The 60,154-nt window shown below is 45.5% G+C and overlaps 1 protein-coding gene across 1 annotated transcript; it reads left to right on the top strand.

Moving 5' to 3' along the window:
- The first annotated feature begins 29,645 nt into the window (after window positions 1–29,645).
- On the top strand, window positions 29,646–47,834 carry DHX8 (DEAH-box helicase 8). The gene is made up of 23 exons (XM_073326403.2): window positions 29,646–29,828; window positions 31,572–31,657; window positions 32,299–32,371; window positions 32,794–32,879; window positions 33,845–33,954; window positions 34,059–34,376; window positions 34,759–34,903; window positions 35,503–35,706; window positions 36,556–36,643; window positions 37,004–37,101; window positions 37,698–37,845; window positions 38,240–38,421; window positions 38,812–39,006; window positions 39,245–39,430; window positions 40,020–40,230; window positions 40,418–40,599; window positions 41,403–41,543; window positions 41,842–41,997; window positions 42,810–42,947; window positions 43,460–43,588; window positions 45,060–45,256; window positions 45,431–45,610; window positions 46,198–47,834. The coding sequence occupies exons 1-23, from the start codon at window positions 29,717–29,719 to the stop codon at window positions 46,415–46,417; spliced, it is 3,585 nt and encodes a 1,194-aa protein (XP_073182504.1). The 5' UTR covers window positions 29,646–29,716; the 3' UTR covers window positions 46,418–47,834.
- Window positions 47,835–60,154: the final 12,320 nt, after the last annotated feature.

The following is a 60,154-nucleotide window of genomic DNA, read 5'->3' on the forward strand; positions in this document are numbered from 1 at the left end:
GTAAACATCACATAATCTGATACCAAGAAAGCAAAATCCTTGGCCAAGTTCTGCGGAAGGAGACTGCTGTCATACACCAACCTGGGACAGAGAGAGAAACTCCCCTTATGCCACTGTAATTAATGTCTTTGTCACTGGAAGTTCTACAAGAACAAGTCCCTGAATGAGTGGCCAAGGTGGCTCACAGCCAGCAAGAAACTAGTTTGCAGATGTTGGCAATGCTGCAGATGTGCTCATCATCTTCACTGCCAGGAAGAGAGCAGCTTACAGATACATGTGATGCATTTGCTCATCTCCCACCCACATATCTAGAACTGCAGCTGTAGCAGAAAATGAATTCCCTGAAGAAACTGTTCCTGCACCTTAAACGCACTGTTCTGTTCAGCTTTATATATGCAGTGTTGTTTTAGCTGTATGGGTCCCAGGAGATTAGAGAGACAAGGTGAGTGAGGTAATCTTTTATTGGACCAACTTCTGTTGGTGATAAGAGACAAGAGCTCTAAGGAGCTCTTCCCCAGGTCTGGGAAAGGTACTCCAAGTGTCACAGCTACAGGGGTGTTAACGGGCCACTTCACCTTGAATGGTCCCTTACAAAATGTGCTAACTACTTATGCTAAACTATCTGTTTGATTTTTATTTAGCTTTTTAACTTCAAATCCAGACTCCAGCGAGAAACTGCTGAATTGGAATTCATTTGCAAATTGGATACTATCAATTTAGGCTTAAATAGAGACTGGGAGTGGCTAAGTCATTATGCAAGGTAGCCTGTTTCCTCTTGTTTTTTCCTACCCCCCCCCCCAGATGTTCTGGTTTAACTTGGATTTAAACTTGAAGAGTGGTCAGTTTGGATGAGCTATTACCAGCAGGAGAGTGAGTTTGTGTGTGTATGGGGGTGGGGGGGATGTGAGAAAACCTGGATTTGTGCAGGAAATAGCCCAACTTGATTGTCATGCACATTGTGTAAAGAGTTGTCACTTTGGATGGGCTATCACCAGCAGGAGAGTGAATTTGTGTGGGGGGGTGGAGGGTGAGAAAACCTGGATTTGTGCTGGAAATGGCCCACCTGATGATCACTTTAGATAAGCTAAAAGAAAAGGAGTACTTGTGGCACCTTAGAGACTAACCAATTTATTTGAGCATGAGCTTTCGTGAGCTACAGCTCACTTCATCAGATGTTTACCGTGGAAACTGCAGCTATTACCAGCAGGACAGTGGGGTGGGAGGAGGTATTGTTTCATATTCTCTGTGTATATATAAAGCCTGCTGCAGTTTCCACGATATGCATCTGAGGAAGTGAGCTGTAGCTCACGAAAGCTTATGCTCTAATAAATTGGTTAGTCTCTAAGGTGCCACAAGTACTCCTTTTCTTATTTAGCTGTGACACTCTGAGCATCTTTCCCAGACCTCTAGCTCTAAAGCTGGTCTCTCTCACCAATAGAAGTTGGTCCAATAAAATATATTACCTCATCCAGCTTTATAGAATATGCCCATCACCATGATATCTGAGAATGCTATATGGGCCAATAACCTTCTTGTGTCCTAGGAAGATTATCCTATATTCATTGCACAGCATAATGTTGGGGAGCATGTGACTCCTTCCTCACTGAGCAGATTGGAAGTGAGCTTGATTTGTGGGAGTAGTATAAGTCCAAGCATTCTACCTATAAAAGCATACATAATGGAAAGTTACTGTCCTGTCTGTAGACTCTTGATAAACTTATTTAATTCATTTACTTTTGTGGTATGTCATGGTAACTGGATATCAATAAGAACGGAAACTATTAATAAAATATTGAACTATCTGTAGCTGCAGATGGGTTCACAAGGTCTTGTGTTACCCTAAAGAGCTGCCTGCATAAAGTGTACATCTCCTTTATATTTGGAACATCAGATATTTAACAAGCCTTCATAAATTATTCATTTTTATACCCTATAAAGGTTACATTTAAATTCCATTTGCCAATTCCCCTTGTCAGGGGTTTACAAGCAAGGCCATCTATAATGTTTTATAAAGAACTTCAAAGCACGATATTTAGGTGTCCTCTGTAATTAAAAAAAGAGACCCTCCCTATTAATACAGGACAATTATAATTGTATCATTGCATTCTGCTCTGTCAGGGGTGGAGCTGGCATGACAAAAACCAGCAGCCTGCCTAATTCAGCTTCAGACAGAGAGCTCTAAGCTGAGAAGTAGGCGTTGTTGGTTTTTTTAGTATTGTTTTGCATTTTTTGCAAGGAATTTGCTGACAGCATCTTCTATTAATACCAAGCAGTTCTTGGAGGGCGAACACGTTCCCAGTTCAGTTTTATGATGTTTTTCTTTTCTTTATTTTCAAACAACTAATGTCTCTACTTTACAGTCTCTTCTCCCTCCCAGAGGAAATCACTGACTGGTCAGATCCATCATTTGTACATAACATGACACATGAACATGTGACAGACAAAATGTTAGATTCAGCTTTGCTTGTGATGGATCAACAGAACCAAGAATCAAGCAAAGCCTCTGGAAAGCATCCTCTAACACCAGGAAATCCACCAGCAACCTCACTATGCCAATCTATTACCCTGAGAGACATTCAGATACTATGGTGATGGGCACCAGTACAAAGCCCTAATACAAAAATAGATTCTATGCTTCTAATGGTAAAAATTCACAGGGAAGACCTCTGGGAAATTAACAGGATCTTTCCAGTAACATTCATTTTGTGCCAAAACTGACTAATGGAGTTTCTAGCTTGGGGCTGAGTAGCTTCTTTGCCAGCCCCTGCAGTCATGGGAGCATGTCTGTGAGATGCAAAGAGCTTCCAAGGCCCGATCTCCTAAATGCTTTATAATGAAGGGTACAGTACCAGTACCTTTTGTGAAATGAGGTGAGCACTCCTCATCCCAACAAAGCTGGTGTTTAAAGAGTTGTGTTTTGTTATTTTCCTTGCCCAAGTATTGGACTGTGTGCGTGTGCACTGGGGTATGTCAGACCTGACCGTGTTTATCTCTTACTTTTTTTTTCTGAGTCAATGGAGCTGTTCTTTAAACTGGCCAGGCAGAAAATTGTATTGTGGTGAAGGTCAATAATTCTGTTGCTGACCCTGCTGTGTCTGCCCCCCACCGTCCCTAGATGCACACAGCCACAAGTTACCCTACCACAGTACCTGACAAGGACATTCTCCAGGTTAGTGTGGCTGTGTGGGACTGGGGAGGAAGGGACACAGAGCTACCAGTCTGCTTGGACAGATGTAAACACCCTCCTTCCCCTTTCTCATCATCTCTGCAGCTCACAGATACATCAACACATAAGCAGAAATAAAGGCTTCCTTAGGTGGCTGGCTTTTTATTTCTACAGCTTGGAACTGATCAACCAGCTTGCTGCGAGGCTAAGGCTGCAGCCTGGCAGCCCTGGAACATATTCAGATAGCATACTTGGACTAGCACATTATGTAGCTCAGCATGTGCACAACAAAACAGCCCTGTCTGTGTTTCTAAGTGAAAGTAGCCCTGAGAGAAATTCAGTGTGGCTGGTTATTCATACCGCAAATCATTAAAAGAACAGCCTATTATCTCACATAGACTAGCAACGCGGGGCCTAAGTCACCTTATCATTGTGGATGATGTCACTTTGCCCTGGGATTTTGGGAAGCTCTCTCTGGAGAACTCCTGAAGGCTAGATAGCAAAGGTGGCTCATGCAGAGAGAACATGCTGAGTGCACCAAGCAAACAGGGACAGCTAGGTAACAGTGGATACAATAATGCAGCGACGGCTACGCTATGAGATCACTAAACACCTGGGAGGTTATAGTGAGACATAAATGGGAGACTTTCACTGGAAAAAGCCTGCCAAACAAGGCTCATTCCTAAGGGTCTCAGTGTCAAAGTGCTGTCTCATATGCTACTCGAAAGGACAGTTGGGCGACCCCACTGAAGTGCAGCCAGCAAACAGTTAGCCCTGGTCTACACGAAGAGTTGAGGTCGAATTTAGCAGCGTTAAATCGATTTAACACTGCACCCGTCCCCATGATGAAGCCCTTTTTTTCGACTTAAAGGGCTCTTAAAATCGATTTCCTTACTCCACCCCCAACAAGGGGATTAGCGCTGAAACCTGCCTTGCTGGGTCTAATTTGGGGTACTGTGAACACAATTAGATGGTATTGACCTCCAGGAGCTATCCCAGAGTGCTCCATTGTGACCGCTCTGGACAGCACTCTCAACTCAGATGCATTGGCCAGGTAGACAGGAAAAGGCCCGCAAACTTTTGAGTTTCAATTTCCTGTTTGGCCAGCGTGGGAAGCTGCAGGTGACCACGCAGAGCTCATCAGAACAGGTGACCATGATGGAGTCCCAGAATCGCAAAAGAGCTCCAGCATGGACCAAACAGGAGGTATGGGATCTGATCGCTGTATGGGGAGAGGAATCCGTGCTATCAGAACTACGTTCCAGTTTTCGAAATGCCAAAACATTTGTCAAAATCTCCCAGGGCATGAAGGACAGAGGCCATAACAGGGACCCAAAGCAGTGCTGCGTGAAACTTGAGCTGAGGCAAGCCTACCAGAAAACCAGAGAGGCGAACGGCCACTCTGGGTCAGAGCCCAAAACATGCCGCTTCTATGATGAGCTGCTTGCCATTTTAGGGGGTTCAGCCACCACTACCCGAGCCGTGTTATTTGACTCCTTCAATGGAGATGGAGGCAACATAGAAGCAGGTTTTGGGGACGAGGAAGATGATAGCTCACAACAAGCAAGCGGAGAAACCAGTTTTCCTGACAGCTAGGAACTGTTTCTCACTCTGGATCTGGAGCCAGTACCCCCCGAACTGACCCAAGGCTGCCTCCTGGAGAAGGGACGGAGAAGGGACCTCTGGTGAGTGTACCTAACCTCTGATCAATGGACGTTGTGGTTGCTCTTTGAGGGGCTTAGTTTCCAAATTTCACACCTCCAACCCAATCCAAACACTACATCAAGAGTGTGGCCATCCATGGACTATAAAGTGGATAGAAAGTTGGCTAGATTGTCGGGCTCAACGGGTAGTGATCAATGGCTCCATGTCTAGTTGGCAGCCGGTATCAAGTGGAGTGCCCCAAGGGCTGGTCCTCGGGCCGGTTTTGTTCAATATCTTCATAAATGATCTGGAGGATGGTGTGGATTGCACCCTCAGCGAGTTTGCAGATGACACTAAACTGGAAGGAGAGATAGATACGCTGGAGGGTAGGGATAGGATACAGAGGGCCCTAGACAAATTAGAGGATTGTGCCAAAAGAAATCTGATGAGGTTCAACAAGGACAAGTGCAGAGTCCTGCACTTAGGATGGAGGAATCCCATGCACCGCTACAGACTAGGGACCGAATGGCTCGGCAGCATTTCTGCAGAAAAGGATCTAGGGGTTATAGTGGATGAGAAGCTGGATATGAGTCAACAGTGTGCCCTTGTTGCCAAGAAGGCCAATGGCATTTTGGGATGTATATGTAGGGGCATTGCCAGCAGATTGAGAGACATGATTGTTCCCCTCTATTCGACATTGGTGAGGCCCCATCTGGAGTACTGTGTCCAGTTTTGGGCCCCACACTATAAGAAGGATGTGGAAAAATTGGAAAACGTCCAGCAGAGGGCAACAAAAATGATTAGGGGACTGGAACACATGAGTTATGAGGAGAGGCTGAGGGAACTGGGATTGTTTAGTCTGCGGAAGAGAAGAATGAGGAGGGATTTGATAGCTGCTTTCAACTACCTGAAAGGAGGTTCCAAAGAGGATGGCTCTAGACTGTTCTCAGTGGTAGCTGATGACAGAACAAGGAGTAATGGTCTCAAGTTGCAGTGGGGGAGGTTTAGGTTGGATATTAGGAAAAACTTTTTCACTAGGAGGGTGGTGAAACACTGGAATGCGTTACCTAGGGAGGTGGTGGAATCTCCTTCCTTAGATATTTTTAAGGTCAGGCTTGACAAAGCCGTGGCTGAGATGATTTAGTTGGGGATTGGTCCTGCTTTGAGCAGGGGGTTGGACTAGATGACCTCCTGAGGTCCCTTCCAACCCTGATATTCTATGATTCTATGATTCTACCTTTTAAAATACTATACCTGGTTTAAAAGCAAGCATGTTTAATTATTAATTTGTCCTGGCATTCGTGGCTCTCCTGGATGTACTCCCAAAGCCTTTGCAAAAGGTTTCTGGGGAGGGCAGCCTTATTCCATCCACCATGGTAGGACACTTTACCACTCCAGGCCAGTAGCACGTAGTCAAGAATCATTGGAGAACAAAGCATTGCAGTGTATGTTTGCTGGCATTCAAACAACATCTGTTCTTTAACTCTCTGTGTTATCCTCAGGAGAGTGATATCATTCATGGTCACCTGGTTGAAATAGGGTGCTTTTCTTAAGGGGACATTCAGAGGTGCCCGTTCCTGCTGGGCTGTTTGCCTGTGGCTGAACAGAAATGTTCCCCGCAGTTAGCCACAGGGATGGGGGAGAGTGGAGGGGCTAGCCACGCGCTGGGGGGAGGCAAAATGCGACCTTGGAACAAAAGCACATGAGCTATGTATGTAATGTTAACAGCAAGGTTTACCGTGAAAGAGTGTACCCATTGTTCTATAAAATGTGTCTTTTTAAATACCACTGTCCCTTTTTTTTTCCTCCACCAGCTGCATGTGTTTCAAGGATCACAGGATCTTCTCCTTAGAATCATAGAATCATAGAATATCAGGGTTGGAAGGGACCCCAGAAGGTCATCTAGTCCAACCCCCTGCTCGAAGTAGGACCAATTCCCAGTTAAATCATCTCAGCCAGGGCTTTATCAAGCCTGACCTTAAAAACCTCTAAGGAAGGAGATTCTACCACCTCCCTAGGTAACGCATTCCAGTGTTTCACCACCCTCTTAGTGAAAAAGTTTTTCCTAATATCCAATCTAAACCTCCCCCACTGCAACTTGAGACCATTACTCCTCGTTCTGTCATCTGTTACCATTGAGAACAGTCTAGAGCCATCCTCTTTGGAACCCCCTTTCAGGTAGTTGAAAGCAGCTATCAAATCCCCCCTCATTCTTCTCTTCTGCAGGCTAAACAATCCCAGCTCCCTCAGCCTCTCCTCATAAGTCATGTGTTCCAGACCCCTAATCATTTTTGTTGCCCTTCGCTGGACTCTCTCCAATTTATCCACATCCTTCTTGTAGTGTGGGGCCCAAAACTGGACACAGTACTCCAGATGAGGCCTCACCAATGTCGAATAGAGGGGAACGATCACGTCCCTCGATCTGCTCGCTGTGCCCCTACTTATACATCCCAAAATGCCATTGGCCTTCTTGGCAACAAGGGCACACTGCTGACTCATATCCAGCTTCTCGTCCACTGTCACCCCTAGGTCCTTTTCTGCAGAACTGCTGCCTAGCCATTCGGTCCCTAGTCTGTAGCTGTGCATTGGGTTCTTCCGTCCTAAGTGCAGGACCCTGCACTTATCCTTATTGAACCTCATCAGATTTCTTTTGGCCCAATCCTCCAATTTGTCTAGGTCCTTCTGTATCCTATCCCTCCCCTCCAGCGTATCTACCACTCCTCCCAGTTTAGTATCATCCGCAAATTTGCTGAGAGTGCAATCCACACCATCCTCCAGATCATTTATGAAGATAGTGATCAAAACCGGCCCCAGGACCGACCCTTGGGGCACTCCACTTGATACCGGCTGCCAACTAGACATGGAGCCATTGATCACTACCCGTTGAGCCTGACAATCTAGCCAGCTTTCTACCCACCTTATAGTGCATTCATCCAGCCCATACTTCCTTAACTTGCTGACAAGAATACTGTGGGAGACCGTGTCAAAAGCTTTGCTAAAGTCAAGAAACAATACATCCACTGCTTTCCCTTCATCCACAGAACCAGTAATCTCATCATAAAAGGCCTTCCCAGAGGCTAGTGAAGATTAGAAGGCGAAAAAAATGCACTCGCGATGAAATGTTCTCTGAGCTCATGCTGTCCTCCCACACTGACAGAGCACAGACGAATGCGTGGAGGCAGACAATGTCAGAGTGCAGGAAAGCACAAAATGACCGGGAGGAGAGGTGGCAGGCTGAAGAGAGTAAGTGGCAGGCTGAAGAGAGGGCTGAAGCTGAAAAGGTGGTGGAAGCATGATGAGAGGAGGCAGGATTCAATGCTGAGGCTGCTGGAGGATCAAACTAATATGCTCCAGCGTATGGTTGAGCTGCAGGAAAGGCAGCAGGAGCACAGACCACCGCTACAGCCCCTGTGTAACCAACCGCCCTCCTCCCCAAGTTCCATAGCCTCCATACCCAGACGCCAAAGAACGTGGGGGTGGGGGCCTCCGGCCACCCAGCCACTCCACCCCAGAGGATTGCCCAAGCAACAGAAGGATGGCATTCAATAAATTTTAAAGTTTTAAACTTTTAAAGTGCTGTGTGGCCTTGTCCTTCCCTCCTCCACCACCCTTCCTGGTGCTTCTCTCCTCCACCACCCCTCCTGGACTACCTTGGTAGTTATCCCCCTATTTGTGTGATGAATTAATAAAGAATGCATGAATGTGAAGCAACAATGACTTTATTGCCTCTGCAAGTGGTGATCAAAGGGAGGAGGGAAGGTTGGTTAGCTTACAGGGAAGTAGAGTGAACCAAGGGGTGGGGGGTTTCATCAAGGAGAAACAAACAGAACTTTCACACCGTAGCCTGGCCAGTCATGAAATTGGTCTTCAAAGCTTCCCTGATGCGCACCGCGCCCTCCTGTGCTCTTCTAACTGCCCTGGTGTCGGGCTGCGTGTAACCAGCGGCCAGGCGATTTGCCTCAACCTTGCACCCCGCCATAAACGTCTCCCCCTTACTCTCACAGATATTGTGGAGTGCACAGCGAGCAGTAATAACAGTGGGAATATTGGTTTTGCTGAGGTCTAACCGAGTCAGTAAACTGCGCCAGCGCGCTTTTAAATGTCCAAATGCACATTCTACCACCATTCTGCACTTGCTCAGCCTGTAGTTGAACAGCTCCTGACTACTGTCCAGGCTGCCTGTGTATGGCTTCATGAGCCATGGCATTAAGGGGTAGGCTGGGTCCCCAAGGATAACTATAGGCATTTCAACATCCCCAACGGTTATTTTCCGGTCTGGGAATAAAGTCCCTTCCTGCAGCTTTTGAAACAGACCAGAGTTCCTGGAGATGCGAGCGTCATGTACCTTTCCCGGCCGTCCCACGTTGATGTTGGTGAAACGTCCCTTGTGATCCACCAGTGCTTGCAGCACTATTGAAAAGTACCCCTTGCGGTTTATGTACTCGCTGGCTTGGTACTCCAGTGCCAAGATAGGGATATGGGTTCCATCTATGGCCCCACCACAGTTAGGGAATCCCATTGCAGCAAAGCCATCCACTATGACCTGCACATTTCCCAGGGTCACTACCCTTGATATCAGCAGATCTTTGATTGCGTGAGCTACTTGCATCAGCAGCCCCCATAGTAGCTTTGCCCACTCCAAATTGATTCCCGACTGACCGGTAGCTGTCTGGTGTTGCAAGCTTCCACAGGGTTATTGTCACTCACTTCTCAACTGTGAGGGCTGCTCTCATCTTGGTATTCTTGCGTCTCAGGGCAGGGGAAAGCAAGTCACAAAGTTCCATGAAAGTGCCCTTATGCATGCGAAAGTTTCGCAGCCACTGGGAATCATCCCAGACCTGCAACACTATGCGGGTCCCACCAGTCTGTGCTTGTTTCCTGAGCCCAGAATCCGCGTTCTACCGCATGAACCTGCCCCATTAGCATCATGATGCCCACATTGCCAGGGCCCGTGCTTTGAGAGAAGTCTGTGTCTATGTCCTCATCACTCTCGTCACCGCACTGACGTCGCCTACCCACCCGGTTTCGCTTTGCCAGGTTCTGGTGCTGCATATACTGCTGGATAATGCGTGTGGTGTTTAATGTGCTCCTAATTGCCAAAGTGATCTGAGCGGGCTCCATGCTTGCTGTGGTATGGCATCTGCACAGAAAAAAGGCACAGAACAATTGTCTGCCATTGCCCTGATGGAGGGAGGGGTGACTGACGACATGGCTTACAGGGTTGGCTTACAGGGAATTAAAATCAACAAAGGGGGTGGCTTTGTGAGAAACAGAATGGCCCCCTCAAGGATAGAACTCAAAACCTCAAGGATAGAACTCAAAACTGGGTTTAGCAGGCCGTTGATTTCACGGAGGGAGGGAGGAGAAAATGAATACAAAACAAATCTGGTCTATTTCTTGTTTTGAGCCACTTCATGTATCTTTATACATCTTGCTGGCAGCAGACTGTGCAGTACGACCGCTAGCCAACGTCATCTCCTGGGTGCTCGGCAGAGATGGTGCAGTATGACTGCTGGCCATCATCTTCTACTGGCTGCTGATTAAAAGACAGTGCACTGCCAGTAGGTCTCAATCGCCATGAGACGAAACTTAAAAGGGAAATGACCTGGCTGAGTCACTCCCACGTTTGCCCAGGTGCCCCTGACCTCATTGAGGTCAGTTAAAAGAGCACCCAGAACTACGTTGATGACGGCTACCAGTCATACTGCACTGTCTGCTGCCAAAAGGCAATAAACTGCTTCTGTGTAGCAATGCAGTACCGCGTCTGCCAGCACCCAGGAGACATACAGTGACGGTTAGCTGAGCGGGCTCCATGCTTGCCGTGGTATGGCGTCTGCACAGGTAACTCAAGAAAAAAGGCGCAAAACAATTGTCTGCCCTTGCTTTCACAGAAGGAGGGAGAACCACCCAGTACCCAGAACCACCCGCGATAATGTTTTAGCCCCATCAGGCACTGGGATTTCTACCCAGAATTCAAATGGGCGGCAGAGACTGTGGGAACTGTGGGATAGCTACCCACAGTGCAACGCTCCGGAAGTCGACGGTTGCCTCGGTACTGTGGACACACTCCGCCGACTACATGCACTTAGAGCATTTGTGTGGGGACACACACAATCGACTATAAAAACACTTTCTACAAAACCGACTTCTATAAATTTGACCTAATTTCATAGTGTAGACATACCCTTAGTTAGGGCACTCCCAAACTACTTCAGAACTATCTGATGTGAGGGCCCCATAGGACTGGGCAAAGTCTTCCCAAAGCTTGTGTCCAGCCTCTTTCCTGGTTCCTGTGGTCCTTAAATAATGACAGGAAATTGCCTCTCAAAGCACACACACCAGACTGACAGCGCAATAGTAGCACAATTTCAGTCTGGATTTTGAATGCCCCAAAGTTCAAGGGGACATTTCTCCATGTCTTGGTTCTGCTCTGTCTCTGTGCCTTAGTGCATGCAATGTTGTTGTAGCCTTCACCTTGAATGATCCCTGGAAATATGTGTAATTACTTATGATAAACAATCTGGTTTGCAGGAAAGGAGATTGCATTTAGCTGTAACACTCAGAGTACCTTTTCTGGACCTCAGGGAGACCTGTGTGGCTCAAAAGCTCATCTCTCTCACCAACCAATTGGAAGTTGGTGCAATAGAAGACATTACCTCCCCCACCTTGTCTCTCTGGTCCCTATTGGCAGTCAGTGAATGCACTATAGGCTGGTCTCGTTACACCTTTAATGAAAAGCTGTGGGGAGGTGTGTGTGCGCTTACATGTGACTGTGTGATATATGTGTTTGCTGCTTTGTCTTTTCAAAATTGAGTCCCAATGCTCTCTGAACAGCAGACATTTTCTGCTGGATAAAGCCTGTTTTTTCTTAAAGGCACAGCACTGCATTACTTTGCAGTCCTATTCTGCTACAAACCTTGGGTGTTTAAGGCAAAACACACTCTGCTTTCATTTCTGGAATAAATATGTATTAGGTGGAAAGGAGCTGTTTATGTCACACAATAAATATACCAGCAACTACTCTGATGTGGAGGATAGTTGGGAGATATAATGCTGTGTCTATTGAAGCTGGCTTCTAATAGCAGGGTATAATACTATTATATGTAATTATAGGTATGCACAGAGTAGTCACCCTTCATGCAGCTTTGTTCTGTATGGAATCATCCTCTTCTGTCCTTTCCGTGGTTCCTGAAGATCAGCTGATGGAATGAAACTGCAGGTGTGTGCTTGATAAATGTATTTGTTAGTCATCATTGGGGAATGTTCTTATGGGCCCTTGTGATGACTGTCCAGTTTCTCTCATCCCTTGTCAGAACGCTTGACCTCTGTGCCATGTGATCACTGGGTTTTTGGTCCACCTCCACAAACATGGTGATTTGTGTGCAGACTAGCCTTGCAAACGAGCCAGCACTTTGACACTGGCAAGCCCTGGATCTTCCTCTCTGCCTTGGCATTTAAATTGTTCATCTCTGTGGTACCTAAGTACTGAGCTCCAATTTTCTGACTTCTGACATGCAGTGGCAGAGGGGTTAGATAACGTTCCCTCTCCACCCCTCCTTTTGGTTAATCTGTTATGTTATCCCTACTCTGCCCTCATTCACTGTCAGGACAAGTTGTCCCCAAAAGGCTAGTAGACTCACCAGTGGCACAGTCAGCTCAGAGCCCCGTCTGTGTGGTGGATCAGCAGCAGCTGCAGCAGAGTGAGCTTAAAATGAAGGGGCAGATTTAAAGATGGCCATGTGTCCATCATGCCCACTGTAACAAGGCTGAGGATTTTGAGGTTACTGGGCACCATGAGGGGACTCTCATCCTTACTGGTTTGTGGGAAAGGAGATTGCTTTGGTGTAGGAAGTGAAATTCCAGATCCTCTGCATAGGATATGTCTCCTACAGAGTTACAATGCAAAGCATTGTGCCACACATCCCTGTTACCAGAGAAACCAGACAATTTCATTATACTTTGTCTACTGTCCAGTGTCTTCTGGGAACATATGCGCCTAGGTGTTAAAGACACTATATACATTGCCATACCAACACAATGTATGCAAACGTGGGGCCCCAGGACCACACGACATCTCTTATGCTGCAGTCCTCTACAGCGTGTGGGGGAATCCACGCTGCCAGGTTTCCATGGTGAGCATGCAGCAATGCTACCACCAAGCAGAGGATTTCAAGGTGATGGAGTGATGTAGGGCCAGATCCTGTACCACGGAAGGCAATGGGAATTTTTATACTGACATTATCAACCATGCCATGTGTTATTATTTCAATCCCTCTCTCCATGTACATAGACTGGGGATAGCAGAGTGGCAGATGTGTCTCATTGCTCAGCACCCTGCACTGTCCATCTCCTTTGTGAGGTGAGCGACAGGTTGATACTATTAGAATTGGCTTTGAAAATGTGACGCTCTGTACCTCGGTGGAACACCCAACACCCCCATGTTCATCCTTGTAAAATGGTTGTGTGGTATTCAATGCAAAGTTTGTCATGTTGGGTGTCTTCGGAGGCTCATGATGCACTAAGCATTGTTGTTATAGTGATGTTATAGTAATTGTTGTTACAGTAATGTTATAGGTTATAATTTCATGTATATAGTTATGAGGCTGAAAATGTGTCCTCATGGCTTAAAATAAGCCCAGGCAAAAACTCTCCAAGAGCAGAGAGGCAGTTCACACCTCATCAGGGCATGTATGGGACAAACCCAGCCCAGCCTCACAGGAACAAAAGATGCTGGCCTAGGCAGCAACAAAAGGATCTGTTGGACTCTCAAGTGAGTCACCCCCCATTTCCTTTGGTCAGTTTGGGACTGCGATGAGGTAATGTTCACCTTACTCTGGGGGGGGGGGGAAAGCCAAGAGGGAAGAAAGAACATGATAAAAGGGAGAGATATTTGCCGTGTTCTCTTTCTCTCTTCCACCCACAGCTACAGACACCATACCAAGCGACCGAAGCACTGATCAAAGGGGAGAGCCTGGCCGAAGGGCAACCAGCCAGTCTCTGGTGAGAAGCATCTAAAAGTTTGTAAGGGCATTGAAAGTGTTAAGATCAGCTTAGAATGCGTTTTGCTTTCATTTTATTTCACCAAATCCGACTTGTTATGCTTTGACATATAATCACTTAAAATCTATCTTTGTAGTTAATAAATCTGTTTGTTTGTTCTACCTGAATCAGTGTGTTTGGTTTGAAGCGTGTCAGAGACTCCCTTGGGATAATAAGCCTGGTACATATCAATTTCTTTGTTAAATTGATGAACTCATATAAGCTTGCAACATCCAGCGGGCATAACTGGACACTGCAAGACAGAGGTTCCTAGGGTTGTGTCTGGGACCAGAGAGATTGGCTGGCTCCCAGAGTCAAGGATTAGAGTGACCTAGCAGGTCACCGGTCTGGATAACACAAGGGAAATGTGACAAAAAGTCAGTGGGAGTGTTCTCTTCCTGTTCTGGGTTCAGTGACTGTGGCACTTAATTGCAGTGGGAGACGGTTCAAGTTGCAGCACAGCCAGGTGGAATAGAGCAGGGACGGGGACACAGTAATTTCAGTTACATCACCAGATTGCTCATTTTCACTTCAACAGCATAAATCAACATAATTACTGTGATCCTGTAAAGAGGAGGCAGTTGCCAGTGATATCTGTGGTGTTTCCACCAGGTAATTACAGCTGAGACCTCAAAAAGACCTGGGAGTTGGAGTGAAACAGAGACTGGAAATCAATGTTCATGAAGGCCTCTGGGTTTACCTGTGACCTTGATGTCACGACAATGTGAGCCTTGTCTAGTGAATCCATTCACTGATGCATTCCTGCCTATTATTCTCTCATTCTCACATCAGCCTGTCTTTTGGCCCTCTTGGTGCTCAGCCCCTCTGGCAGTCCCCACGGCAGATCTGCTTCAGTCCAGCTCTAGAAGTATTTAATTGAGTCACAGAGACATTAGAAATCACATGCAAAGAATTGTGCATGAATCATGTTAAAAGGTCCACACTCACCAGGGAAGGGAAAGAAATGGTGTGAAGCTTCTCTGTAGAGCCTGGGAGACCACACTGGCCCCCAGCAATAGCTTTTCAATTGCTTGTATTTGCACTCATTGATGAGTGTTCGATTGAGCTTCCCCTCTCCACCAAAATATCACGACCCAGCTCCCCTAATGGGTCAGATATGGTCAAGATGATGCCATGGTGCCCTGGAATAAAGAGTCTGTGTTACAGGAGGCTGGCTGGCTCTTTCCAGTCTTTGCTGTGCCTATGTCTCGAGGGGGAGAATTCCTTGATTTGATCAAAATGTAACTTCTCCCCCTTAACCTAAACCTGTCATATGAATGCTGAGTACTGCAGGATTCTAAGGGGAACCGATGCTGCCCTGTGCTGGGCATGGGACTGTCTAACACCATGACAAACACTGTTTAGTGGGGGAATCTCCTGGATCCTCCCAGCTCAGGTCAGTGTGTTCAGTGATTTCAGATCACATCAGGGCAGCAGGCTATGCTGAGCCCCTCAGACTTCATGCATAGCACTGCACAGAGTCTTCCAATTTCTGCTTTACTTGGCAGTGAGGTGATTGCATTGATCCTGGAGTAGGCAGGTTAAGTGAAATTGCCTTACCTTGCTCCACATACATGGTGTGTATAAGCTGATAGGGGATGCTCAAAGAAACACAGCATCTCTGGCTCTCTCTGTGTATAGACTCGTTGTGCATTGCTGGCTCAAGATTTGGAAATTTAGCTTCTCTCCTCAGGATTTTTGTATTATTTGCCACATAAAGGGAAGAATCCAGCGTCATAAATTGAATAAAGAGGTGGAGTGGGGAGAGAGAGAGATGTTAGCTCTCTCCAGCATGCACAGCACTTCTGAGTTTGGCATAGTAGAACCACATACCAAGAGTGAACTGTGCTGTATCCATCTAACTCATACAGCTGGCCAAAGACTATGTTTAACTGTTGCTAGTTGGGAGGGGTGGGGGAGGGGAAGGTTGAACAATTTAAAGGTTCTGGTGGTATGAAGTGGGTTTCAGGGCAGGGCATATATACCCTGGCAGAAATCAGGGTGGGGGGGCATGACCCCACATCCCCATCCCCCCCACCCCACACACACATATGTGTTGCCTCTGGCTCTGGCAAGAATGAGAGTTAAGGGGACTACTCTGAGGTGGAATGTCTATTAGAGGGCAGCAGGTTATAAAACTTACGGCATTCCTCTTTAAAGAGGGAATTTCAGGTCAAATACACAAAAGCCGAGGCCAGCCCATGTTAGATTGTGTCCTGGCATAAGAAGATAAACTGGAATGACAAAAATAACTGATTGCAGTAAACCTAACCTGGCGATGAACTGATGCTGACACTATAATGCTCTCATCACATCCTATTGTTTGTGTAACACTGCTTTCAGGTGAATTCTGATGGTTTCCTATGAGATTTATGGTCTAATCAGATATTCTCCTATCACCTCTTTGTTCAGGTAGCAGACAGGACAATCAGGACTAGACCTGGAGTTTTTGGGGCATTTTTAAAATAATTAACAGATGCCAAGGAAACAGCAGCAGAACCTCGTCAATACATGAGGAATTCACTCCTTGGCTACAGCAGCATAACCCTCAGATAGCAGGAACAGTTTGTATACATTCCAATCAACAACAGTCCCTCACACTTTGTTACTCCAGAGTCTCTTGTATTTCAGCACGGGATTTCATGTAAGTGTGCAAGTCAACGTGAAAGCCAAACAATACCAATTACTTCACTAGTGCTGGATTTCCATGGCAGTGGGCATTAGAGCATGTATTAGTGCCCCCAGTTTTTTCTGAGTGCAGAAAGAGGCCTCCCTTTTGTCATCTGGTCATTCTGATCTCTCTGGCCTAAAGCAATTGTGTTTTCCACCAAATAGCAGCCATCTGATATAACTGACCTGCCTCAGCTGTCACAAAACCTGATGCACTCCTGTCACTCCCCAGAGGGCGCCCACATGGATATTCCCCTCCCTGGTCTGCTACTATTAACAGGGTTATGGCACTCTCATCCTTCAAAATCCTCGCAGCTGGGTTGAGTTCCCGGGGGGCAAAGTGTAAACAGTGCAAGTAGGAAGTATGGGGGTGTCTCATTCATTCATCAGTCCGAGGACAGATGCATGGACCCAGCCAGTGCTCCTACAGAGGAGGTAAATTGTTCTGATCCATCATTTCTGCTGATAGAGACATGTGATGTGCTGAGGCAATGTAGCATTGCTTGAATGGGCCCCAGTGTACTTACTATGGAGGTGGCTTATTTACCTGTTAAACATTAATAAGCGTGACAGCCTGACTGCAGTGGAATTGTCAGCACTGTCCTTCATTTCCTTACTCCTTTCCTTGGAGAGCAAAGCTTCAACAAAATATAGTCACTCCCTCTCTCTCCCTTTAGAGCTCTGTAAGAGCACCAGCTTTTTGATCACAGATGTGAAAGCTGGGAAAGCCTTGCTAGGCCATCTGGTCCAACTCCATACTACAGCAGGATTGATTCCCATAGGCCATTTTTTCTAGTGGTTTGTCCAGTCTAGTTTTCAAAGCCCAAGCAACAGGACTTCTTTGGCTTCCCTTCGGAGACTATTCCCTAGACTGAAACATCTCACTGTCGGGGAGGTTTTCCTGAGAGCCAGCCTAGAGTGCCTAGTTCATGTCAGAGATTGAATGAAGAATAAAATAATACATGTTCCCTTTCTTGATTCAGTCTCATTGTACCCCAGTGTACAACCCCAAATCATTGCTCCTCTTCTTGGCTTTTACATCCTTCAGATATGTGCAGATATGATTTATGAACCCACTTTGTCATCTCCCAGCTGCGTTATAAAAGTTTGCAAAAAGAAAAGGAGTACTTGTGGCACCTTAGAGACTAACCAATTTATTTGAGCATAAGCTTTCATGAGCTACAGCTCACTTCATCGGATGTAGCTCACGAAAGCTTATGCTCACATAAATTGTTTAGTCTCTAAGGTGCCACAAGTACTCCTTTTCTTTTTGCGAATACAGACTAACACGGCTGTTACTCTGAAACTTATAAATGTTTAGCTCTTTTAGCCTTACCCCATCAGTACTTCCAACCACAGATCATTTTTGTTGTTCTTCTCTGAGCTCCCTCCAGTTTAGGAGGGCAGGGGGTACTGGATGTGGGAGAAATTAGATTTATAGGACCCTTTAAGGCTAATTCTATGGATGGTGGATTACTTATGTCCAATGAAGACTCTCTGAAAATGGATAATGGAAATGATGAAGTCATGCTGGCTTTACATATTTTTTTAATCAGTCTCCCCATCCTAGGAAAAGCACTTGAGGTCAGATTGAGGCATTTCATGAACACTAGCTATAAGAGTGTGCCCAGAGAAATGTCATGCACTGTACGTAGATCACTGAGTGTACGTCACAAGACTCCAGAGGAATTCACCACTCCAGCAAAGGGTAATTTGGCTGCTAGCAGAACAATGCTGGCTTCTCCCTGTTGCTCTGTTAAGGGTCATTGTGACAGATGCTGGTGTCATGTGCAGCTTGGTCAGGCCTCAGTGTCAGCAGGCATGTCTTGGGTAGCACAACCAGAGACACATAACTCAGTCTCAAAGAACTTCAACAAAATTATTCTTTTAAAGGAGAAATGAACTCAAATGTGAAATTGCAGAACTATAAACTATGGTTTGTAACCTGTCCTCTAAATCAGCTACTGTACCCAATAACTGGAAGATAGCTAATGTAATGCCAATATTTAAGAAGGGTTCTAGAGGTGATCCTGGCAATTACAGACCAGTAGGTCTAATGTCAGTACCAGGCAAATTAATTGAAATAGTAAAGAATAAAATTGTCAGACACATAGAAGAGCATAAATTGTTGCGCAAAAGTCAACATGGTTTCTGTAAAGGGAGATCACGTCTTACTAATCTATAAGAGTTCTTTGAGGGGGTCAACAAACATGTGGACAAGTGGGATCCAGTGGACATAGTGTACTTAGATTTCCAGAAAGCCTTTGACAAGGTCCCTCACCAAAGGCTCTTATGTAAATTAAGTTGTCATGGGATAAGAGGGAAGATCCTTTCATGGATTGAGAACTGGTTAAAAGACAGGGAACAAAGGGTACAAATAAATGGTAAATTTTCAGAATGGAGAGGGGTAACTAGTGGTGTTCCCCAAGGGTCAGTCCTAGGACCAATCCTATTCAACTTATTCATAAATGATCTGGAGAAAGGGGTAAACAGTGAGGCAAAGTTTGCAGATGATACTAAACTGCTCAAGATAGTTAAGACCAAAGTAGACTGTGAAGAACTTTAAAAAGATCTCACAAAACTAAGTGATTGGGCAACAAATTGGCAAATGAAATTTAATGTGGATAAATGTAAAGTAATGCACACTGGAAAAAATAACCCCAACTATACATACAATATGATGGGGGCTAATCTGCTGCCCAACAGAGTCAGACTTTGTGTAAGTAGGAATAAATGTATTGGAGTCAGTGGAGTTACAGCAGGGCTGAGGCACTGAGTGGCCTGAGCAGGTCAACTCTGTTTAATGCACTTTTGGTACTTCTTATATTTAACTATATAGGTGTAAAAAGGGACTTAAGAATTCTGGCAAAGCTATGGTAGGACAGGAAAAACCTTCCCAGAGAAAATGGAAATATCTGTGAGAAAAACAATTGGTCAATTCAAACCTATTATTGTTATAGGAAACGATAAACATGGGGTTTGATCGACCTGCTACTGGCAATGGTGTTTGTTGTAAGAAGAACAGGAGTACTTGTGGCACCTTAGAGACTAACCAATTTATTTGAGCATAAGCTTTTGTGAGCTACAGCTCACTTCACTTCCTCACAATGCTCCATTCTTCCTTTCGATGATCCATTCTTCCTTTCAAACTTCTGCAGGACTTTGTCGTAAGGTCCCAGGTTGGGCTGTTGCAGGAAGTTTATACTGGTGCATGGTAAGACCTAGCCTACTTTGGGCTAAGTGCGAGTCAGGGAATTTCCACCTTTCTGTGAAATATAAGGCAATCTTTAAAAAAGGGAAGAAGGAAGATCCTGGGAACTACAGGCCAGTCAGCCTCACCTCAGTCCCTGGAAAAATCATGGAGCAGGTCCTCAAAGAATCAATCCTGAAGCACTTGCATGAGAGGAAAGTGATCAGGAACAGCCAGCATGGATTCACCAAGGGAAGGTCATGCCTGACTAATCTAATCGCCTTTTATGATGAGATTACTGGTTCTGTGGATGAAGGGAAAGCAGTGGATGTATTGTTTCTTGACTTTAGCAAAGCTTTTGACACGGTCTCCCATAGTATTCTTGTCAGCAAGTTAAGGAAGTATGGGCTGGATGAATGCACTATAAGGTGGGTAGAAAGCTGGCTAAATTGTCGGGCTCAACGGGTAGTGATCAATGGCTCCATGTCTAGTTGGCAGCCGGTATCAAGTGGAGTGCCCCAAGGGTCGGTCCTGGGGCCGGTTTTATTCAATATCTTCATAAATGATCTGGAGGATGGTGTGGATTGCACTCTCAGCAAATTTGCGGATGATACTAAACTGGGAGGAGTGGTAGATACGCTGGAGGGGAGGGATAGGATACAGAAGGACCTAGACCAATTGGAAGATTGGGCCAAAAGGAATCTGATGAGGTTCAATAAGGATAAGTGCAGGGTCCTGCACTTAGGACGGAAGAACCCAATGCACAGCTACAGACTAGGGACCGAATGGCTAGGCAGCAGTTCTGCAGAAAAGGACCTAGGGGTGACAGTGGACGAGAAGCTGGATATGAGTCAGCAGTGTGCCCTTGTTGCCAAGAAGGCCAATGGCATTTTGGGATGTATAAGTAGGGGCATAGCGAGCAGATCGAGGGACGTGATCGTTCCCCTCTATTCGACATTGGTGAGGCCTCATCTGGAGTACTGTGTCCAGTTTTGGGCCCCACACTTCAAGAAGGATGTGGATAAATTGGAGAGAGTCCAGCGAAGGGCAACAAAAATGATTAGGGGACTGGAACACATGAGTTATGAGGAGAGGCTGAGGGAGCTGGGATTGTTTAGCCTGCAGAAGAGAAGAATGAGGGGGGATTTGATAGCTGCTTTCAACTACCTGAAAGGGGGTTCCAAAGAGGATGGCTCTAGACTGTTCTCAATGGTAGCAGATGACAGAACGAGGAGTAATGGTCTCAAGTTGCAGTGGGGGAGGTTTAGATTGGATATTAGGAAAAACTTTTTCACTAAGAGGGTGGTGAAACACTGGAATGCGTTACCTAGGGAGGTGGTAGAATCTCCTTCCTTAGAGGTTTTTAAGGTCAGGCTTGACAAAGCCCTGGCTGGGATGATTTAACTGGGAATTGGTCCTGCTTCGAGCAGGGGGTTGGACTAGATGACCTTCTGGGGTCCCTTCCAACCCTGATATTCTATGATTCTATGAACTAATATTGGAATAAGTTATGTTTCTAACTGACACTGATATATAAATCAGGTATCTCTAATAAGCTTTGTTACTTATTCAATTCAAACAGGCTTACTTTTATTTTACCTTTGAAAATTAACCAGCTGTAGTATATGCAAGGGGGAAGTAGTTTTACTTTTATGTAATGTCATAGAATATGAAAAATACATCTTAATGTTGCAAAACTGATGATTCCTCATTCAGAGCAGGCTTTGCAACTCTCTGATCTTCAGAGCACATATTTGCTGTGGCAAGTACTGCAAACATCTTAGACAACTCTGATTTTTAACTGAACACACAGCATAAATTTATAGATTTAGTTGGGGATTGGTCCTGCTTTGAGCAGGGGGTTGGACTAGATGACCTCCTGAGGTCCCTTCCAACCCTGATATTCTATGATTCTATGATTCTATGATTCATTGCTGCTGGGGGCTGTATCCTGGATTAGGTGGAGCAGTACTTTTACCAGGTATGGCAAATCCTATGTACATATGTAACCTCAAAAAAATACCAGCACCTTTCAGAAATCCCAGCTTTTAAAAAACATAGACAGGTCCTTTACTGCCCCCCACTGGCCAAAGTGAATCACACATCTCTCTCTCCTGGCTTCAAAAATGTAACTCTTAGATGACAAGATCCAGGCATCCGTATAATGAACATGCTGCCCAAAACCTTTTTAGACGTTTTGCCCATTGTGTATTTTATTTTATTATAAGGGCTGAATAGATCTGGTGACTTTGCTCCTGAGAATTACATGTGATGTAAATCCCTGTCCTCCCCTTCTCAACACAGCCTCAGAAAGTGAATTTAACAAGGGGGGTGGTGAACAACAGAGACAGGCAACACCAACTCAGAACATTCAGGGGCCCTGAGAGAAGCTGTGTAAGAGAATCTTTGGGCCAGCACTTGTATGTGGGAGCACAGTGCAGACAGGGATCCTCATCCATGTGATAGTCAATAGCTTTTCAGAATAAATTGGGCAAGCGACCATGGATATTAAAAAGTAGGAAACAAAGGATTGGAATAACGGTCAGTTTTCACAATGGAGAAAGATAAATAGCATGATCCCCCTAGGATCTGTACTGGGACCTGTGCTGTTCAAAATATTAATAAATTATTTGAAAAAGAGGTAAACAGTGAGATGGCAAAATATAAAATTAGTCAAGATAGTTAAATCCAAACCTGACTGCAAAGAGTTATAATGGGATCTCACTAAACTGGGTGACTGGGTGACAAAATGGCAGATGAAATTCACTGTTGATAAGTGCAAAGTAACGCACACTGGAAACAGCAATCCCAATTATACAGACAAGATGATGGTGTCTAAATTTGCTGTTACCACCCAAGAAAGAGATCTTGGAGTCATCGGGGATAGTTCACTGAAAACATCTGCTCAATGTGCACAGCAGTCAGAAGAGCTAACAATGTTAGGAGTAGTTAGGAAATGGATAGATAAAAAGACAGAAAATATCATAATGCCACTATATAAATCAATGTTATGCCCACACCCTGAATACTGCATGCAGTTCTGGTCACCCCATCTCAAAAGATAGGTATTAGAACTGGAAAAGATGCAGAGAAGGGCAACAAAAATGCTTAGAAGGGTATGGAACAGCTTCCATGTTAGTGAAATTAAAAACACTAGGAGTGTTCAACTTAGAAAAGAGAAGACTAAGGAGGGATATTATAGAGGTCTATAAAATCATGAATGGTATAAAGAAAGTGAATAGAAAAGTTATTTACCCCTTCACATAACACAAGAACAAGGGGTCACCCTCTGAAATTAATAGGCAGCAAGTTTAAAACAAACAGAAGAAAGTACTACTTCATATAATGCACAGTCAACTGTGGAACTTGTTGCCATGTGATATCTCAAAGGCCAAAAATATAACTGGATTCAAAAAAGAATTAAATAGGTTCACGGAAGATAGATTTATCAATGACAAGATGGTCAGGGATGCAACCCTATGCTTTGAGTGTCTCTAAACCTTGGACTGCTAGAAGCTAGGATTGGCCGACAAGGGATGTATCGCTCAATAATTGCTCTGTTCTGTTCATTCTCTTTGAAGCATCTAGTACTGGCCATTGTCAGAAACAGGATACTTAGTTAGATGGACCATTGGCCTAAACCAGTGGCCATTCTTATTATCATGCAGACTATAGATGTATAGAGCCAAGAAGAAAATCTGTTCTCTGGCTAGCAAGTTAGTGAATGTTTCTGAGCCAGGGCACAGAGAGTTTGGTGGGAGAAATTAGCTTGGCTTCCGCCATATAAACCACTCATTGGTCCACATACAATGGGTTTTCCTTAATAAGAGACTGAACATTAGGGTGGGACATTTTGATTAAAATGAAAAGTTCTATTTAAATAACACTAATGGAGGTTGCACACTCACAATGGGATATACCAGGCCCCCTGAATGTGTCTAGCAAAAATAATACTTCTCTAACTTTTCATGGATTTCTCCACTCCTTGAATGTGACCACAGAAGAGAATGACCATAGAATGCTGGCTGGAATTTTACTTTTCTCCTGGAAGACTGTCAAGACATACAAGGCTAGAACTCTTTTATGACCTATTTAATCAATGAGCCATGAAATTTATATTTGCTGGAGCCACACAGCATCTGCATTGCATGTAGGAAGTCTTAAAAGGTAGATTTTTTTAAGAGAACTCAAATCTAAGGGAAGAGAGACCTCAGAGGCCAACTGCATGAGACATACTCCCTGTGTGTTCTCTCTGCAGTTCACTCAGCAGCATCTGAAATAATGTAATTCTGAATATACCTTCCAATATGCTGCCATCTTTAGTTTGAATTAGGGCCACCGAAGGTCACACTGGGCATCTGAAGTGAAAGGGAAGTGAAAACTAAAGACTATAGAATCTCATACAATTACATACACACAGTAAATTCAAAGTTTCCAAGGTCACATTCCATGTTGTTATTTCCATGTTGTGCTCCAAACAGTCTGAAATATAGAGGCTGATGAAAAACAAAACTCCCAGAGAGCAGATGAAATACTCATTGAAGTATAATAGTTTTATACAGTTCTCTTCATCATGCCTTAAGGCAACAGCTTCAGAAACAAAGAAATGGAAAATATCTGTTGCCCTTCCCTTGGCCAGTGCAGGATTTTCCCCTATTCTATATAGGCAGCTGATACTGCAATGCAAGTGATTAGCACAGTTAGCTGATAACTGAAAGGCTGATTGATGTGCTGGTGTGCTCACTTAGTAAAGTGATGGCATCTCATAATTTATGTACCATAGTGTATTCTTCAGTACTTTGTCCAGTCCACTTATAAACGTCTTAATAGACGGTGTTTTATCACTTGTTCAGACAGAACTCAGAATCCATAGTTAGCATCGTAAAGTCTCTTACAAACATTCACCTTGGATACAAGATGCAGTATTAAAACATCAGGATTTTTTTTTTTTTACTTTTATTGACTCTATTAACATTACGTTCCCAGCTAGGACATGCTGCAGAGGAATGGTTTTGGGCTTCAGTCTCCTATGGAAAAAGTTGATTCCTGCATGACATGAACATTGATGGGATAGGACAGCAGAATCCAGCATTTCTGTTGCAATGTCGCTATGCATCTCCTTCAGACACTACAGGGACCTTTTGACTCATTAGCATATTTGGAAGCAAATTATAACCAAGGCCTGTTTCCATCAGCATTCAATTTGAATATTTATGTTCTATTTCTCTGTTCAAGGGTAATTTATTGTTCCAACCCCCTTGGGGTGGTAAGGTGCTCACTATCTGTCCAGCTGAACTGCTTTTGCCTGAAATCCAATCAAGGCTCTGAATTTCTCGTCCATCTGCCTCTCCCTCTGGCCATCAACACAAGACATTTTAGCTGCTGAATTATCATATGGTGAAGTTGGATGTCAATGCATACAAATAAGTCAGTGCTGCCAAGAGCAGAGTCCAGAGTAGCAATTAATGAAGGGATGGCAGTTGTCATTTGGCAAAGACGGGAACAGCTGCTGACCAATTTCTGTCATGCTAACGACTGGCTTTGTAAAGTCAGGGGAATGATACCCTCCTTTGATGTCTAATCAGCTGTAGTGAAGCACAGACACATGTTCACTGGAAGCGAGATATATACCTAAAGCCCCCTACAACTGTGTCCATCTTAGAGCAGATCAGCCCAACTTCTACCACTGAGACTTGGCAAAGCACCTGTAGTAATGTGTTTACTGGACACACGTAGCAAGTATAGCCATGGGATGGGGGACTTCACTAGCAGACTCTACTTCCGTAGGCAGAGAGCCGTGGAAGCAGAAATATATGCAACAGATTTATAACCATGGTTAGGATCATTATGAATGGACGAAGAGAATCCCACTGAAAAAAAATAGTGGATCCTGGAATTTAAGGGTGTCTCTGCAGTTTTGAATGTATTTAGTGCTATTTCCTAAAAATCTAAGATTTCATGAAAAGATACTAAATTTCTGCCTAGTGTCTTTTCTATTTTACTCTAATTTTCTCAGAATGGGTTCTTATCTAAGAGTTCCATAAATGCTTTTTTCCAGCAGAATACTGGGGCTGGAAGGAAATAGGGATTTTTTCTTTTCCTTCAATGCTGATACTTTGCCATTCAATTTCCCAGCCTCTCCTCCTCTCTGTCAAATGCAATATACAACAGGGTCTGGATTTTTCTTTTAAATTGCTATGTACTATTTGACAAAGGAATGCTGTGGAGACATACAGCCCTAATTTTTCTTGTGGGAAGACAGCAGACACATTTGCAGCCCATGACACATCAGTTAAGTCTCATTGACACAAAGTGCAAAACAGAAACACTTTGTACTCCTGTAATACCTTCCATCCCAGGATTTTACTGTCCACACTACAGTTGTAGTACATAAGAATGGCCATATTAGGTTAGGGCAATGATCCATCTCACCTACTAGCCTGTCTCCCAGTTTAGTGAGATCCCTTTGTTGTAACTCTCCACCATCTGTGTTGGACTTCACTGTCTTGAGTAATTTATACTGCCTGCAAACTTTATCACCTCACTGTTTACACCCTTTTTCCAGATCATTTATGAATATGTTGAACAGCACTGGTCTCAGTATAGATCCTTGGAGGACTCTGAAAAATGACTGTTTATTCCTATCTTTTAACCAGTTACTGATGCACGAGAGGATCTTGTCAAAGGCTTTCTGAAAGTCCAAGTACACTATGTCCACTACACCTCCTTTGTCCACATATTTGTTGAACCCCTCAGAGAATTCTAATAGATTGGAGAGGCATGATTTCCCTTTACAGAAGCCATGTTGACTCTTCCCCAACATGTCTGTCATCTATGTGCCTTTCCTTATAATCCATAAAGTGTTTAACAGAATCTTTTTCAAGACACAGGTCCCAGGGCCTAGGCTATGATTGAGGCAGGTACACCTGTTATCCCCTGAAACAGATAGGTACGTTGACTGTCCCTTAGAACATGATTCACAAGTGCATTAGGGATTTTATCCTTTATCTCCACTTGTAGTTATTTTCATATTCCCTCATATTTTGGACATTAGGAGTACAAAGTGTCTCACTATCCTGATCTCTTCTCTGTCACATTAGTTGCCAGCTGTTACTCATTGGGCTTGCACTCTGCTTTATGTCTCCCAGTTTCAACCTATTGTTTACTGACTTTGTTTCTGTATTTGGTAAGATTCTACCTTAGCTATGCACATTTCACTGCGGTGAGGTATATGTGCAGGGTGATAGTTCTGAACAAACTTTTCCGAACTTTTCTTCACAGTCACTCTGACACTGGTGTTTTTGGTGTATTGTATAATTTGTCTGGGATGGTTGTTTGTTCCATTGCTCAGCAGCTTAGTGCTCCTGGGCTGCAAGAGTTATGTTAGATAGCAGTGAATTTTGTTTGGATTTTGTTTGGATTTCGTTTTGGGCTCTCTAGTGCTTTAGAGAGGAGAAGTGTTTGCTGCTTCGGTTGAGGTGGCACCAGAAGCGTGGAAATCATCTACCTCTGCTCTGCAGCCCATTGAATAAATGTTGTAATAGTTACTTGCAGAGTTATGCATGTAAGGTTTCTGTGACATTTTGTCCCAGCTAGCATATTTGCTAAGGTCGGGTCCCTGCCTTCACTCCATACAATACAAAAGGTTTATATATACTGTCCAGTAGGTTTAGCAGTAGCATTATCACTGGGTTGTATTTCTCTAGTGATTTCTGTATGCCAGAGAAAGCCGACAGCTTTTTCTTCTAATGCTTTGATCCAACCCAAATGCTGATGAGTTTTTAAATTGGCCCAGGTGCCTAATTAACATACACTCAATATCTCTGTCTCTAACAAAATTTGTGTTGAGGTTTCTCCAAAAACAATGTGACTTTGTTGGTACTGGTTGCAGGATGACTTGGCAAGCCCTTGATTTGCAGTAGGCTGGCAAAATGGATGGAGATCTCATGTGCAATGGTTACCACCAGACAGTCATCATTTTATTTCTGATTGTTTAGCTGGTGCCCTAGGTAGTGGACCTAGTGAAGCAGGTAGGGTGAGGAAGGCCTGGCTCCATGTTTGTTTTCACCCTACAGTAGATGGGCTGGTGCAGGGATTTCATTGAGCCAGATGTTTTCCCTCAGACTGCTACTTTGTGGCAATTTAGGGTTCAGCCTCAGGTTCTGGAGTCAGCCTGGAAAGTTCCTGGAGCAGACGAGCTTTTTCCCTTGGTGTGTATTGTAAAGGTCTGTGAATGAGCATCCGCAGGGGAAGGTAGGGACAGAGGCTCATTCCTCAGTTACAAGCCCGAATGTAACAGGGTGACAAAATGCTGTGAAAGTGGAGGAAGAAATCGCCTCATGGATATGGGGGGCGGGGGAATCTCCTCACGGATGGGGGGCCCCACACAGTGAGGGGGAATCTCCTCACGGATACTGGAGGGGGGGCGGGGGAATCTCCTCACGGATGGGGGGCCCCACACAGTGAGGGGGAATCTCCTCACGGATACTGGGGGGGGGAACAGGGGAATCTCCTCACGGATGGGGGGCCCCACACAGTGAGGGGGAATCGCCTCACGGATACTGGAGGGGGGGCGGGGGAATCTCCTCACGGATGGGGGGCCCCACACAGTGAGGGGGAATCGCCTCACGGATACTGGGGGGGGTGGGGGAATCTCCTCACGGATGGGGGGCCCCACACAGTGAGGGGGAATCTCCTCACGGATACTAGGGGGGGGAACAGGGGAATCTCCTCACGGATGGGGGGCCCCACACAGTGAGGGGGAATCGCCTCACGGATACTGGGGGGGGCGGGGGAATCTCCTCACGGATGGGGGGCCCCACACAGTGAGGGGGAATCTCCTCACGGATACTGGAGGGGGGGGGCGGGGGAATCTCCTCACGGATGGGGGGCCCCACACAGTGAGGGGGAATCGCCTCACGGATACTGGGGGGGGAACAGGGGAATCTCCTCACGGATGGGGGGCCCCACACAGTGAGGGGGAATCGCCTCACGGATACTGGGGGGGGCAGGGGAATCTCCTCACGGATGGGGAGGCCCATACAGTGAGGGGGGAATCTCCTCACGGATACTGGAGGGGGGGGCGGGGGAATCTCCTCACGGATGGGGGGCCCCACACAGTGAGGGGGAATCTCCTCACGGATACTGGAGGGGGGGGCGGGGGAATCTCCTCACGGATGGGGGGCCCCACACAGTGAGGGGGAATCGCCTCACGGATACTGGGGGGGGAACAGGGGAATCTCCTCACGGATGGGGGGCCCCACACAGTGAGGGGGAATCGCCTCACGGATACTGGAGGGGGGGGCGGGGGAATCTCCTCACGGATGGGGGGCCCCACACAGTGAGGGGGAATCGCCTCACGGATACTGGAGGGGGGGGCGGGGGAATCTCCTCACGGATGGGGAGGCCCATACAGTGAGGGGGGAATCTCCTCACGGATACTGGAGGGGGGGGCGGGGGAATCTCCTCACGGATGGGGGGCCCCACACAGTGAGGGGGAATCGCCTCACGGATACTGGGGGGGGCGGGGGAATCTCCTCACGGATGGGGAGGCCCATACAGTGAGGGGGGAATCTCCTCACGGATACTGGGGGGGGGGACAGGGGAATCTCCTCACGGATGGGGGGACCCATACAGTGAGGGGGGAATCTCCTCACGGATATGCTCCTGAGGGGGCGATTCTCTTCACTGACACTGGGGCAGCGAATCGCCTCCCCGCAGTGCTGAGGGCAGCACTGTGCCAGGCACTACAGCTCTCTCCCCACCCCGGCCCTCCAAGAGAGCGGGAAGAAAAGGGCCAGCCCGCCAACCCAGCCACCCTAGACCATAGAGTCGGAGGCGCTGACTCCCTCCCAGGCCCCAGCCTGAGCCGCTCTAGCCAGCGCCGCCGTCTCTATGGCCAGCGCCTTGCGTGACCCCCAGCAGTGACGTACGTGACGTAGCCCCGGCGCGGCCCGCACCCGGAAGTGGATTGCGCTTTGTGAGTCGGGGGCCGGGGGCCGGGGGCCATGGGGGACCCGGCGGGCGCCGACGAGCTCGCGAAGCTCGAGTACCTGTCGCTGGTGTCCAAGGTCTGCACCGAGCTGGACAATCACCTGGGCATCAACGACAAGGACCTGGGTGAGGGGCCCGGCGGGGAGCGAGCGGCGCGGCGGGGCGGGGGGCGTCCCCTGGGGGGGGTTGAGGTGACCCCCGGGAGAGGAGGACGGAGCCGGTCGGGGGGCAGGAGCCAGGGGACCCCCCCCGGAGGAGGAAGGGGCGGGCGGCGGGAGCCGCTGCGCTGATGCGAGGCTGGGCGTTTGCCGGGACACGCGGCTGAAGTTGGATCCTGGTCCCCAGCTCCTTGTTCAGAGGCCAACGTTATTTTCAAGTCGCGGGGGGGGGGGTAGCCGTGTTAGCCTGTATCCACAGGCACAACGAGGAGAGTCCGGTGCCGCCCGAAAGACTAACAGATTTATTGGGGCATAAGCTTTTGTGGGTGAAAAACCCGCGTCTTCAGCTGCACGGAGTGAAAGTTACAGGTACAGGCATGAATATATACGGGCACATGAAGAGAAGGGAGTTCCCTTACAAGTTTCAGAGTAGCAGCCGTGTTAGTCTGTGTCCGTAAAAAGAAAAGGGGTCCTTGTGGCACCTTAGAGACGAACCAATTTGTTTGAGCATGAGCTTTCGTGAGCTACAGCTCACTTCATCGGGTGCATTCAGTGGAAACCCTTACAAGTGGGAAAACTAGTGTTGACCAGGCCAGTTCAGTCAGGGAGGATGTGGTCCACTCCCAATACTTGATGAGGAGGTGTCAATACCAAGAGAGGGAAAATTGCTTTTGTAGTGAGCCAGCCACTCCCAGTCCCTACTTAAGCCCAAATTGATGGTGTTAAGTTTGCAAATGAATTGTAACTCTGCTGTTTCTCTTTGCTCACGAAAGCTCATGCTCAAATAAATTGGTTAGTCTCTAAGGTGCCACAAGTACTCCTTTTCTTTTTGCGAATACAGACTAACACGGCTGTTACTCTGAAACCTATCTTTGAAGTCTGTTTTTGAAGGTTTTTTGTTGAAGGATGGCTACTTTTAAATCTGTTATTGAATGTCCAGGGAGATTGAAGTGTTCTCCTACTGGCTTTTGTATGTTACCATTCCTGATGTCTGAATTTGTGTCCATTTATCCTTTTACGTAGAGATTGTCTATTTTGGCCAATGTACATGGCAGAGGGGCATTGGAGGCACATGGTGGCATATATCATATTAGTAGATGTACAGGTGAATGAGCCCCTGATGGTGTGGCTGGTGGGGTTGGGTCCCATGATGGTGCAGATATGGGGACAGAGAAGGCAACAGGGTTTGTTTTCAAGAACCTCAGTGTAAGATTTACATTTTTAGAAATTTCATCAGACTAACAGGAGTGACTGTGGTAAAAAAGTAAATGTGTAATTATGTAAATATTTATTATATAATCAAATAAGGAATTGGGAACAAGGAACCAGCTTCAGCCTCATTGCCCTGACACGTCCGTTATTGATTGTGTGTATTGTGGTAGTATCTTTGAGCTCCAGTAGTTGTGCTAGGCGCTGAACAAACATAGACAAAAAGACAGTCCCAGCCCCCAAAGAGTTGACAGTCTGAGTTAGAAAATGAGCTCTCCTCTCATCCTGAGACACAATCCCTCCAGGTCTGGGTTCCTGAAAATGGACTTAAGGCAGTGTAGATAGAGAAACTTGCACTGCTGCAGACCATGCATTCCATGTTCTCTGGCTAGATGAGGGACTTCAGGTTGCCAAGCCAGCCCCTTTCCTCAGAGTGAAATGCATGTGACCTGACTTCAAATTATTTTTGTTTGTTTCACTCTCAATCACTTTTTCTTTGCAGCTGAGTTTGTGATAAATCTTGCTGAGAAAAACACCACATTTGACACATTCAAGACTGCCCTTACAAAGAATGGCGCTGAGTTCACAGTAAGTGAGATATGAACACAGAGAGAATCTTTTATTTAAAAGAGAGTTGCAAGGATTAAGTAAACACAGAGAGAATCTTTTATTTAAAAGAGAGTTGCAAGGATTAAGTATTTGTGTTTATTAATGTGCAATTATTTTCATTTAATAGTTCATACATGCTGGCTTCCACACACTTCTGTCTAATTAAGCGTTATTTAACTTTGCTTGATGCAGTCTGTGAAGCACTATGCAATTTTGAAGACTCATTTGGGCTCTTTGGTGTCTTATTACTATGCATATGTAGTGCAAGAAAAACAACGTGTCATGAAAACAAACTTTTTATGGTGCTCACACACCAGGCTGATAAGTACCTTAGAAACAGGTCAAAATGATTGTCCTAGTTAGAACCAGTGACTGGTGTGGAGAGTCACTTAAATGGAATTTTCATAACGTTGTAAAATCAAGTCACTTTTTGTCTTAGTTCTTTACAACTGAACTTTTATGGTGTACGTGTGATTTCTTGTGGCTATGGCCCTATACGTCTACATCTTTAGAAGTTGGGATTGAGCTTTTGTTCCCTGCTAACAAATCCTCCTTGTGCTAATGTGCAAAAATATTGCAATCACTTAAAAAAATCTTCTGTGCTTTATCAAATTTTTCAGGACTCCCTCATTAGTAATTTGTTACGTCTCATACAGACAATGCGGCCTCCAGCGAAGCCATCTACAGGCAAAGGTAAATACAGTCTCACTGCTCCAGCAGCTCAATAGAAAACAGACCTAACCCTTTCAGCATCTGCTGGACATTGTGGGTATGACAGATGAAATCGCTATTCTTATATCTTATCTACTATCATTCCAGTGGAGTTCTCTGTGTTACATGAAGTGCTGGTGCAAAGCTTTGGGGCTACTCGAAGAGAGCCTGAGTCAGTGCAGAATTCAGAATATTGCATATTTTGCTATCTCATTTAATCAGAATTTCCTTTGTGAGGGGAAATGTAGTTACTTTTAATTCACCTTTTAAAAGCTGCAGTAAAATTTACATTCAGAGATGAAATGAATACTCCGTTTCAGAAATGACAGTAGAAAATTATTCTAGCCATGTGATAAAGGTGCACTTCTAACTTTTTTTTTTACCCTTTTTTATTCTAAAAACAGAGGTAGTTGTCAAACCCAAAACAGAAAAGGAAAAGCTGAAGGACCTGTTCCCAGCCCTTTGCAGGCCAGACAATCCCACCATCAGGGTAAGGATGCAATTTCACACATTAACAATCAGTGAATGGAAATATGCTTGTTTTCTCACTCTTGGTTTGCAGTTGCTACATTAACATAACCATCTATATTGTGCTTCTAATGCATAAAATGTGATGGGGTATGAGAAATGAAAATGCAGAATGGAGTGGGAAGTAAGTAGTTGGTTTGGGATTGCTGGAGGTTAGTTGCAGGGGACTATTGCTAATATAGCTCTCTTAGGGCAAACATTGCTTTGCAGAACACCCAACAAAACAAGGACCCTACCCTGACAAATTCACAGTCTAACTCAGACAACATAATAAGCAGATAATGTTTCAGGTGCAAGACTGCCTGGTGACACTGAGACCACTGTAGGACACTTTGTTTAAGGAGTGGTTTTGAAGGAACGTGTTTGGCACCTGAGATTGAAAGGCCCTTATACACCTACTATAAGGGGTTGCATGATAGAAGGTACAAAGAGCAGGAAAGCTGAAGATGGTAGATTGGACAGAAGATCCAGAAGAGTGCAGAGGAAGAGGTGGGAACTGTGCAGAGGTTTGAAGGTGAGGTGGATGAAATGAATTATTAGCATATACCTTTAATCAGATTGGGAACTGTAATAAGCATCTACTTATGGAGAAGTTAATTTGTGTCAAAACTTTAGGATTAAAATCTAGGCTACCCAAGATGCCTACTAGTAACATGCATATTAAAGTTTCAGTAACAATTTTAAAAAGTCAGTCTCCAAATTCATACATAGAGGCAGACCTGGTAGAGCCATGTGGCAGAGAAGGCTTTGGCGTTGAGACTCCTGGTTAATGATCCCCATATCTTTGCTTCTTTACATCACATTTTCTCTGATCTTTTCTCCTACTTTCCTTCTTTCTGGTGATTGTCCCATTGCACAGATTAATGCTCTGTGCTGGTGATAGGATTTTAATCAGCCATTTTAAAGAGGTATTCTCTGTGTCTATAGACTATGCTGGATGAAGATGATGTGAAAGTGGCTGTTGATGCTCTTAAGGAACTTGAAGCTTTAATGCCTAGTGCAGGTGGGCAGGAAAAACAAAGGAATAATGACCGCCGGTAAGTTTCCAGCGCATCTCTGGGCCATGGCTAGCCAGTAAATTTTCTGTCTGCATGACCTTCTCTTGTATGAAAGTTGAACACAGATTGTTAATGTTTGCTAGGGCAAAAAAGAAGAGGAGGAGTCGCAGTCACAGCAGAGACAGGGACAGGAAACGGAGACACCGATCCCATTCCAGGTCACGTTCTAGGACTCTGGATAAGAACAAGGGGAAATCCAGATACCGCTCAAGGAGCAGGAGTCTGAGTCCCAGCAGGGACCGTAAGGATCGAGAGAAATATGCAGAGAAGAGCAATGACAGATGGAGGGACAAGCATGTGGATCGGCCCCCACCTGAAGAGCCTTCGATTGGAGAAATTTACAACGGCAAAGTCACAAGTATAATGCAGTTTGGGTGCTTTGTGCAGCTGGAAGGATTAAGGTACCCATCTCACCTTCACAATGAGCCATTATCACTTCTTGTACCATCATCCTTCCTTTGTGTATTATAAACATTGGCTTCAATTTCAGTTATTAATATGACTTAAAAAAAAAAAAGGAAAAAAGGTATGATGCCTTATTAGGCGAAGGCAGGTATGCCAGTGATACACACTGCATTTCACAACCACAGTGAATTTTCTCTTTCAAAAAAGTAAAGCTGACAGTAAAGAATGTTCCTCTTTCCAGAGACAGTTTATAAACACAGTAAAACCTCTCAGCACTAAACGTTTTAAGACATTTAAGTGCTTAAATGATATGTGAAGAGTTGGTTCCCAGAGTAATATACAGTATCTCATGCTCTTCTCTCCACGTGTGACCCACAGGAAACGCTGGGAAGGCTTGGTTCATATTTCTGAACTTCGCAGAGAGGGACGTGTTGCTAATGTTGCTGATGTTGTGAGCAAAGGTCAAAGAGTAAAGGTCAAAGTGCTATCATTTACTGGGTCCAAAACCAGCCTGAGCATGAAGGTATGGAAGAATTTTATAGATCAAATTATGGTGGAGAAAGAGAGTGTTTACAGTTCTAGTATTTCAAATATTGCTGTACACTAACTTGAATCCCTTCAAAGTATCATATTTTAATACTTAAAGCCTGTAAGTTATAGTTCTGTATTTATGCCACCCATTGGTTCCTACTCCTGTTTTCTCCACATGTTCTTTTCAGATGCCTTGCATATAAAGATTCTAAACATTCAACTCTGTTTGTACCACTCATTGAACCAAATAAAGTGGTAACTTTGAAGTCTTTAGTCAGGTGCCCAGACAGACCCCAAGCTGTCGTTTATGCCCATCCTCCATTCACTGCATGAGAAAGGCATTTTATTTTAAATTACAGGCTACAATGTGTTTCTGATCACAGACTACTTAATCACTTCTGAGATGTTAATTTAAAAAACAAACAATAGTGAAATGTCTTCACATACATGGGCTGTGTTTGGGCTTGGCCCCTCTGGGAAACGGAGAGATCCTTGCCTTTATATGCTTGGTAGAGGAAGGAGGTCCAGGTCAGGTATCTCGGGAAAAGGTGGGACAGTGATTAATAAATTTGTCAATCATATTTGATATAGGATGTTGATCAAGAGACTGGGGAAGACTTGAACCCAAACCGACGCAGAAACCTAGTTGGAGAGACCAATGAAGAGACCTCTATGAGGAATCCAGACAGACCCAGTCACCTCTCCCTGGTGAATGCCCCTGAAGTGGAGGATGATAGCCTTGAACGGAAGCGTCTCACCCGGATTTCAGACCCAGAGAAATGGGAAATCAAACAGGTGTAAAGCACTACCAACTCATACTGGGGTGTCTGGGGCGATGTCATTCAGTGTGGTTGTAGGGGAGCTTCAAAGATTACCATCCAGCTTCCCATTTTTCTTAATAGTCCATGGTTTCTTGGGTACATCCTCCTCACTGATATAAGCTGTCTGAAATATGGGTTTCCCAAGCTCTGACCTCATAAGGCTTTGAGTAGTCTTTGGCTAATAGTGTGATCCAGTTAAGTGTAAGACTAGTGTCTCTCTTTGCCAGTATTCAGAACCCCCCGCAGGGATCCATAATGGAATGTGGAGCCTCTCACTCCTATATCCCTGATTCATAAATCTGACCAGTGCTTTTAATAACTGACACATCTTTGTTAGAAGCGTCACTTGTCATTCCAGCATCTTTCACCACTAAAATCCAGGAAAGACAAGGTGTCAGAGATTAAAAAGCCCGTTTAGGCATACTAATGCATCTCTGCTGATGCTGGGTTGTTCCAGGCAGCACATCTACCAATGTTGTGTCCAGAGAAGTTTTAAAGTCACAATTGAATTCTTTTGGGAGGAGTCTACAACCCAGTATATCACCTTGTTGGGATGTATTATCTGATATTAATTGTAAATGTCCTTTTCTTAATTTCATCCTATTTTTTCCTATTTATACTGTGTTGTACCACACTAATAGGCACTAGTCCCCTCAGACAATCCCAGTGCCACAGTGTCCTGGGAGAACTTACACTTCCTATCTCTTTGCAAAGTGAACCCTTCTTTCATCCCAGAGAGCTGTAGAATCTTAAATGGGCCAGTCTACCCTTGAATGATGTTCACATGTGGGAACTAATCCTCCCCTCTCCATTCCTTTCCCAGATGATTGCTGCTAACGTGCTCTCGAAAGAAGAGTTTCCTGACTTTGATGAGGAGACTGGGATCCTCCCTAAAGTTGATGATGAAGAAGGTAATATTGTCTGGTAGTTTCACTGTGGGTATAATAGATTCCTTTCTGTGTATGCGATCTATGCAAAAAGGAGCTTCTGATGCAAGCAAGTGTAAGGAGTTTGAGTTAGCAGTAGCTCTAAACACCTGGAGCTGGCAGGTGTGCTGGTTCCCTTTGGTTAATGAAGTGCTGGTTGCCTTTGGCCGGGAGCTCTCTCCTTGCCTGTGACATTTTTACCTTTGTAGAATATGTAATTATACAGTAAACAGGATGCACAGAAAACACTTCAGCAATGTAGCTTCCTTTTCCTGCGGTGGAAGTTTGTTTGAAAAAAAGCTGCATCTGTCTCCTTGTTAAACCTGAATTATTTGTGTGTTTTAGATGAGGACCTTGAGATTGAGCTGGTTGAAGAAGAGCCACCATTCCTGCGAGGGCATACCAAGCAAAGCATGGATATGAGTCCCATTAAAATAGTGAAGGTAAGAGATTTCAGACTAATGATTGAAAACTTGCATGGTGGTTTTATGTAAATGCTCTGGAATTAGCAATAATGAGTGGAATCTTGGTATCCATAGCCCAGAAAATCAGGAGCGCTGGGCTGGAGATCTTTTTTTTATTATACATAGTTGGGTTTTAATTTCATTGGTAATAGTGAGATGAGATCATGGAATAGAAATGCAAGGTTAACATGCGGCCTACATTTAACAGAAAATGAGGTAGAACCAAGCGGTGTTCTGCCCCACTCATCCTCTTGTTTTTGATGAGGTGTGGATAGCCAGGAAACTATCCTTCTCACCTCAGTACCAGTAAGCTCATCCTTGATTGGACTATGAAGGGAGTCTGCTATTTTACAGTCACAGCCACCTGCATCCTGGAAATCTAGCCATCAAAAATATTTCTGCATTTGTGAAATAATAAAGTTTTAAAAGCCTTTGAAGTAGTTGTGGGAAAGAGATTGCCTTCAAGCTTGAGGACAGATGGGCTGGGCTGTAATAAAGGTGTACAGAGGAGAGGGGTAGTAAAGGCTCCAGGACTGGATAGTGCTTGTAATTGTATGTTGTTTTTTGTTCTTCAGAATCCTGATGGCTCCTTGTCCCAGGCCGCAATGATGCAAAGTGCTTTAGCCAAAGAAAGGCGAGAACTCAAACAAGCTCAAAGGGAAGCAGAGATGGACTCTATCCCCATGGGACTTAATACACACTGGGTGGATCCTCTTCCTGACGGTGTGTTCTGACTTGTCTTTGTTTAAGTATCTACTGTGCCATTCACTGTGGGAGCTGAACCATTCCAGGAGAGTATCTTGGTGTCTATGTATGTGGCCGCTTCACTTAAGACTTTTTTCATCTTGAGCTTAGCTTATATGTTTAGTCTTCTAGTCAAAGTGTGATGGGAGAGTGGACTGAGCATATTACCAAGTGATGCACAGATGGAACTATGGCAAAAATCGTAGTAGGCCCAAAATCACAATCAATATGCCAGAACAGCTCATTCGAATTCTAAACAGGCAGATTGTAGTGTTATCTATAAAATGCCTTTTTACTGTATCTAGCTCATTACTGCATTTGTGCCATGTGAGCTGAAGAGCGATAACTAAATTCTCTCTTTTTTTTTTCTTAGTGGATGGGAGACAAATAGCTGCCAACATGCGGGGTATTGGAATGATGCCCAATGATATCCCAGAGTGGAAGAAACATGCATTCGGTGGCAACAAAGCCTCCTATGGTAAAAAAACCCAACTTTCCATCATTGAGCAGAGGGAGAGTCTCCCAATCTTCAGATTAAAGGAGCAGCTGATTCAGGTAAGTCCCATGCAGGAACCGCCTTCTCCTTGGAGTGGGAAGGATTAATATGAATGTTACTGGGTCTGTTTATTGACAAATTAGTAGCCACTTGAGAGTTTTAAGAATGAAATTGTATTTTAAAATCATAATTTTTCTCTGTAAATCTTTATAAAACTGCAGTAGGGCCAATATTGGAGCTAAGATCCCAAATGACACAAGTCTTTATGGCAGGGTGAGTCCTCTGAGTGGTCAAAGAGTTTACTGGCTTGCTGGTTAGCAAGACCTAGGCCAGAACACTTTGTCCGAGCCAGCATGAGTGAGGGCACTTGGGGGCTACATCTAGTCTTAGATTGACTGTATTTAAAAAAAAGAATCCTAACAAGCACTTTCTAACATGTCCTCTTTCAGGCAGTTCATGACAATCAGATCCTGATTGTTATTGGTGAGACAGGCTCTGGGAAAACGACACAGATCACCCAATACCTGGCTGAGGCAGGTTACACGTCAAGAGGAAAGATTGGGTGCACCCAGCCTCGCAGAGTGGCTGCAATGTCTGTTGCCAAGAGAGTGTCTGAGGAGTTTGGTTGCTGTTTGGGACAGGAGGTAAAGTTCTGTGTTGGAGGAGGCAGCTGCATAAACACGATGAAAAGTGGGGAAAAATCAGTAATGGGATAACTGACCTATGGTCTATGGCAAGTTTGAATTGAGGGGCAGAATAACTCAACCTGGGATTATCATTGCCAACAATTTTGTTTCATCAATTCAGTTAGTTTAGTGTAAGGGGTGGAGACATAATTACTCATTCAAACCCATTGTTCTGCTTCCATCTCTTGTTTGGTAGGTTGGCTACACGATTCGATTTGAAGACTGCACTAGCCCCGAGACCGTCATCAAGTACATGACGGATGGTATGTTACTGCGGGAGTGCCTGATTGACCCGGACCTGACCCAGTATGCCATCATCATGCTGGATGAGGCTCATGAGAGGACCATTCACACTGATGTGCTCTTTGGGCTTCTGAAAAAGGTAATGTTATGTTTGGCCCCTGGTCTCTCCGCAGGTTATATCAGGAGAGAATGCAGGAAGACAGGCATGTCTGCCTTTTGAGACCCTCATGTCTTAAAACGGTCAGTTGTGAGAACTGAGCTATGGTTGAAGGTGACTGTGCCTTTACAGGAGTAGTTCACCTGGTCTTAGCTCTGACTGTAAATTAAATGGAGTTTTGGCAACAGATGAAGGTCATTTAATTCAGAACATTTCTGGGGATGAATAGGCAACTCTCTCAGAATAAGGAAACAGTCTCACTTAACCCAGTCTGCCTCTCACAAAAGGTCTCTGTGCTGGGAGTTCCCTTAACTAGGAAAAAAGAGAAGTGTATTTTAAATATGGCCTTAGCTTTAAATTGCATGAGATTCTGGCCTTTTGCCTCTCTGAGAAGGACAGTGTATCCTCCTTTGCATTTAGATGATTCTGCGAATCCACCAAAGTCCCTGAGGTGATTGAAGCCTCTTGTTACCTGGAATAAAATGTAACTGAGCGAAGGGGCTTGTTGAAGCCCTTATTTATTGCCCTTGTCACTATTAACGTGGTATGGGAATGTTCTCTCCTGCTACAGACTGTGCAGAAACGTCAGGATATGAAGCTGATTGTAACTTCGGCAACATTAGATGCTGTGAAATTCTCCCAGTATTTCTATGAAGCTCCAATCTTCACAATTCCTGGCAGAACATACCCTGTGGAAATTCTGTACACGAAAGAACCAGAGACTGATTATCTGGATGCGAGTCTGATCACAGTGATGCAGATCCATTTGACGGAGCCACCAGGTAAGTTTGATAAAATTTGGCGGTGGCAGGGTCCTGTGTCATGGGGTCATATGGCTTGATAAGGAGCACATCTGAACGGGAGATCTTTCTACATGGAAGAGAAGAGGGGAAGAAGGAAGCAAAGGGAGTGGTTAGACAGAAGTTGTGTGGAGCAGGATTAATTCTGTTGACACATTCCCTTTTGTAGGTGACATCCTAGTGTTCCTGACTGGTCAGGAGGAGATTGATACAGCTTGCGAGATCCTTTATGAGAGAATGAAATCTCTAGGACCCGACGTGCCAGAGTTAATTATCCTTCCCGTGTATTCAGCTTTACCTAGCGAGATGCAAACCAGGATCTTTGACCCAGCCCCACCAGGCAGCAGGAAGGTAATGCCAGGCAAAGGGCGGCTTCCCCCTCTGATGAAACACTTAATAGTGGGACTTGTTACACTGTTCATTCCATTCAGAATCTTATTTGCTATGGGTTGGGGAGGAGAGTAATTATAGACTATGCTCTGTAGCTTTGAAACAGCAGCTCTTATGTGGCTTAACTCACAGAACTTTTCTTGGCCAATTCTCCATTTTTTGGCATTTAAGTATTCTTCTGTTTTATTTTAACCCAAACCCTTTTGCGCAGAATTGCTTTATAAATAACATTGATTCAGCAGAAAGATTCTCTAGATGCTACCTTTCAAGGTCATTGTTGTCCTCTGCGGAAATCGGAGTTTCTGAAAGGTGTGTCTAGAAGCAGCTCCCAGAGGATGGCAGTAATTGTCTTGAAGCACGTTCTGTGGTAGTTTCTTGTCTCATAAGGGCTATGTTGCAGAGCCAGGCAAAAAAATACTTTTTATGGATCACATAAAATTATTTGAGCAGAAATTGGTAACCTTTTCCTTGTTTTTATCAATGAGTTCCACTGTGTTCACATCACGTACTGCCCTAAAGCTTAAAACAGGGTGCAAATGTTTAAAATCTGGCCATTTTTATGGGTGAAAGGAGAACTCTGCTCACACATATTGGCAGGAGAATAATCAATAATTTTAAATCATAGCAGTTGTGTCAGCAACAGTCTGATTATACCATATTGAATGGTTTGTATAAACAGAGCAACACTCGTTTAGCTTAGTTCTGTTTCTGTCTGGTTGGCAAGCAGAGATAGTATCTGAATCAGACTGTACTCTTGCTTACAGGTTGTCATTGCTACCAACATTGCTGAGACCTCCCTGACTATTGATGGAATCTATTATGTGGTAGATCCTGGGTTTGTGAAGCAGAAAGTGTATAACTCCAAGACTGGAATTGATCAGTTGGTGGTTACACCAATTTCCCAGGTACACAGCATATGTTTGATAATGTATGGGAAGTAAATCTGTGGCTTAGAGGAAATTTTATGGAAACAAGGTGGGGAAATAAATACCACTTTCCCACACACAATGTCTTGCATCACACTCAGACTATGTTTAGCGCATCATGTCTCCTTGCATTGCGTTAGGAGCCCCCTAATAATGTTAACAGAACTGCAGACAACTAACCCTTCATTCCTCTCTCACTTAGTCTCTTGACTGAACCATTGTCCTGGATAATGCTTACTTGCCTCTGAGATGTTGTGTTCCCTCTGAAATCCTACAGGCACAGGCAAAGCAGCGAGCAGGAAGAGCTGGAAGAACAGGGCCAGGAAAGTGTTACAGACTCTACACGGAGCGCGCTTACCGAGATGAAATGCTAACCACCAACGTGCCTGAAATCCAGAGAACAAACTTGGCCAGCACAGTGCTCTCCCTTAAGGTAGGAATCAGTGTCTCATTATTTTGCTGAAATACAGCCAATGTGATTGTAATTTCCACCCTTTTACTAAATGCAAATGGATAGGAAGGAACACTGTACCATTGGCAGAGCTATAGCTCGCTCTCCACTTCTTTCTCCCAGGGGGTTATAACTTAGACTCAGACTTAGCTTTACAGATATCAGTCCCAGAAAAGCCATTCTTTACACACAACCTGAAAGCCATATTTCATTGCAAGTTCTAGAAATGGAAAGCCCCAGGAGTCTTAGTCGAATCATACGTTTCCATGCCCTGTTATAAAAAAACAAACAAAACCCTTTATAAAATACACATACATTTCTCAGGCCATCACCTCATAGGCGAGGACTTCTCTTTCTGGGGTCGTGGTAGTTGTGTCTTTTTCAAATATATGTATATAAAGATCTATAGAAGACCGTACCCTCTGAGAACTGCAGTCGGCTAAGTAACTGTCCAAGATGTGAGAGTCATAGATGTTACAGATGGCACGGAACTATTAAGTCACCACACATCTCCCTGGTGTTAGTGCAGGATTGTTCACTATTGCACCTTTACTAGAACTTTTCCCTGTTTTGGTTTTTGTCCCAAGGGATGGAATAATGTGCCCACTGGGATTTGTGATTACACTGGAGATAAGGCACGAACCCTGGGCACAAGGTCTAAGCAGCACTGATAAACTCTTGGTTTTGGCTTTTGACTCATTTTTTGATGCTCTCGGAGATGTCTCTACTTATGGAGCCTGGTTTCCAGTTTCTTTCCTGGTGTCTCTTACCCTTAGATTTTCACTCTATTTCAGGCTATGGGGATCAACGACTTGCTGTCCTTTGATTTTATGGATGCTCCCCCGATGGAAACACTAATCACTGCCATGGAACAGCTCTACACCTTGGGAGCCCTGGACGATGAGGGGCTGCTCACTCGACTTGGGCGCAGAGTAGGTTAAATATCATGCCTCTGAACATTGGTTGCATTGTGTTCTCCGGCTGGCCTGGGTGTAGCTATCCATAGGGGTCATTGCCACTGTCAGTGATTTCTCTCTGTGGTCTTGTGCATTCTTAGTCAACCCAAAGCCACACTTCCCCACTAGCAGTTGGCCTTTGCAGACAAGTAGTAAATAATATTGCCTTTTCTGCTTCCCAGTGGAATAGTGCCATTTTCTCTTGTAAGTGAGTTCCATTTTACACGTGTCTAAAAATCCCCTGTAAGTGTTGGGCTGCTCTGATCATGTAGATGGCAACGGTCATCTGCTCTGTGCCGAATAAACCTCCCCTAGGTAGTGGGCAGTGCCGTGTTAGGGAAACACTCAATGGCATCGTCTTCTCTCCCATTAAGGTTTAGTTACCTCTAACTGAAATGAGTCTGGCCTATTTTCTGATCTTGTGAGACCTCTTAAAGCCTTGCTTCAGCACCACTGAAAATATATGTTGTTGTCCTTTATTCCTGCAGATGGCAGAGTTCCCTTTGGAGCCCATGTTATGTAAGATGTTGATCATGTCTGTACATTTGGGATGCAGTGAAGAAATGTTAACTATAGTCTCTATGCTGTCTGTACAGAATGTGTTCTACAGACCAAAGGTAAGGAATTCAGGCCTATGTGCTGTAGTGCCCAGCCCTGGTTGCATGGTGAGAAGCAGGAATCTGGTGGTGGTTATTGAATGCATCTGGTGTAATGGTACGTGTGTACTCCCCCAGACAAGACCATAATTAAAGGGTTCATTGGATCACATATTGCAAAGCTAATTTACCTCTTTGTTACATGCCCCCTAGCTGTGGATGTTTGATGCCACTTTGCCCTCGGGGAAGTGAAAGTTGGAGGCTTTGCTTTTTTCTTGTCTTCTCAACAGTAAATGAAACAACATTAGAACCTGCCATCTCCTGCTTTGGAATTCGGAGCCATTCTTGTAGGGTGGCTGGAGGAACCCTGTTCCCCTCCCAGAGAAACAGAAATGGTTTCAGAATGAAGTTACACATCATAAGCCCCTCCTGCGCTGACCCTCTTCTTGCACCTCTGGTCTGCAGGCTGTGGTGGTGACATGGCTGCTCCTTATCAGACTCCTTTTGGATCTGTTATTTCTTCATTATAATGTCCTATTGCTGTCTGATTCAATGACCTCAGTGTGTGTTTGATATCCCAAGGCTACATCCATGGAGTTGAGAAACATGGACCTCTCTGCAGAGCCTATTGATTAGGCCTGGTCTACACTGAAAAGTTATATCGGCATAGCTACATCAGTCAGGGGTGTGGAAAAACCATACCCCCGACTGACATAGTTATGCTAACAAAACCTCCAGTGAAGACGCAGCTATGTGGAGAGAGAGAGAGAGTGCTTCTGTGAACGTAGCTAATATCATTCAGGGAGGCGGTTTTCCAAAACGTACAGAAAAACTCTGTTTGTTTGTGTAGGGGGGCTGTGCTGGCATAGCTATGCTGACAGGATTGTCATATAGTCTCCATAGTGTAGAAATACACTCTGTCATTGAATGTCCGATTTCTAAGCAACAAAAATTTGACTAGTTCTATGCATGCAACACAGTGCAGCCGACAGCGTAAGTGAGCCATATGTCCTGTAGTATCATTTCAAGAATAGTTAGGGTGAGGAAAGAGAAGGGTGCTTCAGGAAAGACCCAGTGTTGCAGGTTCTCTGCTCTAGCCCTCCCCTCTTGTGAGAGAGGAGAGGAGGGGTCTGCAGCATGTCTGTGTTTTCAGGTAGGAGCTGTGCTTGTCTTTTTCAAGTTTAACATTGTGTCATAATGGTAATGCCTTAATCATAGGGGTCCAGTTCAGCCCTGGTGTGGGCAAGGGACCTCCCATTGACCTGCAGGGCTGAGTCTGATCTGCAGTGCTTTGTATTTAATCCTTTACAAAAAAGCCAGTATGCTGTGTATGCATCTCAGCCTTGCACTGGTTAAACATGGGGCTGTCCATTTAGTAGCACATAAGAACATGCAGTATTTGGGCATAAAGAAGAACCAGTGCCCCGTTGCCAGGGGTACATGATACTTTCTCTAAAACACACATGTGATGGAAACGTGTTTTGTGTGTCAGGATAAACAAGCACTTGCTGACCAGAAGAAAGCCAAGTTCCACCAGACAGAAGGGGACCATCTCACCCTGCTGGCTGTCTACAATTCCTGGAAGAATAATAAGTTCTCGAATCCCTGGTGCTATGAGAATTTTATCCAGGCCCGGTCCTTGCGCAGGGCACAGGACATCCGTAAACAAATGCTGGGCATTATGGACAGGTGAGCAAATCCAGCAGAGGGCAGGAACTGGTTCTGCCTTTTTTTTTTTAAAAGCATTCTTGTCCTTTAGCAGTAGCTGATTGGCGCTTGCTGTTTGGGTGTTATGGTGTCTGTGCTTTGCACACCAAACACGGGGGCCCACTAAATTCTTTCTTTATGACTCTCTTCTGGCAGACACAAGCTGGATGTGGTGTCATGCGGGAAGGCAACAGTGCGAGTCCAGAAGGCCATCTGCAGCGGTTTCTTCCGAAATGCAGCAAAGAAGGACCCCCAGGAGGGGTACCGGACTCTCATTGACCAGCAAGTGGTCTATATTCACCCATCCAGTGCCCTCTTCAACAGGCAGCCAGAATGGTAGGAAAACAGGGACTCTTCATTCTAAGTTTAATTCTCAATTCTACAGCTAGAAAGTCCTCAGCATGGGTTATACATAAAATACAGACCAAAATCTGTGAATGCTCCAATACTTCCGTGATGGGCATGGAACGAGAATAGAGACCAAAGAGACAGACTGTGGTCTGTTCTCAGCTCCTGAGCAGACGTGTACAGGACATATGAGGTGCTACAATCACTGCAAAGCAAGGCTGTCTGGAGTCCTGCCTCCAGCTGTCCTGTTGTGCCTCTCCTCCAGGTATGGAGTTCAATGCAGCCGCATAAGTCAGCAAGAGGGGGATCCTGACATTAAACCAAGCAGCTCCATGCTGCAGAATGCGGGAGATGCATGAGAGAGGCTTTCTGCTGGGGGTGGCTCTTTTTGGATCTGGTGAGCCTGGAGGTGGTGATGAAGGGGGAAGGAGAGTTAGAGAACTGGACCAAGGGGGACAGGTCTCGAGCACCCCTGACATGAGATGAGGTCTTCAGCCCCAAGGACCTTCTCATTGTTAAGAACCATTAATTTCCCCTTCTGCAAGCATTAATATTGCTATCTTCTCTCTCTACAGGGTGGTCTATCACGAGCTGGTGCTGACCACCAAGGAGTATATGCGCGAAGTGACCACCATTGACCCACGCTGGCTGGTGGAATTTGCACCAGCCTTCTTCAAAGTCTCTGATCCAACCAAACTGAGCAAACAGAAGAAGCAGCAGCGGCTTGAGCCCCTGTACAATCGCTATGAGGAGCCCAATGCCTGGAGGATCTCTCGTGCATTCAGGAGGCGATGAGCCTGGCTCTGGCATGGGTTGCTGTTGGCGAAGTGTTCCTGGCGGCTGAGATTCTGCACTGTTTTAAAATCCCCTTTTCAGGACACATGCAGTTGAACCCAAATCCAGTTGCAGCTGAAATCCAGACTGATTCAGGCTTTAATTTATTTCCTATTCACTTTGTAAATATCTTCATTATGGGCCAAAAGAACTGGACAATATCACTGATTCATGTCCTCTGCCCTTGGAACTGCTACAGTTAGCAGGTCACTTCTCATGTCCAGGCTCACTCAGGTGTGTTGTATCACTTCCTCCTACTTCCAACCGTTTGAAAATCTAAAGGCTTAGAAATCTGGGCACTAATCAACAAATGAGGCAATGATCTAAAAACCAATTGTTTGTCAACTTGATCGTCTCCCATCTGACTGGATCTTCAGATGCTAGAATGGCCTGAGTTTCTAGCCACTCTGAAGAGGGATTGATTTCAGCCGACACTCCTGTCACTGCTCTTGGACAATGACTGATTTTCTTTGGCAGGCTTCACCACTTGTGGTCAACTTTAACTTTTCCATTTTCTTACCTGCTGTAACTATTTGTCTCTTACTTGAAATCAAAAACTCCTGCAGCCAGCTGTGGAGAGAGATTTAGAGTATGTGGTTTGGAATAAGGTGGAAGAGATCCCCTGAAACCCAACCCGAGTGTGTGTTATACTTGGACAATGGCGCAGGTCAGACTGGTGGTCTTATCTTTCATCAGCATCTCCTGTGCACTGAAAACTAGAATATCACATGTTAATTAACCACATCCACTCTGCAGCGCAGCTCAGTCTGTGAACTTAAATGGTTACAGATGTCCCAGAGAGAGATTTTCTACACAGTGTGTCATGTGCTTTGTTTCTTCTGACAACATTAGGTGACATCACAACTGGCTTTTTTTTTATAGAATATTTTCTTAGGTCTAAAGGTGCATTTTCAGCAAAAACCTGCTAGAACAGTTGTTATGAAAATGTAATTCCAGAATGACTGAAGCTGTACATAAACTTGCTTTATTTTCTTTTTGTTATTCTAATGCCGGTGCTCAGACCTGCCTTTTCAAAGCTGGAAATAGCTATCTGGCTCCAGAACTAGAGAGACCCAAACTTTGTATCTTTTCTCAAGTTGGTGTATTTACGAAGTAACTGGTGAAAAGTGCACAGAAGAGCTGACTGGTTTGATTTATACCTGACTCTGTGAGCTACAAGACACCACGGTGCTTGCTCACTGAAAATTGGCTACACCTGAAATCTGCATCTGTCTGTAAAGAGGGCAGTGAGAGGGATGGCATAGATATTGTTTTTAATATGTTGTACAAATGGCCTAAATTCCTTAGAAGCCTTCACAAAGAAAATTTATTATAAAAATAAACTTCTGAAACAGGAAACTGTTTCAGCATCAAATAAGCACTAGGGGTTTGTCCTTTTGGTGGTAACAGAATGGCTTCCAACCTGGTAAAACCTCTTTGTGCTGCTGTACCTGTTACCAGTGAAACTTTGTGTTTGAACCACATTTTTAAAAAGCCGGTGGAAGATATGGGATATATTAACTGAGGGCTCAGGTCAGACAGCAGTGGGGCTTTGAGGCAAGGTCTCTTCATTCCAAATTCTTTTTTATTTTTCTCCCTGTTTGGAACAGTATTTTGTTTCCTTGGCTGGCTTGGCAGCTTGGCCCTTCTTTGGTAGGGGAATCAAGACAGCGCACACATGCCTTCTAGAACTGAACTATGAAACAGGCGTGTTGGTTTACATATAACTCTTTGCAATAGGCTTTATAGACCTGTCCTGCTTGGAACAACTCAGAGCATCAAGTTCTCGGATGTATCGACTGGCAGATACTAGAAAGCGGTTACCTCAGTCACTGTACCCATGGAATTGGAGCCAGAAGGAAGCACAGTCATTGCAAAGGTTTCTAGTCTAACATTAAGCAACTGTTCATTGATATTTTTAGATTCTGAGGCTAGAAAGGATCACTATGAGCATCTAGTTTATCCTCAAGTATAACACAGGCCCTAGAATTTCACTCAGTGATTCCGCTAGGAGGTCCATCTGCAGTTAGTCTAAAGAATATTTCAGTAGTGTGCATGTAACTAAACTCTGGGAAAATGAAGATGACAGAGGGTCTGAGGACTTGTCTATGTTGGAAGGTTATACCAATATAAGGTAAAATGTGAATTTAAACCAATATAGTTATACAAACATAAGCCCCAGTCTGTAGGCACTTGGATTCTGCTATCAGAGTGGCATTCGCTTATATCCATTTAGGAAGGTGTTTAAACCAAAAAAGCCACTTTTCCACTAGCATAAGTGTGTCAACAGAGGGGGGTTAAACCAGTATAACTGATAAAAACTTTCCCACGTCGACAGGCCTGAGAGAACTCTTTACCCAGAGCAGTGTACGTGCAGCCATACACACAGCCTCCTCATCCATCCCTCTCCACCACTGGGGATCAGAGTCATAGAAATGACCCATCTCCTTACACTTCTGCAGCCCTGGTTATGGTGCCGGGTATGATAGCAGAGATCTTTTCATGAACATGATGTAATGGGGTGTGCTGGCTCTAGCTTCTCCTCCCTGGCAGCGGCAGCAGCAGGCTCGCACGTGGGTGTTGGGGGGAGAGAACAGTATGCCTTCAGGCTGGGGTGGCTTTCTGCTTCCTGTTGCAGTTGGATGAAGTGCTTGCACAATGCCATAAGCTGTAATTAAGCAGGGAAATGGCTGCCAAAGCATCCTTATTAACTTTATAGCTGGTGGCAGAAGGCAAGTTACAGTTAAACACAGGGAGAACCAGGGATGCAGATCTAGGAACCCAGCGATTAAAAGTGTATAACCAGTGCTGCTACCATAGGCAGTGGGCAGGCTGCCATCAGACATCAGTGCTCAGGTCCTGCCCTGTCTTCTGCTACCTGGGTATAGCATCATGTGTCCTGGTAGCAGCTGCTTTATTCAAAAGGCCTCCCGGTTGAAATCCAAGAAGCTGCACTCTGAAACACTCTGCTCTTTTCAGGAGCTTTGGGCTCTGACAAAGAGGAACTTGCAGCCTCTCTGGCCCAGCTCACGTCAAAGTCTCTCTGTAGACTTTCCACTTCTAGAAGCTGGGAGTGTTACTTTTGGAGCATGCTGATGCAAGGTGCAGTAACTAGCCTCAGGTAAGGTCACTCCCACTTGTTTCCCAGAGGTTGGTGTGATGCTGTCCTACCCACAAGTACAAGAAGCCCCTGCCTGCTCCCCTCCGATTCTGTTGAGTACAGCTGTGAATCTTTATGGAGACACAAAATATCCAGTGCACTTGTCCAAACTCCAGCTGCACATGCCGAAGATCTGCAGTCCACTTGTATGTATCGCCTGCATACAGCCTGCTTGTCACATAAAGTATCCTGGACAAAAAATATCAAACTTCTCTCACACGCACACTCTCCCTCTCTCTCTCTCTCTCCCTCTCTCCAAATAAATCAACCTTTTGCCCTTAATCCAAGAAAGATAAATAAGACTTTTACAGGCACCACCACACGTATTCCATCTGTTATAGCAACTGCCTTCCCTTTATTTAATGGGCTTGTTACCAGAGCCATTGTGACAGCAGTGTGCTGCCATACAATGAGAGTTTTGTTTTCTCCTAATTCGGTTTTCATGAGATTTTGTGACAATTACAGAGAGGGTCACGATACTGACCCATTAGCAGTTTGGTGGAATTTCTCATTTATGAATGTATTGTTCTTTCAGGCCAGCTGGGAATATGGTAACTGAGTATCTGAATCTCCCAAAAGGGGTTTATAGGTGTATGTTCTGCAGCATACATAAATCCTGTAGCTGGTCTGACCATAGACTTGGGGTGAAGAAACCTGCACACTAGTTTATTTAAATTCAGAACAATCACCCTGTGCTTGTGGCTGGTGAGCAGTTGGTTCAGTCAAAGTGCAGTTCTACACCAAAAAATGCCACTCAAAACAGCACCTCCCTGTTTAATGTAGGTATGCTTCCTGATCCTGTCTGTGTTCAGTGTTACTTCCCTTCTACAAGGACACAGGCAAGGGGAAGCTACTTGCTCAAGGTCACTCTGAGTCAGTGGGAGAGACTAGGTGCTGACTCCCAGTCCTGTGTTCTAACTAATGTTCTTCTCTTAATGCACGCTCACTTCACACAGCTTAGGCACTCACATACCCTGGGGACAGAACTGGGCTTGCTGCAGGTTTGTTCAGAAATTGTGTCTCATACGGGACTGATAGAATTGTGCTGGAGAGGATGTTTGTTCCCTCCAAGATGGCTGGGGTTGGCATGATTTTAGCACAGGGGGCAATAGTATTTAAAAGAGTAACTTTGCTATCAGAAACCACATGAGAGCCTCCAGTGCTGGCAGCTATGCCCTAGAATGGCGTGTGATCTATGGCAGTGTGTAAACACACAGATGCAAACCACAGTGTTACAGTGTTTGGTCACAGCCATATCAGAAAACTGATTCAACCTCCATTACTAGCTGGGTGTGATCAGAAAGTCTCATGACTCAAACCAGTCCAAGTGAGAGGGTTTCTCTCTAAGGAGAGCAATGGCATAAGGCAGTGGTTCTCAAACTTTTGTACTGGTGACCCCTTTCACATAGCAAGCCTCTGAGTGCGACCCCCCCTTGTAATTTAAAAACACTTGTTTATATATTTAGCACCCTTATAAATGCTGGATGCAAAGCGGGGTTTGGGGTAGAGGCTCACAGCTCTCAACCCCCCTTGTAATAACCTCACGACCCCCTGAGGGGTCCTGACCCCCAGTTTGAGAACCCCTGGCATAAGGCCACTGTTTGATTTCCTTCAAGTTCGGAAAAATAAATTCAAGGCACCTATTTGATTCCATCTCCTGGTGGAGAAGTCTGTGACAAGCTTTGGGCTATGGCTGCTCACCCTTCACTCTCTCTCCATCGAGTGGATACTTGAGTCAACACAAATACACATGAGGCAAGCAGCCCAGCCCGCACATCCCACTTAGCACTAGACCCAGCATTCAAAAATCAAGTGACGTCTTAAAATCATGAAGTTGTAATTTTTTTAAGTCCCTGTTTGGTTCTTTTCCTTTGCCTTCTGGCTTTTGAGCCTTTAGGCTGCACTTGCTGCATGTTTTCAAGCTTTTCTTCACAACCATGAAGGCTAGAAACTTACTTAAAAAACAAAAAAGAGAGAGCTGAGATTCTTAGGCACTCCCTTGCTTCCGGAAGCTGCAGCTTTCAGAAAAACACCAATTATCATGACATTCAGCAATGCTGCATCCTGGCTGTGGCTCAGATGGGCTGCACAACCTTCAAGAATGCAGTCTGCCAAGAAAGGCTGAGGTCTGGCTGTGCTGTGAATGATCTGTTCCTGCAGCAGAGGGAATGGGGCGCTGAGCAGGTTTCTCACTGTTATATTAGAACAGCCACTAGCTAGCGCCATAGCTCAGGATGGAAAACACTTTCCGTTACAACCCTTGTTTCCCACCTGCAGAATGTCCTGTAGCATTCACCACTGTGGTGTTTGGTACAGATATCCCCCCCCAAAACAGGAGTTCTGAGCAACTTCCCATCTGAGTTTTTTTAATTATAGGAGAATGAAAGAGAAACAACATTTTTGTTGGAAAAAAAATTCTGAGCTTCCTTTTATGTGTAGGGCTCTGGCCAGAGTCTGACCCCCACAGAGGCCTGCCTGGGCCTTTGCTTGATTTGAACTTTGAGCTGTGTGCTCAGGATGTGTGGTAGGTCTTTGTAATTGGGCAATCAGGTGACACTAACCTATCATATGACAAGGGTGCTGACCCTTTCAACTCTGACCCCAGTCAGGTGACTGGTGGCAGGCAATAAATTCAGTCTCTTCAGTCTAGTAGGTCGGTGGGGATGGTGTGTGCATACAGCAAGGGGGAAGCGTGAACCTAGAGAGATGGGGGGGGGGGGGTGCTGCCTTTTTTACCCTGCAGCCTCCTGGCCCCAGGCAATCCCTTTGTCCCCTCAACCTGTGCGGCTCCTGCTGCATTTCTAAAGCCTGGAATCTGGTTTGGGGCTGCTCTAGCTCAGGATAAACCCCTGAATTCAGCAGGACAAAGGAGGCAGCACCTACCCCAGCTGAGGATGGCTGCGAGGGGCTAGGTCGACCAGATGTCCCGATTTCATAGGGACAGTCCTGATTTTTGGGTCTTTTTCTTGTATAGGCTCCTATTGCCCCCCACCCCATGTCCTAATTTCTCACGCTTGCTGTCTGGTCACCCTATGAGGGGCAGAGGGATAGAAATGCCAGTGTGGGGTACAGCTCTGTGCTCCCTTGGGCTGACTTGTGCCTGCGAATATGTGGCAGAAAACTGTCAGTCAGTTCTAGGGCTCTGGCCTTTTCCTCCCCCCCCAAAAATTTATTTTCCCAACGATTTCCCTGGAGAAGGTCCAATAAGCGGAGTTTCCACAAACTGCAGAGGTTTAAAGCAAATCCCAGAAGGGGAAACCTGATGCCAGGTGCTGCCAGCTCCCAAATCCTCTGCCATTAACAAGCAGAAATGTAGAGCCTGTGAGAGGATAAATAGTGGGAAAGACACAAGCCGAGGAGCCAGGGATCCTGTTTCCATTGTGTGCGGGCAGGTGGGGGGAAGGTTTGCATAAAGGTGTGCATTACTTGTCTGCGGTTTGTAGCAGTCAGGCTGTGGTGGAGCTGCCCAGGTCCCATCTATTTTTTCTGGCCAGGAGCAGAGCCAGGGTGAGGAATGATGTCAGGGACAGCTGGCGCGAAGCAGCCGCTTTCCTGGTCGACAAGGGCCTAGGCAGCACTAGTTAGTCAGTGACTCTCCCTGAGTCCAGCAGAGGGAGCACTGAGTTCAGTGTTCACGCACAAGGGGAGGAAAGATTAAGGAATTTGCCCCATGCTGTGGGGACTGACAGAGGTTTTGCCTTGGCGGTTTGTGTGATGAGATCCTTTGGTTCCAATCTGTTGGACCCTGTGTAGCCCATAAGATTTGGGTTCAGACAAACTGCAAAATGCAGCTCGAATGGTCAAGTGAAACCCTGTAGCTCACGAAAGCTTATGCTCAAATAAATTTGTTAGTCTCTAAGGTGCCACAAGTACTCCTTTTCTTTTTGTGAATACAGACTAACATGGCTGCTACTCTGAAACCTGATTTAAATGCAGTGCTATAAAGTGAACGCCAACCACCTGCTCTGCTCCTGTGTGAGCATCTGTAATAAAAGCGGGCAAGTTTCCTGCAGTCTCTGCTCCTGGTGCTGCAACATTTTGCTCAGCTCCATGACTGACACCTGTCTCCCTCTCTAAACCATTCATCCTTCTAAGAGCTCTTCCTTCCATGGGTTCTAGATCAGTCACTTCAGGGTAGTTGGAGTTTTCAAGCAGGTAGAAGCAGTTCAATGGGTGCAGCTGGGCTCTAGCACTGAAAGTCAGCCAGTGGGCTGTGATGTTGCTGGAAGCTGGTTTGTGACCTAGACTGATGGGAGAGTCCTCACTGCTGACAGCTCCAAGTAGGCAGATGTAATCACACAGAACCAGAGCAAAAGTGCAATCACAGCAGGCAGCATAAAGCGAATTCAGAAAAGTGGAAACATGCAGCATGAAATAACAGATCAGTGAGCAATAATGGAGAAGGGAATTTCAGGGACAGATGCAGCAGTTATGTGCTCAATAAATAGGGTAGTGGCAAATCTTTCTCAAGGGTCCTGCATGAAAGGCTCTTAAGCAAAGTAAGAAGTCATGGGATAAGAGGGAAGGTCCTCTCATGGATCAGTAACAGGTTAAAAGATAGGAATAAATGGTCAGTTTTCAGGATGGAAAGGGGTAAATAGCAGGGACCCCCAAGGATCTGAATTGGAAGCAGTGCTGTTCAACATATTTATAAATGACCTGGAAAAGGGGTAAACAGTGAGGTGGCAAAGTTTGCAGATATAAAATTATTCAAGATAGTTAAGTCCAAAGCTGACCGTGAAGAGTTACAAAGGGATCTCACAAAACTGAGTGACTGGGCTACAAAATGGCAGATAAAATTCAATGTTGGTAAATGCAAAGTAATGCACACTTGGAAAACATAATCCCAGCTATACATACAAAATGATGGGGGTCTAAGTTAGCAGTTACAGCTCAAGAAAGAGACCTTGGATTCATCATGGATATTTCTCTGAAAACATCTGCTCAGTGTGCAGAAACAGTCAAAAAAGCTAATGGAATGTTAGGAACCATTAGGAAAGAGATAGATAAGACAGCAAATATTATAATGCTACTATATAAATCCATGGTACGCCCACATCTTGAATGCTGCATGCAGTTCTGGTCACCCCATCTCAAAAAAGATAGATTAGAATTGGAAAAGGTACAAAGAAGGGGCATGAAAATGGTTAGGGGTAAGGAACAGCGTCCATGTGAGGAGAGATTAAAAAAACAAGGATTGTTCATCTTAGAAAAGAGATAGCTAAGGGAGGATGTCATAGAGGTCTATAAAATCATGAATGGTGTGAAGAGAGTGACTAAGGAAGTGTTATTTATGCCTTCACATAACACGCGAACCAGCAGGTTTATAACAAACATAAAGTACTTCTTCACACAATACACTGTCAAACTGTGGAACTCATTGCCAAGGGATGTTGTGAAGGCCAAAAGTATAACCAGGTTAAAAAAAGAATTAGATAAGTTGATGGAGGATAGGTCCATCAATGGCTACTAGCCAAGATGGTCAGGGATGCAACCCCATGCTCTGGGTGTCCCTAAACTTCGGACTGCCAGAAGCTGGGACTGGATGACAGGCTGGATCATGCAACAATTGCTCCATTCTGTTAGTTCTCTCTGAAGCATCAGGCACTGGGCACTGATGGAAAACAGGATGCTAGGGTAGATGGATGATTGGTCTGACCCAGTATAGTTGTTCTTATGTCTTCAGTGCAGACACGTTTCTGGATGGGGTTGGGACAGCTGCTGAGTTTGGACCAACAGGGCTGCTGCCCTTGCTGAGTCCCTACTTTGCTCTTTCATTCTGTCTGGCTCATTTAACATGGTGGTGGGCACTTCCCCTTCTGCCCTTCCACGAGTATATCAGCTATCAAGGTACACAGAGATCAATATTCATTGTACCAAGTGGTTTCCAGTGTTGTAGTGGATTACGATATTACTGTGATTGAAATGCAGAGGGGAAGGCAATGTATGGGTAGCATTAGGGCTGATTCATTTGACAGAACGAATCTCCTGAGAATATCAGCAAAGTTCATGCCAACCTCCTTCTCAGGGGCTTTACGCAGATGTAAAGGACTCAAACATCCCAATATTGTCACATAAACCACCCTGGGGCTGGCCTAGTGACACACGACACCCAGCCAGCCGTGGCCTAGGGAATGGAGGCTGACTTGTTTCTAGGTGTGCTGTGTGTCAGCTCTCTCACTGCGGGGGGGCAGGGTATGTGCCGAGGGGACAGGCTCCCTGTCCCAGTGCCCATCCCAATGTTCGGATATGGTGAAGCAGAGGGGATTTGTGGTCTACGGGGCTGACCCCAGAATAGGGAGCATGCAACTCCTGCGTCCCGCTCTGGCACTGACTCCTCTCGGAGCATCTGGGAAGTCACTTCCCTTGTCGGTGTCTGTTTCCTTCTTGGTAACGTACGGTGAATGATATTGACGCACCTCATGGTGGGGCTGGGAGGGCATCATGGGGTCACAAGTGAAGGTGTAGTTCGCTCCAGAGTCTCAGTCCACGTTGCAGTGTTACTGCCCTGTTCAATGGGATTTCCTTGCCTGGGAGAGCAAGGCATTACTGCAGGTCAGGATCCCAGTGGCTGTTGGGTAGATTGTCTGCTTAATATGCTCCAGTCCCTTCCACTAGCATTAATGGAACGATGGGCCAGTATCCAGCTCTCTCCAAACTGGTGAGCTGCTTTCCACTGAGTCAGCATGCAGAGGCTGGGCGTCCCACAGAACTGGGCTCTCTGGCAGAGGCCAGTGGGAGGAAGGGAATGTTCAGCAGCAACATGCTGGGCTGTCAGGAAGACATTATTTGGAAACACACATAACAGTAGCGGGGAAGCAATATGTTCATGATAATACTCACCCTGTCACGTGGCCTCTGGGACTCTGACCCAGGTCAGGAGATTGGGGCCAGACAGTAATCCCTTTCCAGCAGTGTGTGTCTCGCCTGCAAAGTGCTGCAAATGCTGCTTCACTCATGGTGCTAGGAAGCATTTTCAGAACCCCCAAGCAGAATGGACAAGGCACTATAAATGATTGCATCTGACCGATGCAACGTATAATATAATCCTCCTCTCCTAACCCTCTCCTATTCACTCATGGCTCCACCTTCAATAGGAATTTTGCTGCTGCATGTGTCCTTCAGTATCTCTATTCATTAATATTTCAGAGTAAGAGGATTCTTTTATGTTACCAACAATTTCTTATGTAGCCTGCACTCTGATGCTAGTGCAGTTCTGCATCGCCATCCTTTCATATTAGGATTAATTCCCTTACAGCGTAGTCTAAGGGCACATCTGGGACAGACTGTAACGTTACGTTAATTATTTAGTATGACCAGAAAGGAACTTTGCATCAGACTCTGGGTAGTAGATTTATGATGCTTCCTGCTGGGCTTTGTATTATTCCTACAGCAGGAGTAGCTGTGGGACTAGAGCAACGATAGAAACTGCTCTGAAAATAGAAAATCCACATTAGGAAAAACTAAATCACAAAGAAATGATCATGGAGAATTTTTTTCCAGTTGGTCCTGTAGCATAGTCACATTCTAGTGGATAATTCACCAGGCTAAAACAAGAGGTGTAATCAGTAACAATGGAAAAGATGGTGAGAACTTTACAAATATATGTACTGTACCCAGTTGTCTGGCTCTTTGTCCTGATCAGAATTCCTGTGACAGAACCCATGACTTTTGGCGGTTCCATAAAGAAGATCATGGCCTTTCTCCGCATCTGTCCATTAAGGAACAAAACTTTTATTGTGAATTTTTCTAATGGGTTGGGGGAGGTTGTGTGTTTTGCCAGCTTGACACACTTTCAAGCAATTAACTGCAGCTAACACATTTAAGAAAATCTACTGTAGTGACAGTAAGATGGGAGTCAAAGAGAAAACTCCGCTCTGTTCAGACCCTGCTGTGCTTTAGAACGATCTTTGTAACAAAAGAACTGCTGCTGCGTTAATACACTAACTAGCATGTGCACCATTATGTAGGTCAGGCCCAGAATTGACAAATGCTTTATCTGGTAGGAACAATACTTGCCTCTCAGGTGCAGAGTTAGGGATGGAAGATGTGGGCTTTAATATTTGAGCAGTTCCCTCACTAGTCACCTGCCCCATCAGTCTCTTGCTGAGCTGGAAACTCAGAGTGGATTTATTGACTGCCAGGGCTCTGATCTGCTGATTATAAACCTCTATCCTTCAGAGCTCACTCCTCCTCAGTTATGAGAACCTGATCTCACCAGCTCCCAGAACCAACCCCCATGTCTGTCCATCCTATTGCAGTGACTTGAAAAATCCAAAGTGAGACACAGGTTTAACTTTTTGTCTGAAAGTGAATTAGTCCCCAAAATTCCCTGCACAGGGGCTGGCTGGGCTGAGCACTAGCACAGAAATTGCAGCATAATGTGTATGCAAAGCACTTCAGGATAAGAACCTAAGAATGGCCTTGCTGGGCCAGACCAATGGTCCACCTATCCCAGTATCCTGTCTTCCAACAGTGGCTGGTGTCAGATGCTTCAGACAGAATGAACAGAACAGGGCAATTATTGAGTGATCCAGCCCCTGTCGTCCAATCCCAGCTTCTCGCAGTCAGAAGTTTAGGGACACCCAGTGCATAGGGTTTCATCTCTCACCATCCTGGCTAATAACCATTGATGGACCTATCCTCCAAGAACTTATCTAGTGCTTTTCTGAACCTAGTTATATTCTTCACAACATCCCCGGTAATGAGTTCCACAGGTTGACCGTATGTTGTGTGAAGAGGTACTTGCCTTTGTTTGTTTTAAACCTGCTGCCCATTAATTTCATTGGGGTTCTTGTGTTCCTTATTCACTTTTTCCACACCATTCATGAGTTAATAGACCTCTGTCATATCCTGCAGGGTGAAAGACGCTAGATAAATGCAAGCTACCACTGTTCTTAATTTTCACGAGACAGCAAGTGCAACACCAGGGAACACAGCGGGCTAGCTCAGATCCTTTTTCACAGCTGCACGGTTTGGTTCCTAGAAGAGAGAAAATAATTTTTAGGAATGTACAAGACCTTCCTGGGGCAGGAGGCAATGTTGCAGCGAGGAAGAATTCCTGGGCTTAGAGATGGCTCCTGTGCCAGTTGCTGGCTGGATCCAGCATTTCCTAGGCTGTTTCTGAAGCTCAGCTGAGGGATGACTGCGCCTCCGGCATCCTCCCAGGATGGCTTTTCTCTATTACCTCTGCTGTGCACTTGGGTGATGTCATCCTGCTTGCTACTGCCTGTATGGCACCTTGTTCTATTATACGGGCAGCTCTGCAGCTAGGGTCTGGGAGCTCAGCCATAAGATGGCCCCATGCTCATCCCTAGTGCTCACAGTGACACTTTCCAACAAGAGGGTGGTGCTATGGAGCAGGCTCAGGGAAAGACAATTTTAATTAAATTAACAGAGCTGAGATCCAATGGCAGGAGCCTTTATCAGCCTGGGACTCTGCAGAGGAATGTGGGGGATGTTCTCTGCAGAGGCAGATAGCTACTCCCCTGGCTCCAGGTGCAGTAGGAAACTACTGATTTCATTGTGTACTGTCCTAACAACGAGCGCTTGAGCTGGACGGCAGTGCCCCCAGGGCCACGCTGAGGCAGGCTGGGCTGATAATGAACTCTCCTTCTTCCCATGTCCCCCAAAGCCTTCAGTCTGCTCCTCCTTCATCCTGTAGCAACACCCTGGGGGACACCACAAACCCAGCTCCTGGCTTCACTGCCAGGACGGGGCTTCTGCAGCAGGAGCAGCTATAGCTCCTTCCAGGCAAGAGCCACTGGACCACAGAACACACCAGGAGTTTCCAGAGCAGGGATTTCCCCACCCCTGCAAACACTATAGAGCCAGGACAGAAACAAGTGGACTTTCCAGCCAGTGATTCTGCAGATCCCACACCTTGCACATTGGTGCCCTGGCCTCTCAGCTGGAGTTCAGAGTCGCCAGTGCCCTGCTTACACGGAGCACCTTTATAAGCTTTACTAAGCACAGAGAATCCCATGCAGCGCTCACATTCTGTAACGTTGAAGGCCAGGCTGGGAGGTAGCTGTACATGTGCATTACAACGCAGCTCACAGCCCCACTGTGCTGTACCCTCAGGAGCCTTAAAGTCAGCATTTAATCCAGGAGTATGGTAGGCTCTCACCCAGCATGGGGGGGATAGAACCAGCACAGAGGGTGTGGAAGTGGAGGCTAGCACTGCTGCAATGGAAATACTGTGGGGGTGCACCCTGGTGTGTCATTCCCTGTAAACTGCATGCATGCGCCAGGTGGGTGGGGACAGATGAAAATGAGAGCAGGACCTGTGGGAACTGGAGTGGCTGCCGCGGTGCTTGGGGTCAGGTAGGAACTGGGGTGATGGGGCCGGGGCCAGCAGCAGTGACACCTGGGGAGAGAGATGCATTGCTGGGGCCCCCCCTTCCCAGCCTAGAGCTGTCAGCCTCCCCTCCTGTGCTAAGTCTCAACAGCTCCACCTTCAGAGCACCCACCCCGCTCCTCCCTCCTAGCCCTTCAACCCTCCTATTTAACACGAGCTTCCACCCTTCTGACCCTAT

This window comes from Lepidochelys kempii, chromosome 27 (assembly GCF_965140285.1).
Source record: "Lepidochelys kempii isolate rLepKem1 chromosome 27, rLepKem1.hap1, whole genome shotgun sequence".
Taxonomy (NCBI): domain Eukaryota; kingdom Metazoa; phylum Chordata; order Testudines; family Cheloniidae; genus Lepidochelys; species Lepidochelys kempii.

What these genes read in the sequence shown, in the direction of transcription:
- DHX8 (XM_073326403.2), top strand. Translation starts at nt 29,717, where the DNA reads ATGGGGGACCCGGCGGGCGCCGACGAGCTCGCGAAGCTCGAGTACCTG. An exon ending in CAGACAATCCCACCATCAGG is followed by an intron (nt 32,880 to 33,844) that starts GTAAGGATGCAA and finishes CTGTGTCTATAG; the next exon opens with ACTATGCTGGATGAAGATGA. An exon ending in CAAAGGAATAATGACCGCCG is followed by an intron (nt 33,955 to 34,058) that starts GTAAGTTTCCAG and finishes AATGTTTGCTAG; the next exon opens with GGCAAAAAAGAAGAGGAGGA.